Source organism: Scyliorhinus torazame, chromosome 19 (assembly GCF_047496885.1).
Source record: "Scyliorhinus torazame isolate Kashiwa2021f chromosome 19, sScyTor2.1, whole genome shotgun sequence".
Lineage (NCBI taxonomy): Eukaryota > Metazoa > Chordata > Chondrichthyes > Carcharhiniformes > Scyliorhinidae > Scyliorhinus > Scyliorhinus torazame.
This window is the reverse complement of record NC_092725.1, coordinates 26,625,458-26,697,546: the sequence shown is the minus strand read 5'-3', so window position 1 is coordinate 26,697,546 and position 72,089 is coordinate 26,625,458.

Below are 72,089 nucleotides of genomic sequence, written 5' to 3'. Positions count from 1 at the left end.
GGACGGTGTATCGAACACATTGTGACACCCAGTCCAAGAGGGGGAAAGGACAGTGTATCTAACACACTGTGACACCTGGTCCCAGAGGGCGAAAGGACAGTGTATCTAACATACTGGGACATCTGGTCCCAGAGGGGGAAAGGACAGTGTATCTAACACACTGTGACACCCAATCCCAGAGGGGGAAAGGACGGATAATCTAACACACTGTGACACCCGGTCCCAGAGGGGGAAAGGACAGTGTATCTAACACACTGTGACACCCAGTCCCAGAGGGGGAAAGGACAGTGTGCCTAACACACTGTGATACCCTGTCCCAGAGGGTGAAAGGACAGTGTATCTAACACACTGTGACACCTGGTCCCAGAGGGCGAAAGGACAGTGTATCTAACACACTGTGACACCCGGTCCCAGTGGAGGAAAGGGCAGTGTATCTAACACACTGTGACACCCGGTCCCAGAGGTGGAAAGGACAGTGTATCTAACACACTGTGACACACGGTCCCAGAGGGGGAAAGGACAGTGTATCTAACACACTGTGAAACCCTGTCCCAGAGGGGGAAAGGACAGTGTATCTAACACACTGTGACACCCGGTCCCAGAGGGCGAAAGGACAGTGTATCTATCACACTGTGAAACCCGGTCCCAGAGGGGGAAAGGATAGTGTATCTAACACACTGTGACACCCAGTCCCAGAGGGTGAAAGGACAGTGTATCTAACACACTGTGACACCTGGTCCCAGAGGGCGAAAGGACAGTGTATCTAACACAGTGTGACACCCGGTCCCAGTGGAGGAAAGGGCAGTGTATCTAATACACTGTGACACCCAGTCCCAGAGGGGGAAAGGACAGTGTATCTAACATACGGGGACGCCCGGTCCCAGAGGGGGAATGGACAGTGTATCTAACACACTGTGACACCCGGTCCCAGTGGAGGAAAGGGCAGTGTATCTAATACACTGTGACACCCAGTCCCAGAGGGGGAAAGGACAGTGTATCTAACATACGGGGACGCCCGGTCCCAGAGGGGGAATGGACAGTGTATCTAACACACTGTGACACCCGGTCCCAAAGGGGGAAAGGACAGTGTATCAAACACACTGTGACACCCAGTCCCAGAGGGGGAAGGGACAGTGTATCTAACACACTGTGACATCCGGTCCCAGAGGGGGAAAGGACAGTGTATCTAACACACTGTGACACCAAATTCCAGAGGGGGAAAGGACAGATAATCTAACACACTGTGACATCCGGTCCCAGTGGGGGAAAGGACAGTGTATCTAACACACTGTGACACCTGGTCCCAGAGTGGGAAAGGACAGTGTATCTAAGACACTGTGACACCTGGTCCCAGCGGGGGAAAGGACAGAGTATCTAACATACTGTGACACCCAGTCCCAGAGGGGGAAAGCACAGTGTATCTAAAACACAGTGACACCCGGTCCCAGAGGGGATAAGGACAGTGTATCTAACACACTGTGACACCCAGTCCCAGAGGGGGAAAGGACAGTGTATCTAAGACACTGTGACACCTGGTCCCAGAGGGGGAAAGGACGGTGTATCGAACACATTGTGACACCCAGTCCAAGAGGGGGAAAGGACAGTGTAACTAACACACTGTGACACCCAATCCCAGAGGGGGAAAGGACAGTGTATCTAACATACTGGGACATCTGGTCCCAGAGGGGGAAAGGACAGTGTATCTAACACACTGTGACACCCAATCCCAGAGGGGGAAAGGACGGATAATCTAACACACTGTGACACCCGGTCCCAGAGGGGGAAAGGACAGTGTATCTAACACACTGTGACACCCAGTCCCAGAGGGGGAAAGGACAGTGTGCCTAACACACTGTGATACCTGGTCCCAGAGGGCGAAAGGACAGTGCATCTAACACACTGTGACACCCGGTCCCAGAGGGGGAAAGGACAGTGTATCTAACACACTGTGACACCCAGTCCCAGAGGGTGAAAGGACAGTGTATCTAACACACTGTGACACCTGGTCCCAGAGGGCGAAAGGACAGTGTATCTAACACACTGTGACACCCGGTCCCAGTGGAGGAAAGGGCAGTGTATCGAACACACTGTGACACCCGGTCCCAGAGGTGGAAAGGACAGTGTATCTAACACACTGTGACACACGGTCCCAGAGGGGGAAAGGACAGTGTATCTAACACACTGTGAAACCCTGTCCCAGAGGGGGAAAGGACAGTGTATCTAACACACTGTGACACCCGGTCCCAGAGGGCGAAAGGACAGTGTATCTATCACACTGTGAAACCCGGTCCCAGAGGGGGAAAGGATAGTGTATCTAACACACTGTGACACCCAGTCCCAGAGGGTGAAAGGACAGTGTATCTAACACACTGTGACACCTGGTCCCAGAGGGCGAAAGGTCAGTGTATCTAACACAGTGTGACACCCGGTCCCAGTGGAGGAAAGGGCAGTGTATCTAATACACTGTGACACCCAGTCCCAGAGGGGGAAAGGACAGTGTATCTAACATACGGGGACGCCCGGTCCCAGAGGGGGAATGGACAGTGTATCTAACACACTGTGACACCCGGTCCCAGTGGAGGAAAGGGCAGTGTATCTAATTCACTGTGACACCCAGTCCCAGAGGGGGAAAGGACAGTGTATCTAACATACGGGGACGCCCGGTCCCAGAGGGGGAATGGACAGTGTATCTAACACACTGTGACACCCGTTCCCAAAGGGGGAAAGGACAGTGTATCAAACACACTGTGACACCCAGTCCCAGAGGGGGAAGGGACAGATATCTAACACACTGTGACATCCGGTCCCAGAGGGGGAAAGGACAGTGTATCTAACACACTGTGACACCAAATTCCAGAGGGGGAAAGGACAGTGTATCTAACACACTGTGACACCCGGTCTCAGAGGGGGAAAGGACAGCGTGTCTAACACACTGTGACACCCAGTCCCAGAAGGGGGAAAGGACAGTGTATCTAACACACTGTGACACTGTCCCAGAGGGGGAAAGGACAGTTTATCTAACACACTGTGACACCCAGTCCGAGAAGGGGGAAAGGACAGTGTATCTAACACACTGTGACACCCGGTCCCAGAGGGGGAAAGGACAGTGTATCTAACACACTGTGACACCCGGTCTCAGAGGGGGAAAGGACAGCCTGTCTAACACACTGTGAAACCCGGTCCCAGAGGGGAAAAGGACAGTGTATCTAACACAGTGTGACACCCGGTCCCAGAGGGGGAAAGTACAGTGTATCTAACACACTGGGACACCCGGTCCCAGAGGGGGAAAGGACAGTGTATCTAACACACTGTGACAGCCAGCCCCAGAGGGGGAAAGGACAGTGTATCTTACGCACTGGGGCACCCGGTCCCAGAGGGGGAAAGGACAGTGTATCTAACACACTGTGACACCCGGTCCCAGAGGGGGAAAGGACAGTGTATCTAACACACTGTGACACTGTCCCAGAGGGGGAAAGGACAGTGTATCTAACACACTGTGACACTGTCCCAGAGGGGGAAAGGACAGTGTATCTTACACACTGTGACACCCAGTCCCAGAAGGGGGAAAGGACAGTGTAACTAACACACTGTGACACCCAGTCCCAGAGGGCGAAAGGACAGTGTATCTAACATACGGGGACGCCCGGTCCCAGAGGGGGAATGGACAGTGTATCTACCACACCATGACACCCAGTCCCAGAGGGGGAAAGGACAGTGTATCTAACACACGGGGACTCCCGGTCCCAGAGGGTGAATGGACAGTGTATCTAACACACTGTGACACCCGCTCCCAAAGGGGGAAAGGACAGTGTATCTAACACACTGTGACACCCAGTCCCAGAGGGGGAAGGGACAGTGTGTCTAACACACTGTGACACCCAGTCCCAGAGGGGGAAAGGACAGTGTCTCGAACAGACTGTGACAACCGGTCCCAGAGGGGGAAAGGACAGTGTATCTAACACACTGTGATACCCAGTCCCAGAGGAGGAAAGGACAGTGCATCTAACACACTGTGACACCCTGTCCCAGAGGGGGAAAGGACAGTGTATCTAACACACTGTGACACCCGGTCCCAGAGGGGGAAAGGACAGTGTATCTAACACACTGTGACACCCGGTCCCAGAGGGAGAAGGGACAGTGTATCTAACACACTGACACCCTGTCCCAGAGGGGGAAAGGACAGTGTATCTAAAACACTGTGATACCAAGTCCCAGAGGAGGAAAGGACAGTGTATCTAACACACTGTGACACCCGGTCCCAGAGGAGGTAAGGACTGTGTATCTAACACTGTGACTCCCGGTCCCAGAGGGGGAAAGGACAGTGTATCTAACACTGTGACGCCCGGTCCCAGAGGGGGAAAGGACAGTGTATCTAATACTGTGACACCCGGTCCCAGAGGGGAAATGGACAGTGTATCTAACACACTGTCACGCCCGGTCCCAGAGGGGGAAAGGACAGTGTATCTAATACTGTGACACCCGGTCCCAGAGGGGGAAAGGACAGTGTATCTAACACACTGTGACACTCTGTCCCAGAGAGGAAAGGACAGTGTATCTAACACACTGTGACACCCAGTCCCAGAGGGGGAAAGGACAGTGTATCTAACACACTGTGACACCCAGTCCCAGAGGGGGAAAGGACAGTGTATCCAACACACTGTGACACCCGGTCCCAGACGGCAAAAGGACAGTGTATCTAACACACTGTGAAACCCGGTCCCAGAGGGGGAAAGGACAGTGTATCTAACACACTGTGACATTGTCCCAGAGGGGGAAAGGACAGTGTATCTAACACACTGTGACACCCAGTCCCAGAAGGGGGAAAGGACAGTGTATCTAACACACTGTGACACCCGGTCCCAGAGGGGGAAAGGAAAGTGTATCTAACACACTGTGACACCCGGTCCCAGAGGGGGAAAGGACAGTGTATATAACACACAGTGATACTCAGTCCCAGAGGGGGAAAGGACAGTGTATCTAACACACTGTGACACTGTCCCAGAGGGGGAAAGGACAGTGTATCTAACACACTGTGACACCCAGTCCCAGAAGTGGGAAAGGACAGTGTATCTAACACACTGTGACACTGTCCCAGAGGGGGAAAGGACAGTGTACCTAACACACTGTGACTCCAGATCCCAGAGGGAGAAAGGACAGTGTATCTAACACACTGTGACACCCGGTCCCAGAGGGGGAAAGGACAGTGTATCTAACACACTGGGACACTGTCCCAGAGGGGGAAAGGACAGTGTATCTAACACACTGTGACACTGTCCCAGAGGGGGAAAGGACAGTATATCTAACACACTGTGACACCCAGTCCCAGAAGGGGGAAAGGACTGTGTATCTAACACACTGTGACATCTGGTCCCAGAGGGCGAAAGGACAGTGTATCTAACAGACTGTGACACCCTGTCCCAGTGGAGGAAAGGGCAGTGTATCTAACACACTGTGACACCCAGTCCCAGAGGGGGAAAGGACAGTGTATCTAACATACGGGGACGCCCGGTCCCAGAGGGGAAATGGACAGTGTATCTACCACACCATGACACCCAGTCCCAGAGGGGGAAAGGACAGTGTATCTAACACATGGGGACTCCCGGTCCCAGAGGGGGAATGGACAGTGTATCTAACACACTGTGACACCCGCTCCCAAAGGGGGAAAGGACAGTGTATCTAACACACTGTGACACCCAGTCCCAGAGGGGGAAGGGACAGTGTGTCTAACACACTGTGACACCCAGTCCCAGAGGGGGAAAGGACAGTGTCTCGAACAGACTGTGACAACCGGTCCCAGAGGGGGAAAGGACAGTGTATCTAACACACTGTGACACCCAGTCCCAGAGGGGGAAGGGACAGTGTGTCTAACACACTGTGACACCCTGTCCCAGAGGGGGAAAGGACAGTGTATCTAACACACTGTGACACCCGGTCCCAGAGGGGGAAAGGACAGTGTATCTAACACACTGTGTCACCCGGTCCCAGAGGGGGAAGGGACAGTGTATCTAACACACTGTGACACCCTGTCCCAGATGGGGAAAGGACAGTGTATCTAAAACACTGTGATACCCAGTCCCAGAGGGGGAAAGGACAGTGTATCTAACACACTGACACCCTGTCCCAGAGGGGAAAAGGGCAGTGTATCTAAAACACTGTGATACCAAGTCCCAGAGGAGGAAAGGACAGTGTATCTAACACACTGTGACACCCGGTCCCAGAGGGGAATAGGACAGTGTATCTAACACTGTGACGCCCGGTCCCAGAGGGGGAAAGGACAGTGTATCTAATACTGTGACACCCGTTCCCAGAGGGGGAAAGGACAGTGTATCTAACACACTGTCACGCCCGGTTCCAGAGGGGGAAAGGACAGTGTATCTAATACTGTGACACCCGGTCCCAGAGGGGGAAAGGACAGTGTATCTAACACACTGTGACACCCTGTCCCAGAGGGGAAAAGGACAGTGTATCTAACACACTGTGACACCCAGTCCCAGACGGCGAAAGGACAGTGTATCTAACACACTGTCAAACCCGGTCCCAGAGGGGGAAAGGATAGTGTATCTAACACACTGTGACACCCAGTCACAGAGGGGGAAAGGACAGTGTATCCAACACACTGTGACACCTTGTCCCAGAGGGCGAAAGGACAGTGTATCTAACACACTGTGACACCCAGTCCCAGAGGGGGAAAGGACAGTGTATCTAACATGCGGGGACGCCCGGTCCCAGAGGGGGAATGGACAGTGTATCTAACAAACCGTGACACCCAGTCCCAGAGGGGGAAAGGACAGTGTATCTAACACACGAGGACTCCCGGTCCCAGAGGGGGAATGGAGAGTGTATCTAACACACTGTGACACCCGGTCCCAAAGGGGGAAAGGACTGTGTATCTAACACACTGTGACACCCAGTCCCAGAGGGGGAAGGGACAGTGTATCTAACACACTGTGACACTGTCCCAGAGGGGGAAAGGACAGTGTATCTAACACACTGTGACACCCGGTCCCAGAGGGGGAAAGGACAGTGTGTCTAACACACTGTGACATCCGGTCCCAGAGGGGGAAAGGACAGTGTATCTAACACACTGTGACACCCTGTCCCAGAGGGGGAAAGCACAGTGTATCTAACATACTGTGACACCCCGTCCCAGAGGGGGAAAGGACAGTGTATCTAACACACTGTGACACCAAATCCCAGAGCGGGAAAGGACAGATGATCTAACACACTGTGACACCCAGTCCCAGAGGGGGAAAGCACAGTGTATCTAAAACACAGTGACACCCGGTCCCAGAGGGGAAAAGGACAGTGTATCTAACACACTGTGACACCCAATCCCAGAGGGGGAAAGGACAGTGTATCTAACATACTGTGACATCTGGTCCCAGAGGGGGAAAGGACAGTGTATCTAACACACTGCGACCCCCGGTCCCAGAGGGGGAAAGGACAGTGTATCTAACATACTGTGACACCCAATCCCAGAGAGGGAAAGGACGGATAATCTAACACACTGTTACATCCGGTCCCAGAGGGGGAAAGGACAGTGTATCGAACACACGGGGACTCCCGGTCCCAGAGGGGGAATGGACTGTGTATCTAACACACTGTGACACCCGGTCCCAAAGGGGGAAAGGACAGTGTATCTAACACACTGTGACACCCGGTCCCAGAGGGGGAAAGGACAGTGTATCTAACACACTGTGACATCCGGTCCCAGAGGGGGAAAGGACAGTGTATCTAACACACTGTGACACCAAATCCCAGAGGGGGAAAGGACAGATGATCTAACACACTGTGACACCCAGTCCCAGAGGGGGAAAGGACAGTGTATCTAACACACTGTGACACCCAATCCCAGAGGGGGAAAGCACAGTGTATCTAAAACACACTGTGACACCTGGTCCCAGAGGGGAAAAGGACAGTGTATCTAACACACTGTGACACCTGGTCCCAGAGGGGGAAAGGACAGAGTATCTAACATACTGTGACACCCAGTCCCAGAGGGGGAAAGCACAGTGTATCTAAAACACAGCGACACCCGGCCCCAGAGGGGAAAAGGACAGTGTATCTAAAACACTGTGACACCCGGTCCCAGAGGGGGAAAGGACAGTGTATCTAACATACTGTGACACCCGGTCCCAGAGGGGGAAAGGACAGTGTATCTAACACATTGTGACACCCAGTCCAAGAGGGGGAAAGGACAGTGTAACTAACACACTGTAACTAACACACTGTGACACCCAATCCCAGAGGGGGAAAGGACAGTGTATCTAACATACTGTGACATCTGGTCCCAGAGGGGGAAAGGACAGTGTATCTAACACACTGCGACACCCGGTCCCAGAGGGGGAAAGGACAGTGTATCTAACATACTGTGACACCCAATCCCAGAGGGGGAAAGGACGAATAATCTAACACACTGTTACATCCGGTCCCAGAGGGGGAAAGGACAGTGTATCTAACACACTGTGACACCCAGTCCCAGAGGGGGAAAGGACAGTGAATCCAACACACTGTGACACCCGGTCCCAGAGATGGAAAGGACAGTGCATCTAACGCACTGTAACACCTGGTCCCAGAGGGGGAAAGGACTGTGTATCTAACACACTGTGACACCAGGTGCCAGAGAAGGAAAGGGCAGTGTATCTAACACACTGTGACACCCGGTCCCAGAGGGGGAAAGGACAGTGTGCCTAACACACTGTGACACCCTGCCCCAGAGGGGGAAAGGACAGTGTATCTAACACATTGTGACACCCGGTCCCAGAGGGGGAAAGGACAGTGAATCTAACACACTATGTCACCTGTTCCCAGAGGGGGAAAGGACAGTGTATCTAACACACTGTGACACCTGGTCCCAGAGGGGGAAAGGACAGAGTAGCTAACATACTGTGACACCCAGTCCCAGAGGGGGAAAGCACAGTGTATCTAAAACACAGTGACACCCGGTCCCAGAGGGGAAAAGGACAGTGTATCTAAAACACTGTGACACCCGGTCCCAGAGGGGGAAAGGACAGTGTATCTAACACACTGTGACACCCGGTCCCAGAGGGGGAAAGGACAGTGTATCTAACACATTGTGACACCCAGTCCAAGAGGGGGAAAGGACAGTGTAACTAACACACTGTAACTAACACACTGTGACACCCAATCCCAGAGGGGGAAAGGACAGTGTATCTAACATACTGTGACACCCGGTCCCAGAGGGGGAAAGGACAGTGTATCTAACACATTGTGACACCCAGTCCAAGAGGGGGAAAGGACAGTGTAACTAACACACTGTAACTAACACACTGTGACACCCAATCCCAGAGGGGGAAAGGACAGTGTATCTAACACACTGCGACACCCAGTCCCAAAGGGGGAAAGGACAGTGTATCTAACATACTGTGACACCCAATCCCAGAGGGGGAAAGGACGGATAATCTAACACACTGTTACATCCGGTCCCAGAGGGGGAAAGGACAGTGTATCTAACACACTGTGACACCCAGTCCCAGAGGGGGAAAGGACAGTGAATCCAACACACTGTGACACCCGGTCCCAGAGATGGAAAGGACAGTGCATCTAACGCACTGTAACACCTGGTCCCAGAGGGGGAAAGGACTGTGTATCTAACACACTGTGACACCAGGTGCCAGAGGAGGAAAGGGCAGTGTATCTAACACACTGTGACAACCGATCCCAGAGGGGGAAAGGACAGTGTGCCTAACACACTGTGACACCCTGCCCCAGAGGGGGAAAGGACAGTGTATCTAACACATTGTGACACCCGGTCCCAGAGGGGGAAAGGACAGTGAATCTAACACACTATGTCACCTGTTCCCAGAGGGGAAAAGGACAGTGTATCTAACACACTGTGACACCTGGTCCCAGAGGGGGAAAGGACAGAGTATCTAACATACTGTGACACCCAGTCCCAGAGGGGGAAAGCACAGTGTATCTAAAACACAGTGACACCCGGTCCCAGAGGGGAAAAGGACAGTGTATCTAAAACACTGTGACACCCGGTCCCAGAGGGGGAAAGGACAGTGTATCTAACACACCCGGTCCCAGAGGGGGAAAGGACAGTGTATCTAATACACTGTGACACCCGGTCCCAGAGGGGGAAAGGACGGTGTATCTAACACACTGTGACACCCGGTCCCAGAGGGGGAAAGGACAGTGTATCTAACACATTGTGACACCCAGTCCAAGAGGGGGAAAGGACAGTGTAACTAACACACTGTAACTAACACACTGTGACACCCAATCCCAGAGGGGGAAAGGACAGTGTATCTAACATACTGTGACACCCGGTCCCAGAGGGGGAAAGGACAGTGTATCTAACACATTGTGACACCCAGTCCAAGAGGGGGAAAGGACAGTGTAACTAACACACTGTAACTAACACACTGTGACACCCAATCCCAGAGGGGGAAAGGACAGTGTATCTAACATACTGTGACATCTGGTCCCAGAGGGGGAAAGGACAGTGTATCTAACACACTGCGACACCCAGTCCCAAAGGGGGAAAGGACAGTGTATCTAACATACTGTGACACCCAATCCCAGAGGGGGAAAGGACGGATAATCTAACACACTGTTACATCCGGTCCCAGAGGGGGAAAGGACAGTGTATCTAACACACTGTGACACCCAGTCCCAGAGGGGGAAAGGACAGTGAATCCAACACACTGTGACACCCGGTCCCAGAGATGGAAAGGACAGTGCATCTAACGCACTGTAACACCTGGTCCCAGAGGGGGAAAGGACTGTGTATCTAACACACTGTGACACCAGGTGCCAGAGGAGGAAAGGGCAGTGTATCTAACACACTGTGACAACCGATCCCAGAGGGGGAAAGGACAGTGTGCCTAACACACTGTGACACCCTGCCCCAGAGGGGGAAAGGACAGTGTATCTAACACATTGTGACACCCGGTCCCAGAGGGGGAAAGGACAGTGAATCTAACACACTATGTCACCTGTTCCCAGAGGGGAAAAGGACAGAGTATCTAACATACTGTGACACCCAGTCCCAGAGGGGGAAAGCACAGTGTATCTAAAACACAGTGACACCCGGTCCCAGAGGGGAAAAGGACAGTGTATCTAAAACACTGTGACACCCGGTCCCAGAGGGGGAAAGGACAGTGTATCTAACACACCCGGTCCCAGAGGGGGAAAGGACAGTGTATCTAATACACTGTGACACCCGGTCCCAGAGGGGGAAAGGACGGTGTATCTAACACACTGTGACACCCGGTCCTAGAGGGGGGAAGGACAGTGTATCTAACACATTGTGACACCCAGTCCAAGAGGGGGGAAAGGACAGTGTAACTAACACACTGTAACTAACACACTGTGACACCCAATCCCAGAGGGGGAAAGGACAGTGTATCTAACATACTGTGACATCTGGTCCCAGAGGGGGAAAGGATAGTGTATCTAACACACTGCGACACCCGGTCCCAGAGGGGGAAAGGACAGTGTATCTAACATACTGTGACACCCAATCCCAGAGGGGGAAAGGACGGATAATCGAACACGCTGTTACATCCGGTCCCAGAGGGGGAAAGGACAGTGTATCTAACACACTGTGACTCCCAGTCCCAGAGGGGGAAAGGACAGTGAATCCAACACACTGTGACACCCGGTCCCAGAGATGGAAAGGACAGTGCATCTAACGCACTGTAACACCTGGTCCCAGAGGGGGAAAGGACTGTGTATCTAACACACTGTGACACCAGGTGCCAGAGGAGGAAAGGGCAGTGTATCTAACACACTGTGACACCCGGTCCCAGAGGGGGAAAGGACAGTGTGCCTAACACACTGTGACACCCTGTCCCAGAGGGGGAAAGGACAGTGTATCTAACACACTGTGACACCCGGTCCCAGAGGGGGAATGGACAGTGTATCTAACACACTGTGACACACGGTCCCAGAGGGGGAAAGGACAGTGTATCTAACACACTGTGACACCCTGTCCCAGAGGGGGAAAGGACAATGTATCTAACACACTGTGACACCCAGTCCCAGAGGGGGAAAGGACAGTGTATCTAACACACTGTGACACCCGGTCCCAGAGGGCGAAAGGACAGTGTATCTAACACACTGTGAAACCCGGTCCCAGAGGGGGAAAGGATAGTGTATCTAACACACTGTGACACCCAGTCCCAGAGGGGGAAGGGACAGTGTATCTAACACACTGTGACATCCGGTCCCAGAGAGGGAAAGGACAGTGTATCGAACACACTGTGACACCAAATCCCAGAGGGGGAAAGGACAGATAATCTAACACACTGTGACATCCCGTCCCAGTGGGGGAAAGGACAGTGTATCTAACACACTGTGACACCCGGTCCCAGAGGCGGTAAGGACAGTGTATCTAACACACTGTGACACTGTCCCAGAGGGGGAAAGGACAGTGTATCTAACACACTGTGACACTGTCCCAGAGGGGGAAAGGACAGTGTATCTAACACACTGTGACACTGTCCCAGAGGGGGAAAGGACAGTGTATCTAACACACTGTGGCACCCAGTCCCAGAAGGGGGAAAGGACAGTGTATCTAACACACTGTGACACTGTCCGAGAGGGGGAAAGGACAGTGTATCTAACACACTGTGACACCCGGTCCCAGAAGGGGGAAAGGACAGTGTATCTGACACACTGTGACACCCGGTCCCAGAGGGGGAAAGGACAGTGTATCTAACACACTGTGACACCCGGTCTCAGAGGGGGAAAGGACAGCGTGTCTAACACACTGTGACACCCAGTCCCAGAAGGAGGAAAGGACAGTTTATCTAACACACTGTGACACCCAGTCCCAGAAGGGGGAAAGGACAGTGTATCTAACACACTGTGACTCCCGGTCCCAGAGGGGGAAAGGACAGTGTATCTAACACACTGTGACACCTGGTCCCAGAGGGGGAAAGGACAGTGTATCTAACACACTGTGACACCCAGTCCCAGAGGGGGAAAGGACAGTGTATCTAACACACTGTGACACCCAGTCCCAGAAGGGGGAAAGGACAGTGTATCTAACACACTGTGACACCCGGTCCCAGAGGGGGAAAGGACAGTGTATCTAACACTCTGTGACACCCGGTCCGAGAGAGGGAAAGGACAGTGTATCTAACACACTGTGACACCCGGTCCCAGAGGGGGAAAGGACAGTGTATCTAACACACTGTGACACCCGGTCCCAGAGGGGGAAAGGACAGCGTGTCTAACACACTGTGACACCCGGTCCCAGAGGGGGAAAGGACAGTGTAACTAACACTCTGTGACACCCGGGCCCAGAGGGGGAAAGGACAGTGTATCTAACACACTGGGACACTGTCCCAGAGGGGGAAAGGACAGTGTATCTAACACACTGTGACACTGTCCCAGAGGGGGAAAGGACAGTGTATCTAACATACTGTGACATCTGGTCCCAGAGGGGGAAAGGACAGTGTATCTAACACACTGCGACCCCCGGTCCCAGAGGGGGAAAGGACAGTGTATCTAACATACTGTGACACCCAATCCCAGAGAGGGAAAGGACGGATAATCTAACACACTGTTACATCCGGTCCCAGAGGGGGAAAGGACAGTGTATCGAACACACGGGGACTCCCGGTCCCAGAGGGGGAATGGACTGTGTATCTAACACACTGTGACACCCGGTCCCAAAGGGGGAAAGGACAGTGTATCTAACACACTGTGACACCCGGTCCCAGAGGGGGAAAGGACAGTGTATCTAACACACTGTGACATCCGGTCCCAGAGGGGGAAAGGACAGTGTATCTAACACACTGTGACACCAAATCCCAGAGGGGGAAAGGACAGATGATCTAACACACTGTGACACCCAGTCCCAGAGGGGGAAAGGACAGTGTATCTAACACACTGTGACACCCAATCCCAGAGGGGGAAAGCACAGTGTATCTAAAACACACTGTGACACCTGGTCCCAGAGGGGAAAAGGACAGTGTATCTAACACACTGTGACACCTGGTCCCAGAGGGGGAAAGGACAGAGTATCTAACATACTGTGACACCCAGTCCCAGAGGGGGAAAGCACAGTGTATCTAAAACACAGCGACACCCGGCCCCAGAGGGGAAAAGGACAGTGTATCTAAAACACTGTGACACCCGGTCCCAGAGGGGGAAAGGACAGTGTATCTAACACACTGTGACACCCGGTCCCAGAGGGGGAAAGGGCAGTGTATCTAACACATTGTGACACCCAGTCCAAGAGGGGGAAAGGACAGTGTAACTAACACACTGTAACTAACACACTGTGACACCCAATCCCAGAGGGGGAAAGGACAGTGTATCTAACATACTGTGACACCCGGTCCCAGAGGGGGAAAGGACAGTGTATCTAACACATTGTGACACCCAGTCCAAGAGGGGGAAAGGACAGTGTAACTAACACACTGTAACTAACACACTGTGACACCCAATCCCAGAGGGGGAAAGGACAGTGTATCTAACATACTGTGACATCTGGTCCCAGAGGGGGAAAGGACAGTGTATCTAACACACTGCGACACCCGGTCCCAGAGGGGGAAAGGACAGTGTATCTAACATACTGTGACACCCAATCCCAGAGGGGGAAAGGACGAATAATCTAACACACTGTTACATCCGGTCCCAGAGGGGGAAAGGACAGTGTATCTAACACACTGTGACACCCAGTCCCAGAGGGGGAAAGGACAGTGAATCCAACACACTGTGACACCCGGTCCCAGAGATGGAAAGGACAGTGCATCTAACGCACTGTAACACCTGGTCCCAGAGGGGGAAAGGACTGTGTATCTAACACACTGTGACACCAGGTGCCAGAGGAGGAAAGGGCAGTGTATCTAACACACTGTGACACCCGGTCCCAGAGGGGGAAAGGACAGTGTGCCTAACACACTACCCTGCCCCAGAGGGGGAAAGGACAGTGTATCTAACACATTGTGACACCCGGTCCCAGAGGGGGAAAGGACAGTGAATCTAACACACTATGTCACCTGTTCCCAGAGGGGGAAAGGACAGTGTATCTAACACACTGTGACACCTGGTCCCAGAGGGGGAAAGGACAGAGTATCTAACATACTGTGACACCCAGTCCCAGAGGGGGAAAGCACAGTGTATCTAAAACACAGTGACACCCGGTCCCAGAGGGGAAAAGGACAGTGTATCTAAAACACTGTGACACCCGGTCCCAGAGGGGGAAAGGACAGTGTATCTAACACACTGTGACACCCGGTCCCAGAGGGGGAAAGGACAGTGTATCTAACACATTGTGACACCCAGTCCAAGAGGGGGAAAGGACAGTGTAACTAACACACTGTAACTAACACACTGTGACACCCAATCCCAGAGGGGGAAAGGACAGTGTATCTAACATACTGTGACACCCGGTCCCAGAGGGGGAAAGGACAGTGTATCTAACACATTGTGACACCCAGTCCAAGAGGGGGAAAGGACAGTGTAACTAACACACTGTAACTAACACACTGTGACACCCAATCCCAGAGGGGGAAAGGACAGTGTATCTAACATACTGTGACATCTGGTCCCAGAGGGGGAAAGGACAGTGTATCTAACACACTGCGACACCCAGTCCCAAAGGGGGAAAGGACAGTGTATCTAACATACTGTGACACCCAATCCCAGAGGGGGAAAGGACGGATAATCTAACACACTGTTACATCCGGTCCCAGAGGGGGAAAGGACAGTGTATCTAACACACTGTGACACCCAGTCCCAGAGGGGGAAAGGACAGTGAATCCAACACACTGTGACACCCGGTCCCAGAGATGGAAAGGACAGTGCATCTAACGCACTGTAACACCTGGTCCCAGAGGGGGAAAGGACTGTGTATCTAACACACTGTGACACCAGGTGCCAGAGGAGGAAAGGGCAGTGTATCTAACACACTGTGACACCCGATCCCAGAGGGGGAAAGGACAGTGTGCCTAACACACTGTGACACCCTGCCCCAGAGGGGGAAAGGACAGTGTATCTAACACATTGTGACACCCGGTCCCAGAGGGGGAAAGGACAGTGAATCTAACACACTATGTCACCTGTTCCCAGAGGGGAAAAGGACAGTGTATCTAACACACTGTGACACCTGGTCCCAGAGGGGGAAAGGACAGAGTATCTAACATACTGTGACACCCAGTCCCAGAGGGGGAAAGCACAGTGTATCTAAAACACAGTGACACCCGGTCCCAGAGGGGAAAAGGACAGTGTATCTAAAACACTGTGACACCCGGTCCCAGAGGGGGAAAGGACAGTGTATCTAACACACCCGGTCCCAGAGGGGGAAAGGACAGTGTATCTAAAACACTGTGACACCCGGTCCCAGAGGGGGAAAGGACGGTGTATCTAACACACTGTGACACCCGGTCCCAGAGGGGGAAAGGACAGTGTATCTAACACATTGTGACACCCAGTCCAAGAGGGGGGAAAGGACAGTGTAACTAACACACTGTAACTAACACACTGTGACACCCAATCCCAGAGGGGGAAAGGACAGTGTATCTAACATACTGTGACATCTGGTCCCAGAGGGGGAAAGGATAGTGTATCTAACACACTGCGACACCCGGTCCCAGAGGGGGAAAGGACAGTGTATCTAACATACTGTGACACCCAATCCCAGAGGGGGAAAGGACGGATAATCGAACACGCTGTTACATCCGGTCCCAGAGGGGGAAAGGACAGTGTATCTAACACACTGTGACTCCCAGTCCCAGAGGGGGAAAGGACAGTGAATCCAACACACTGTGACACCCGGTCCCAGAGATGGAAAGGACAGTGCATCTAACGCACTGTAACACCTGGTCCCAGAGGGGGAAAGGACTGTGTATCTAACACACTGTGACACCAGGTGCCAGAGGAGGAAAGGGCAGTGTATCTAACACACTGTGACACCCGGTCCCAGAGGGGGAAAGGACAGTGTGCCTAACACACTGTGACACCCTGTCCCAGAGGGGGAAAGGACAGTGTATCTAACACACTGTGACACACGGTCCCAGAGGGGGAAAGGACAGTGTATCTAACACACTGTGACACCCTGTCCCAGAGGGGGAAAGGACAATGTATCTAACACACTGTGACACCCAGTCCCAGAGGGGGAAAGGACAGTGTATCTAACACACTGTGACACCCGGTCCCAGAGGGCGAAAGGACAGTGTATCTAACACACTGTGAAACCCGGTCCCAGAGTGGGAAAGGATAGTGTATCTAACACACTGTGACACCCAGTCCCAGAGGGGGAAGGGACAGTGTATCTAACACACTGTGACATCCGGTCCCAGAGGGGGAAAGGACAGTGTATCTAACACACTGTGACACCAAATCCCAGAGGGGGAAAGGACAGATAATCTAACACACTGTGACATCCCGTCCCAGTGGGGGAAAGGACAGTGTATCTAACACACTGTGACACCCGGTCCCAGAGGCGGTAAGGACAGTGTATCTAACACACTGTGACACTGTCCCAGAGGGGGAAAGGACAGTGTATCTAACACACTGTGACACTGTCCCAGAGGGGGAAAGGACAGTGTATCTAACACACTGTGACACTGTCCCAGAGGGGGAAAGGACAGTGTATCTAACACACTGTGGCACCCAGTCCCAGAAGGGGGAAAGGACAGTGTATCTAACACACTGTGACACTGTCCGAGAGGGGGAAAGGACAGTGTATCTAACACACTGTGACACCCGGTCCCAGAAGGGGGAAAGGACAGTGTATCTGACACACTGTGACACCCGGTCCCAGAGGGGGAAAGGACAGTGTATCTAACACACTGTGACACCCGGTCTCAGAGGGGGAAAGGACAGCGTGTCTAACACACTGTGACACCCAGTCCCAGAAGGAGGAAAGGACAGTGTATCTAACACACTGTGACACTGTCCCAGAGGGGGAAAGGACAGTTTATCTAACACACTGTGACACCCAGTCCCAGAAGGGGGAAAGGACAGTGTATCTAACACACTGTGACTCCCGGTCCCAGAGGGGGAAAGGACAGTGTATCTAACACACTGTGACACCTGGTCCCAGAGGGGGAAAGGACAGTGTATCTAACACACTGTGACACCCAGTCCCAGAGGGGGAAAGGACAGTGTATCTAACACACTGTGACACCCAGTCCCAGAAGGGGGAAAGGACAGTGTATCTAACACACTGTGACACCCGGTCCCAGAGGGGGAAAGGACAGTGTATCTAACACTCTGTGACACCCGGTCCGAGAGAGGGAAAGGACAGTGTATCTAACACACTGTGACACCCGGTCCCAGAGGGGGAAAGGACAGTGTATCTAACACACTGTGACACCCGGTCCCAGAGGGGGAAAGGACAGCGTGTCTAACACACTGTGACACCCGGTCCCAGAGGGGGAAAGGACAGTGTAACTAACACTCTGTGACACCCGGGCCCAGAGGGGGAAAGGACAGTGTATCTAACACACTGGGACACTGTCCCAGAGGGGGAAAGGACAGTGTATCTAACACACTGTGACACTGTCCCAGAGGGGGAAAGGACAGTGTATCTAACACACTGTGACACCCAGTCCCAGAAGGGGGAAAGGACAGTGTATCTAACACACTGTGACATCTGGTCCCAGAGGGCGAAAGGACAGTGTATCTAACAGACTGTGACACCCTGTCCCAGTGGAGGAAAGGGCAGTGTATCTAACACACTGTGACACCCAGTCCCAGAGGGGGAAAGGACAGTGTATCTAACACACGGGGAATCCCGGTCCCAGAGGGGGAATGGACAGTGTATCTAACACACTGTGACACCCGCTCCCAAAGGGGGAAAGGACAGTGTATCTAACACACTGTGACACCCAGTCCCAGAGGGGGAAGGGACAGTGTGTCTAACACACTGTGACACCCAGTCCCAGAGGGGGAAAGGACAGTGTCTCGAACAGACTGTGACAACCGGTCCCAGAGGGGAAAGGACAGTGTATCTAACACACTGTGATCCCCAGTCCCAGAGGAGGAAAGGACAGTGCATCTAACACACTGTGACACCCTGTCCCAGAGGGGGAAAGGACAGTGTATCTAACACACTGTGACACCCGGTCCCAGAGGGGGAAAGGACAGTGTATCTAACACACTGTGACACCCGGTCCCAGAGGGGGAAGGGACAGTGTATCTAACACACTGTGACACCCTGTCCCAGATGGGGAAAGGACAGTGTATCTAAAACACTATGATACCCAGTCCCAGAGGGGGAAAGGACAGTGTATCTAACACACTGACACCCTGTCCCAGAGGGGGAAAGGACAGTGTATCTAAAACACTGTGATACCAAGTCCCAGAGGAGGAAAGGACAGTGTATCTAACACACTGTGACACCCGGTCCCAGAGGAGGTAAGGACAGTGTATCTAACACTGTGACGCCCGGTCCCAGAGGGGAAAAGGACAGTGTATCTAACACTGTGACGCCCGGTCCCAGAGGGGGAAAAGACAGTGTATCTAATACTGTGACACCCGTTCCCAGAGGGGGAAAGGACAGTGTATCTAACACACTGTCACGCCCGGTCCCAGAGGGGGAAAGGACAGTGTATCTAATACTGTGACACCCGGTCCCAGAGGGGGAAAGGACAGTGTATCTAACACACTGTGACACCCTGTCCCAAAGGGGAAAAGGACAGAGTATCTAACACACTGTGACACCCAGTCCCAGAGGGGGAAAGGACAGTGTATCTAAAACACTGTGACACCCAGTCCCAGAGGGGGAAAGGACAGTGTATCTAACACACTGTGACACCCGGTCCCAGACGGCGAAAGGACAGTGTATCTAACACACTGTGAAACCCGGTCCCAGAGGGGGAAAAGATAGTGTATCTAACACACTGTGACACCCAGTCACAGAGGGGGAAAGGACAGTGTATCCAACACACTGTGACACCTTGTCCCAGAGGGCGAAAGGACAGTGTATCTAACATGCGGGGACGCCCGGTCCCAGAGGGGGAATGGACAGTGTATCTAACACACCGTGACACCCAGTCCCAGAGGGGGAAAGGACAGTGTATCTAACACACGAGGACTCCCGGTCCCAGAGGGGGAAAGGACAGTGTATCTAACACTCTGTGACACCCGGTCCGAGAGAGGGAAAGGACAGTGTATCTAACACACTGTGACACCCGGTCCCAGAGGGGGAAAGGACAGTGTATCTAACACACTGTGACACCCGGTCCCAGAGGGGGAAAGGACAGCGTGTCTAACACACTGTGACACCCGGTCCCAGAGGGGGAAAGGACAGTGTAACTAACACTCTGTGACACCCGGGCCCAGACGGGGAAAGGACAGTGTATCTAACACACTGGGACACTGTCCCAGAGGGGGAAAGGACAGTGTATCTAACACACTGTGACACTGTCCCAGAGGGGGAAAGGACAGTGTATCTAACACACTGTGACACCCAGTCCCAGAAGGGGGAAAGGACAGTGTATCTAACACACTGTGACATCTGGTCCCAGAGGGCGAAAGGACAGTGTATCTAACAGACTGTGACACCCTGTCCCAGTGGAGGAAAGGGCAGTGTATCTAACACACTGTGACACCCAGTCCCAGAGGGGGAAAGGACAGTGTATCTAACACACGGGGACTCCCGGTCCCAGAGGGGGAATGGACAGTGTATCTAACACACTGTGACACCCGCTCCCAAAGGGGGAAAGGACAGTGTATCTAACACACTGTGACACCCAGTCCCAGAGGGGGAAGGGACAGTGTGTCTAACACACTGTGACACCCAGTCCCAGAGGGGGAAAGGACAGTGTCTCGAACAGACTGTGACAACCGGTCCCAGAGGGGAAAGGACAGTGTATCTAACACACTGTGATCCCCAGTCCCAGAGGAGGAAAGGACAGTGCATCTAACACACTGTGACACCCTGTCCCAGAGGGGGAAAGGACAGTGTATCTAACACACTGTGACACCCGGTCCCAGAGGGGGAAAGGACAGTGTATCTAACACACTGTGACACCCTGTCCCAGATGGGGAAAGGACAGTGTATCTAAAACACTATGATACCCAGTCCCAGAGGGGGAAAGGACAGTGTATCTAACACACTGACACCCTGTCCCAGAGGGGGAAAGGACAGTGTATCTAAAACACTGTGATACCAAGTCCCAGAGGAGGAAAGGACAGTGTATCTAACACACTGTGACACCCGATCCCAGAGGAGGTTAGGACAGTGTATCTAACACTGTGACGCCCGGTCCCAGAGGGGAAAAGGACAGTGTATCTAACACTGTGACGCCCGGTCCCAGAGGGGGAAAGGACAGTGTATCTAATACTGTGACACCCGTTCCCAGAGGGGGAAAGGACAGTGTATCTAACACACTGTCACGCCCGGTCCCAGAGGGGGAAAGGACAGTGTATCTAATACTGTGACACCCGGTCCCAGAGGGGGAAAGGACAGTGTATCTAACACACTGTAACACCCTGTCCCAGAGGGGAAAAGGACAGAGTATCTAACACACTGTGACACCCAGTCCCAGAGGGGGAAAGGACAGTGTATCTAACACACTGTGACACCCAGTCCCAGAGGGGGAAAGGACAGTGTATCTAACACACTGTGACACCCGGTCCCAGACGGCGAAAGGACAGTGTATCTAACACACTGTGAAACCCGGTCCCAGAGGGGGAAAGGATAGTGTATATAACACACTGTGACACCCAGTCACAGAGGGGGAAAGGACAGTGTATCTAACACACTGTGACACCCAGTCCCAGAGGGCGAAAGGACAGTGTATCTAACACACTGTGACACCCAGTCCCAGAGGGGGAAAGGACAGTGTATCCAACACACTGAGACAGCTTGTCCCAGAGGGCGAAAGGACAGTGTATCTAACACACTGTGACACCCGGTCCCAAAGGGGGAAAGGACAGTGTATCTAACACACTGTGACACAGCCCCAGAGGGGGAAAGGACAGTGTATCTAACACACCCGGTCCCAGAGGGGGAAAGGACAGTGTATCTAAAACACTGTGACACCCGGTCCCAGAGGGGGAAAGGACGGTGTATCTAACACACTGTGACACCCGGTCCCAGAGGGGGAAAGGACAGTGTATCTAACACATTGTGACACCCAGTCCAAGAGGGGGGAAAGGACAGTGTAACTAACACACTGTAACTAACACACTGTGACACCCAATCCCAGAGGGGGAAAGGACAGTGTATCTAACATACTGTGACATCTGGTCCCAGAGGGTGAAGGATAGTGTATCTAACACACTGCGACACCCGGTCCGAGAGGGGGAAAGGACAGTGTATCTAACATACTGTGACACCCAATCCCAGAGGGGGAAAGGACGGATAATCTAACACACTGTTACATCCGGTCCCAGAGGGGGAAAGGACAGTGTATCTAACACACTGTGACTCCCAGTCCCAGAGGGGGAAAGGACAGTGAATCCAACACACTGTGACACCCGGTCCCAGAGATGGAAAGGACAGTGCATCGAACGCACTGTAACACCTGGTCCCAGAGGGGGAAAGGACTGTGTATCTAACACACTGTGACACCAGGTGCCAGAGGAGGAAAGGGCAGTGTATCTAACACACTGTGACACCCGGTCCCAGAGGGGGAAAGGACAGTGTGCCTAACACACTGTGACACCCTGTCCCAGAGGGGGAAAGGACAGTGTATCTAACACACTGTGACACACGGTCCCAGAGGGGGAAAGGACAGTGTATCTAACACACTGTGACACCCTGTCCCAGAGGGGGAAAGGACAATGTATCTAACACACTGTGACACCCGGTCCCAGAGGGGGAAAGGACAGTGTATCTAACACACTGTGACACCCGGTCCCAGAAGGCGAAAGGACAGTGTATCTAACACACTGTGAAACCCGGTCCCAGAGGGGGAAAGGATAGTGTATCTAACACACTGTGACACCCAGTCCCAGAGGGGGAAGGGACAGTGTATCTAACACACTGTGACATCCGGTCCCAGAGGGGGAAAGGACAGTGTATCTAACACACTGTGACACCAAATCCCAGAGGGGGAAAGGACAGATAATCTAACACACTGTGACATCCCGTCCCAGTGGGGGAAAGGACAGTGTATCTAACACACTGTGACACCCGGTCCCAGAGGCGGTAAGGACAGTGTATCTAACACACTGTGACACTGTCCCAGAGGGGGAAAGGACAGTGTATCTAACACACTGTGACACTGTCCCAGAGGGGGAAAGGACAGTGTATCTAACACACTGTGACACTGTCCCAGAGGGGGAAAGGACAGTGTATCTAACACACTGTGGCACCCAGTCCCAGAAGGGGGAAAGGACAGTGTATCTAACACACTGTGACACTGTCCGAGAGGGGGAAAGGACAGTGTATCTAACACACTGTGACACCCGGTCCCAGAAGGGGGAAAGGACAGTGTATCTGACACACTGTGACACCCGGTCCCAGAGGGGGAAAGGACAGTGTATCTAACACACTGTGACACCCCGTCTCAGAGGGGGAAAGGACAGCGTGTCTAACACACTGTGACACCCAGTCCCAGAAGGAGGAAAGGACAGTGTATCTAACACACTGTGACACTGTCCCAGAGGGGGAAAGGACAGTTTATCTAACACACTGTGACACCCAGTCCCAGAAGGGGGAAAGGACAGTGTATCTAACACACTGTGACTCCCGGTCCCAGAGGGGGAAAGGACAGTGTATCTAACACACTGTGACACCTGGTCCCAGAGGGGGAAAGGACAGTGTATCTAACACACTGTGACACCCAGTCCCAGAGGGGGAAAGGACAGTGTATCTAACACACTGTGACACCCAGTCCCAGAAGGGGGAAAGGACAGTGTATCTAACACACTGTGACACCCGGTCCCAGAGGGGGAAAGGACAGTGTATCTAACACTCTGTGACACCCGGTCCGAGAGAGGGAAAGGACAGTGTATCTAACACACTGTGACACCCGGTCCCAGAGGGGGAAAGGACAGTGTATCTAACACACTGTGACACCCGGTCCCAGAGGGGGAAAGGACAGCGTGTCTAACACACTGTGACACCCGGTCCCAGAGGGGGAAAGGACAGTGTAACTAACACTCTGTGACACCCGGGCCCAGAGGGGGAAAGGACAGTGTATCTAACACACTGGGACACTGTCCCAGAGGGGGAAAGGACAGTGTATCTAACACACTGTGACACTGTCCCAGAGGGGGAAAGGACAGTGTATCTAACACACTGTGACACCCAGTCCCAGAAGGGGGAAAGGACAGTGTATCTAACACACTGTGACATCTGGCCCCAGAGGGCGAAAGGACAGTGTATCTAACAGACTGTGACACCCTGTCCCAGTGGAGGAAAGGGCAGTGTATCTAACACACTGTGACACCCAGTCCCAGAGGGGGAAAGGACAGTGTATCTAACACACGGGGAATCCCGGTCCCAGAGGGGGAATGGACAGTGTATCTAACACACTGTGACACCCGCTCCCAAAGGGGGAAAGGACAGTGTATCTAACACACTGTGACACCCAGTCCCAGAGGGGGAAGGGACAGTGTGTCTAACACACTGTGACACCCAGTCCCAGAGGGGGAAAGGACAGTGTCTCGAACAGACTGTGACAACCGGTCCCAGAGGGGAAAGGACAGTGTATCTAACACACTGTGATCCCCAGTCCCAGAGGAGGAAAGGACAGTGCATCTAACACACTGTGACACCCTGTCCCAGAGGGGGAAAGGACAGTGTATCTAACACACTGTGACACCCGGTCCCAGAGGGGGAAAGGACAGTGTATCTAACACACTGTGACACCCGGTCCCAGAGGGGGAAGGGACAGTGTATCTAACACACTGTGACACCCTGTCCCAGATGGGGAAAGGACAGTGTATCTAAAACACTATGATACCCAGTCCCAGAGGGGGAAAGGACAGTGTATCTAACACACTGACACCCTGTCCCAGAGGGGGAAAGGACAGTGTATCTAAAACACTGTGATACCAAGTCCCAGAGGAGGAAAGGACAGTGTATCTAACACACTGTGACACCCGGTCCCAGAGGAGGTAAGGACAGTGTATCTAACACTGTGACGCCCGGTCCCAGAGGGGAAAAGGACAGTGTATCTAACACTGTGACGCCCGGTCCCAGAGGGGGAAAGGACAGTGTATCTAATACTGTGACACCCGTTCCCAGAGGGGGAAAGGACAGTGTATCTAACACACTGTCACGCCCGGTCCCAGAGGGGGAAAGGACAGTGTATCTAATACTATGACACCCGGTCCCAGAGGGGGAAAGGACAGTGTATCTAACACACTGTGACACCCTGTCCCAAAGGGGAAAAGGACAGAGTATCTAACACACTGTGACACCCAGTCCCAGAGGGGGAAAGGACAATGTATCTAACACACTGTGACACCCAGTCCCAGAGGGGGAAAGGACAGTGTATCTAACACACTGTGACACCCGGTCCCAGACGGCGAAAGGACAGTGTATCTAACACACTGTGAAACCCGGTCCCAGAGGGGGAAAAGATAGTGTATCTAACACACTGTGACACCCAGTCACAGAGGGGGAAAGGACAGTGTATCCAACACACTGTGACACCTTGTCCCAGAGGGCGAAAGGACAGTGTATCTAACATGCGGGGACGCCCGGTCCCAGAGGGGGAATGGACAGTGTATCTAACACACCGTGACACCCAGTCCGAGAGGGGGAAAGGACAGTGTATCTAACACACGAGGACTCCCGGTCCCAGAGGGGGAAAGGACAGTGTATCTAACACTCTGTGACACCCGGTCCGAGAGAGGGAAAGGACAGTGTATCTAACACACTGTGACACCCGGTCCCAGAGGGGGAAAGGACAGTGTATCTAACACACTGTGACACCCGGTCCCAGAGGGGGAAAGGACAGCGTGTCTAACACACTGTGACACCCGGTCCCAGAGGGGGAAAGGACAGTGTAACTAACACTCTGTGACACCCGGGCCCAGACGGGGAAAGGACAGTGTATCTAACACACAGGGACACTGTCCCAGAGGGGGAAAGGACAGTGTATCTAACACACTGTGACACTGTCCCAGAGGGGGAAAGGACAGTGTATCTAACACACTGTGACACCCAGTCCCAGAAGGGGGAAAGGACAGTGTATCTAACACACTGTGACATCTGGTCCCAGAGGGCGAAAGGACAGTGTATCTAACAGACTGTGACACCTGGTCCCAGTGGAGGAAAGGGCAGTGTATCTAACACACTGTGACACCCAGTCCCAGAGGGGGAAAGGACAGTGTATCTAACACACGGGGACTCCCGGTCCCAGAGGGGGAATGGACAGTGTATCTAACACACTGTGACACCCGCTCCCAAAGGGGGAAAGGACAGTGTATCTAACACACTGTGACACCCAGTCCCAGAGGGGGAAGGGACAGTGTGTCTAACACACTGTGACACCCAGTCCCAGAGGATGAAAGGACAGTGTCTCGAACAGACTGTGACAACCGTTCCCAGAGGGGAAAGGACAGTGTATCTAACACACTGTGATCCCCAGTCCCAGAGGAGGAAAGGACAGTGCATCTAACACACTGTGACACCCTGTCCCAGAGGGGGAAAGGACAGTGTATCTAACACACTGTGACACCCGGTCCCAGAGGGGGAAAGGACAGTGTATCTAACACACTGTGACACCCGGTCCCAGAGGGGGAAGGGACAGTGTATCTAACACACTGTGACACCCTGTCCCAGATGGGGAAAGGACAGTGTATCTAAAACGCTATGATACCCAGTCCCAGAGGGGGAAAGGACAGTGTATCTAACACACTGACACCCTGTCCCAGAGGGGGAAAGGACAGTGTATCTAAAACACTGTGATACCAAGTCCCAGAGGAGGAAAGGACAGTGTATCTAACACACTGTGACACCCGATCCCAGAGGAGGTTAGGACAGTGTATCTAACACTGTGACGCCCGGTCCCAGAGGGGAAAAGGACAGTGTATCTAACACTGTGACGCCCGGTCCCAGAGGGGGAAAGGACAGTGTATCTAATACTGTGACACCCGTTCCCAGAGGGGGAAAGGACAGTGTATCTAACACACTGTCACGCCCGGTCCCAGAGGGGGAAAGGACAGTGTATCTAATACTGTGACACCCGGTCCCAGAGGGGGAAAGGACAGTGTATCTAACACACTGTAACACCCTGTCCCAGAGGGGAAAAGGACAGAGTATCTAACACACTGTGACACCCAGTCCCAGAGGGGGAAAGGACAGTGTATCTAACACACTGTGACACCCAGTCCCAGAGGGGGAAAGGACAGTGTATCTAACACACTGTGACACCCGGTCCCAGACGGCGAAAGGACAGTGTATCTAACACACTGTGAAACCCGGTCCCAGAGGGGGAAAGGATAGTGTATCTAACACACTGTGACACCCAGTCACAGAGGGGGAAAGGACAGTGTATCTAACACACTGTGACACCCAGTCCCAGAGGGCGAAAGGACAGTGTATCTAACACACTGTGACACCCAGTCCCAGAGGGGGAAAGGACAGTGTATCCAACACACTGTGACACCTTGTCCCAGAGGGCGAAAGGACAGTGTATCTAACACACTGTGACACCCGGTCCCAAAGGGGGAAAGGACAGTGTATCTAACACACTGTGACACAGCCCCAGAGGGGGAAAGGACAGTGTATCTAACACACTGTGACACAGCCCCAGAGGGGGAAAGGACAGTGTATCTAACACACTGTGACACAGCCCCAGAGAGGGAAAGGACAGTGTATCTAACACACTGTGACACCCGGTCACAGAGGGGGAAAGGACAGTGTATCTAACACACTGTGACACCCGGTCCCAGAGGGGGAAAGGACAGTGTATCTAACATGCGGGGACGCCCGGTCCCAGAGGGGGAATGGACAGTGTATCTAACACACCGTGACACCCGGTCCCAGAGGGGGAAAGGGCAGTGTATCTAACACACGAGGATTCCCGGTCCCAGAGGGGGAATGAACAGTGTATCTAACACACTGTGACACCCGGTCCCAAAGGGGGAAAGGACAGTGTATCTAACACACTGTGACACCCAGTCCCAGAGGGGGAAGGGACAGTGTATCTAACACACTGTGACATCCGGTCCCAGAGGGGGAAAGGACAGTGTATCTAACACACTGTGACACCAAATCCCAGAGCGGGAAAGGACAGATGATCTAACACACTGTGACACCCAGTCCCAGAGGCGGAAAGCACAGTGTATCTAAAACACAGTGACACCCGGTCCCAGAGGGGAAAAGGACAGTGTATCTAAAACACTGTGACACCCGGTCCCAGAGGGGGAAAGGACAGTGTATCTAACACACTGTGACACCCGGTCCCAGAGGGGGAAAGGACAGTGTATCTAACACACTGTGACACCCAATCCCAGAGAGGGAAAGGACGGATAATCTAACACACTGTTACATCCGGTCCCAGAGGGGGAAAGGACAGTGTATCTAACACACGGGGACTCCCGGTCCCAGAGGGGGAATGGACAGTGTATCTAACACACTGTGACACCCGGTCCCAAAGGGGGAAAGGACAGTGTATCTAACACACTGAGACACCCGGTCCCAGAGGGGGAAAGGACAGTGTATCTAACACATTGTGACACCCAGTCCAAGAGGGGGAAAGGACAGTGTATCTAACACACTGTGACACCCAATCCCAGAGAGGGAAAGGACGGATAATCTAACACACTGTTACATCCGGTCCCAGAGGGGGAAAGGACAGTGTATCTAACACACGGGGACTCCCGGTCCCAGAGGGGGAATGGACAGTGTATCTAACACACTGTGACACCCGGTCCCAAAGGGGGAAAGGACAGTGTATCTAACACACTGTGACACCCGGTCCCAGAGGGGGAAAGGACAGTTTATCTAACACACTGTGACATCCGGTCCCAGAGGGGGAAAGGACAGTGCATCTAACACACTGTGACACCAAATCCCAGAGGGGGAAAGGACAGATGATCTAACACACTGTGACACCCAGTCCCAGAGGGGGAAAGCACAGTGTATCTAAAACACACTGTGACACCTGGTCCCAGAGGGGAAAAGGACAGTGTATCTGACACACTGTGACACCCGGTCCCAGAGGGGGAAAGGACAGTGTATCTAACACACTGTGACACCCGGTCTCAGAGGGGGAAAGGACAGCGTGTCTAACACACTGTGACACCCAGTCCCAGAAGGAGGAAAGGACAGTGTATCTAACACACTGTGACACTGTCCCAGAGGGGGAAAGGACAGTTTATCTAACACACTGTGACACCCAGTCCCAGAAGGGGGAAAGGACAGTGTATCTAACACACTGTGACTCCCGGTCCCAGAGGGGGAAAGGACAGTGTATCTAACACACTGTGACACCTGGTCCCAGAGGGGGAAAGGACAGTGTATCTAACACACTGTGACACCCAGTCCCAGAGGGGGAAAGGACAGTGTATCTAACACACTGTGACACCCAGTCCCAGAAGGGGGAAAGGACAGTGTATCTAACACACTGTGACACCCGGTCCCAGAGGGGGAAAGGACAGTGTATCTAACACTCTGTGACACCCGGTCCGAGAGAGGGAAAGGACAGTGTATCTAACACACTGTGACACCCGGTCCCAGAGGGGGAAAGGACAGTGTATCTAACACACTGTGACACCCGGTCCCAGAGGGGGAAAGGACAGCGTGTCTAACACACTGTGACACCCGGTCCCAGAGGGGGAAAGGACAGTGTAACTAACACTCTGTGACACCCGGGCCCAGAGGGGGAAAGGACAGTGTATCTAACACACTGGGACACTGTCCCAGAGGGGGAAAGGACAGTGTATCTAACACACTGTGACACTGTCCCAGAGGGGGAAAGGACAGTGTATCTAACACACTGTGACACCCAGTCCCAGAAGGGGGAAAGGACAGTGTATCTAACACACTGTGACATCTGGTCCCAGAGGGCGAAAGGACAGTGTATCTAACAGACTGTGACACCCTGTCCCAGTGGAGGAAAGGGCAGTGTATCTAACACACTGTGACACCCAGTCCCAGAGGGGGCAAGGACACTGTATCTAACACACGGGGACTCCCGGTCCCAGAGGGGGAAGGGACAGTGTGTCTAACACACTGTGACACCCAGTCCCAGAGGGGGAAAGGACAGTGTCTCGAACAGACTGTGACAACCGGTCCCAGAGGGGAAAGGACAGTGTATCTAACACACTGTGATCCCCAGTCCCAGAGGAGGAAAGCACAGTGCATCTAACACACTGTGACACCCTGTCCCAGAGGGGGAAAGGACAGTGTATCTAACACACTGTGACACCCGGTCCCAGAGGGGGAAAGGACAGTGTATCTAACACACTGTGACACCCGGTCCCAGAGGGGGAAGGGACAGTGTATCTAACACACTATGACACCCTGTCCCAGAGGGGAAAAGGACAGTGTATCTAACACTGTGACGCCCGGTCCCAGAGGGGGAAAGGACAGTGTATCTAATACTGTGACACCCGTTCCCAGAGGGGGAAAGGACAGTGTATCTAACACACTGTCACGCCCGGTCCCAGAGGGGGAAAGGACAGTGTTTCTAATACTGTGACACCCGGTCCCAGAGGGGGAAAGGACAGTGTATCTAACACACTGTGACACCCTGTCCCAGAGGGGAAAAGGACAGAGGATCTAACACACTGTGACACCCAGTCCCAGAGGGGGAAAGGACAGTGTATCTAACACACTGTGACACCCAGTCCCAGAGGGGGAAAGGACAGTGTATCTAACACACTGTGACACCCGGTCCCAGACGGCGAAAGGACAGTGTATCTAACACACTGTGAAACCCGGTCCCAGAGGGGGAAAGGATAGTGTATATAACACACTGTGACACCCAGTCACAGAGGGGGAAAGGACAGTGTATCCAACACACTGTGACACCCGGTCCCAGACGGCGAAAGGACAGTGTATCTAACACACTGTGAAACCCGGTCCCAGAGGGGGAAAGGATAGTGTATCTAACACACTGTGACACCTTGTCCCAGAGGGCGAAAGGACAGTGTATCTAACACACTGTGACACCCAGTCCCAGAGGGGGAAAGGACAGTGTATCTAACATGCGGGGACGCCCGGTCCCAGAGGGGGAATGGACAGTGTATCTAACACACCGTGACACCCAGTCCCAGAGGGGGAAAGGACAGTGTATCTAACACACGAGGACTCCCGGTCCCAGAGGGGGAATGAACAGTGTATCTAACACACTGTGACACCCGGTCCCAAAGGGGGAAAGGACAGTGTATCTAACACACTGTGACACCCAGTCCCAGAGGGGGAAGGGACAGTGTATCTAACACACTGTGACATCCGGTCCCAGAGGGGGAAAGGACAGTGTATCTAACACACTGTGACACCAAATCCCAGAGCGGGAAAGGACAGATGATCTAACACACTGTGACACCCAGTCCCAGAGGCGGAAAGCACAGTGTATCTAAAACACAGTGACACCCGGTCCCAGAGGGGAAACGGACAGTGTATCTAAAACACTGTGACACCCGGTCCCAGAGGGGGAAAGGACAGTGTATCTAACACACTGTGACACCCGGTCCCAGAGGGGGAAAGGACAGTGTATCTGACACATTGTGACACCCAGTCCAAGAGGGGGAAAGGACATTATATCTAACACACTGTGACACCCAATCCCAGAGAGGGAAAGGACGGATAATCTAACACACTGTTACATCCGGTCCCAGAGGGGGAAAGGACAGTGTATCTAACACACGGGGACTCCCGGTCCCAGAGGGGGAATGGACAGTGTATCTAACACACTGTGACACCCGGTCCCAAAGGGGGAAAGGACAGTGTATCTAACACACTGTGACACCCGGTCCCAGAGGGGGAAAGGACAGTGTATCTAACACACTGTGACATCCGGTCCCAGAGGGGGAAAGGACAGTGCATCTAACACACTGTGACACCAAATCCCAGAGGGGGAAAGGACAGATGATCTAACACACTGTGACACCCAGTCCCAGAGGGGGAAAGCACAGTGTATCTAAAACACACTGTGACACCTGGTCCCAGAGGGGAAAAGGACAGTGTATCTAACACACTGTGACACCTGGTCCCAGAGGGGGAAAGGACAGAGTATCTAACATACTGTGACACCCATTCCCAGAGGGGGAAAGCACAGTGTATCTAAAACACAGTGACACCCGGCCCCAGAGGGGAAAAGGACAGTGTATCTAAAACACTGTGACACCCGGTCCCAGAGGGGGAAAGGACAGTGTATCTAACACACTGTGACACCCGGTCCCAGAGGGGGAAAGGGCAGTGTATCTAACACATTGTGACACCCAGTCCAAGAGGGGAAAGGACAGTGTAACTAACACACTGTGACACCCAATCCCAGAGGGGGAAAGGACAGTGTATCTAACATACTGTGACACCCGGTCCCAGAGGGGGAAAGGACAGTGTATCTAACACATTGTGACACCCAGTCCAAGAGGGGGAAAGGACAGTGTAACTAACACACTGTAACTAACACACTGTGACACCCAATCCCAGAGGGGGAAAGGACAGTGTAGCTAACATACTGTGTCATCTAGTCCCAGAGGGGGAAAGGACAGTGTATCTAACACACTGAGACACCCGGTCCCAGAGGGGGAAAGGACAGTGTATCTAACATACTGTGACACCCAATCCCAGAGGGGGAAAGGACGGATAATCTAACACACTGTTACATCCGGTCCCAGAGGGGGAAAGGACAGTGTATCTAACACACTGTGACACCCAGTCCCAGAGGGGAAAAGGACAGTGAATCCAACACACTGTCACACCCGGTCCCAGAGATGGAAAGGACAGTGCATCTAACGCACTATAACACCTGGTCCCAGAGGGGGAAAGGACTGTGTATCTAACACACTGTGACACCAGGTGCCAGAGGAGGAAAGGGCAGTGTATCTAACACACTGTGACACCCGGTCCCAGAGGGGGAAAGGACAGTGTGCCTAACACACTGTGACACCCTGCCCCAGAGGGGGAAAGGACAGTGTATCTAACACATTGTGACAGTGAATCCAACACACTGTGACACCCGGTCCCAGAGGGGGAAAGGACAGTGAATCTAACACACTATGTCACCTGTTCCCAGAGGGGGAAAGGACAGTGTATCTAACACACTGTGACACGTGGTCCCAGAGGGGGAAAGGACAGAGTATCTAACATACTGTGACACCCAGTCCCAGAGGGGGAAAGCACAGTGTATCTAAAACACAGTGACACCCGGTCCCAGAGGGGGAAAGGACAGTGTATCTAACACACTGTGACACCCGGTCCCAGAGGGGGAAAGGACAGTGTATCTAACACATTGTGACACCCAGTCCAAGAGGGGGAAAGGACAGTGTAACTAACACACTGTAACTAACACACTGTGACACCCAATCCCAGAGGGGGAAAGGACAGTGTATCTAACATACTGTGACATCTGGTCCCAGAGGGTGAAAGGATAGTGTATCTAACACACTGCGACACCCGGTCCCAGAGGGGGAAAGGACAGTGTATCTAACATACTGTGACCCCCAATCCCAGAGGGGGAAAGGACGGATAATCTAACACACTGTTACATCCGGTCCCAGAGGGGGAAAGGACAGTGAATCCAACACACTGTGACACCCGGTCCCAGAGATGGAAAGGACAGTGCATCTAACGCACTGTGACACCCGCTCCCAAAGGGGGAAAGGACAGTGTATCTAACACACTGTGACACCCAGTCCCAGAGGGGGAAGGGACAGTGTGTCTAACACACTGTGACACCCAGTCCCAGAGGGGGAAAGGACAGTGTCTCGAACAGACTGTGACAACCGGTCCCAGAGGGGAAAGGACAGTGTATCTAACACACTGTGATCCCCAGTCCCAGAGGAGGAAAGGACAGTGCATCTAACACACTGTGACACCCTGTCCCAGAGTGGGAAAGGACAGTGTATCTAACACACTGTGACACCCGGTCCCAGAGGGGGAAAGGACAGTGTAACTAACACACTGTGACACCCGGTCCCAGAGGGGGAAGGGACAGTGTATCTAACACACTGTGACACCCTGTCCCAGAGGGGAAAAGGACAGTGTATCTAACACTGTGACGCCCGGTCCCAGAGGGGGAAAGGACAGTGTATCTAATACTGTGACACCCGTTCCCAGAGGGGGAAAGGACAGTGTATCTAACACACTGTCACGCCCGGTCCCAGAGGGGGAAAGGACAGTGTATCTAATACTGTGACACCCGGTCCCAGAGGGGGAAAGGACATTGTATCTAACACACTGTGACACCCTGTCCCAGAGGGGAAAAGGACAGAGTATCTAACACACTGTGACACCCAGTCCCAGAGGGGGAAAGGACAGTGTATCTAACACACTGTGACACCCAGTCCCAGAGGGGGAAACGACAGAGTATCTAACACACTGTGACACCCGGTCCCAGACGGCGAAAGGACAGTGTATCTAACACACTGTGAAACCCGGTCCCAGAGGGGGAAAGGATAGTGTATCTAACACACTGTGACACCCAGTCACAGAGGGGGAAAGGACAGTGTATCCAACACACTGTGACACCTTGTCCCAGAGGGCGAAAGGACAGTGTATCTAACACACTGTGACACCCAGTCCCAGAGGGGGAAAGGACAGTGTATCTAACATGCGGGGACGCCCGGTCCCAGAGGGGGAATGGACAGTGTATCTAACACACCGTGACACCCAGTCCCAGAGGGGGAAAGGACAGTGTATCTAACACACGAGGACTCCCGGTCCCAGAGGGGGAATGAACAGTGTATCTAACACACTGTGACACCCGGTCCCAAAGGGGGAAAGGACAGTGTATCTAACACACTGTGACACCCAGTCCCAGAGGGGGAAGGGACAGTGTATCTAACACACTGTGACATCCGGTCCCAGAGGGGGAAAGGACAGTGTATCTAACACACTGTGACACCAAATCCCAGAGCGGGAAAGGACAGATGATCTAACACACTGTGACACCCAGTCCCAGAGGCGGAAAGCACAGTGTATCTAAAACACAGTGACACCCGGTCCCAGAGGGGAAAAGGACAGCGTATCTAAAACACTGTGACACCCGGTCCCAGAGGGGGAAAGGACAGTGTATCTAACACACTGTGACACCCGGTCCCAGAGGGGGAAAGGACAGTGTATCTGACACATTGTGACACCCAGTCCAAGAGGGGGAAAGGACAGTGTATCTAACACACTGTGACACCCAATCCCAGAGAGGGAAAGGACGGATAATCTAACACACTGTTACATCCGGTCCCAGAGGGGGAAAGGACAGTGTATCTAACACACGGGGACTCTCGGTCCCAGAGGGGGAATGGACAGTGTATCTAACACACTGTGACACCCGGTCCCAAAGGGGGAAAGGACAGTGTATCTAACACACTGTGACACCCGGTCCCAGAGGGGGAAAGGACAGTGTATCTAACACACTGTGACATCCGGTCCCAGAGGGAGAAAGGACAGTGCATCTAACACACTGTGACACCAAATCCCAGAGGGGGAAAGGACAGATGATCTAACACACTGTGACACCCAGTCCCAGAGGGGGAAAGCACAGTGTATCTAAAACACACTGTGACACCTGGTCCCAGAGGGGAAAAGGACAGTGTATCTAACACACTGTGACACCTGGTCCCAGAGGGGGAAAGGACAGAGTATCTAACATACTGTGACACCCAGTCCCAGAGGGGGAAAGCACAGTGTATCTAAAACACAGTGACACCCGGCCCCAGAGGGGAAAAGGACAGTGTATCTAAAACACTGTGACACCCGGTCCCAGAGGGGGAAAGGACAGTGTATCTAACACACTGTGACACCCGGTCCCAGAGGGGGAAAGGGCAGTGTATCTAACACATTGTGACACCCAGTCCAAGAGGGGGAAAGGACAGTGTAACTAACACACTGTGACACCCAATACCAGAGGGGGAAAGGACAGTGTATCTAACATACTGTGACACCCGGTCCCAGAGGGGGAAAGGACAGTGTATCTAACACATTGTGACACCCAGTCCAAGAGGGGGAAAGGACAGTGTAACTAACACACTGTAACTAACACACTGTGACACCCAATCCCAGAGGGGGAAAGGACAGTGTATCTAACATACTGTGACATCTGGTCCCAGAGGGGGAAAGGACAGTCTATCTAACACACTGCGACACCCGGTCCCAGAGGGGGAAAGGACAGTGTATCTAACATACTGTGACACCCAATCCCAGAGGGGGAAAGGACGGATAATCTAACACACTGTTACATCCGGTCCCAGAGGGGGAAAGGACAGTGTATCTAACACACTGTGACACCCAGTCCCAGAGGGGAAAAGGACAGTGAATCCAACACACTGTGACACCCGGTCCCAGAGATGGAAAGGACAGTGCATCTAACGCACTATAACACCTGGTCCCAGAGGGGGAAAGGACTGTGTATCTAACACACTGTGACACCAGGTGCCAGAGGAGGAAAGGGCAGTGTATCTAACACACTGTGACACCCGGTCCCAGAGGGGGAAAGGACAGTGTGCCTAACACACAGTGACACCCTGCCCCAGAGGGGGAAAGGACAGTGTATCTAACACATTGTGACACCCGGTCCCAGAGGGGGAAAGGACAGTGAATCTAACACACTATGTCACCTGTTCCCAGAGGGGGAAAGGACAGTGTATCTAACACACTGTGACACGTGGTCCCAGAGGGGGAAAGGACAGAGTATCTAACATACTGTGACACCCAGTCCCAGAGGGGGAAAGCACAGTGTATCTAAAACACAGTGACACCCGGGCCCAGAGGGGAAAAGGACAGTGTATCTAAAACACTGTGACACCCGGTCCCAGAGGGGGAAAGGACAGTGTATCTAACACACTGTGACACCCGGTCCCAGAGGGGGAAAGGACAGTGTATCTAACACATTGTGACACCCAGTCCAAGAGGGGGAAAGGACAGTGTAACTAACACACTGTAACTAACACACTGTGACACCCAATCCCAGAGGGGGAAAGGACAGTGTATCTAACATACTGTGACATCTGGTCCCAGAGGGGGAAAGGATAGTGTATCGAACACACTGCGACACCCGGTCCCAGAGGGGGAAAGGACAGTGTATCTAACATACTGTGACACCCAATCCCAGAGGGGGAAAGGACGGATAATCTAACACACTGTTACATCCGGTCCCAGAGGGGGAAAGGACAGTGTATCTAACACACTGTGACACCCAGTCCCAGAGTGGGAAAGGACAGTGAATCCAACACACTGTGACACCCGGTCCCAGAGATGGAAAGGACAGTGCATCTAACGCACTGTAACACCTGGTCCCAGAGGGGGAAAGGACTGTGTATCTAACACACTGTGACACCAGGTGCCAGAGGAGGAAAGGACAGTGTATCTAACACACTGTGACACCCGGTCCCAGAGGGGGAAAGGACAGTGTGCCTAACACACTGTGACACCCTGTCCCAGAGGGGGAAAGGACAGTGTAACTAACACTCTGTGACACCCAGTCCCAGAGGGGGAAAGGACAGTGTATCTAACACACTGTGACACACGGTCCCAGAGGGGGAAAGGACAGTGTATCTAACACACTGTGACACCCTGTCCCAGAGGGGGAAAGGACAATGTATCTAACACACTGTGACACCCAGTCCCAGAGGGGGAAAGGACAGTGTATCTAACACACTGTGACACCCGGTCCCAGAGGGCGAAAGGACAGTGTATCTAACACACTGTGAAACCCGGTCCCAGAGGGGGAAAGGATAGTGTGCCTAACACACTGTGACACCCTGTCCCAGAGGGGGAAAGGACAATGTATCTAACACACTGTGACACCCAGTCCCAGAGGGGGAAAGGACAGTGTATCTAACACACTGTGACACCCGGTCCCAGAGGGCGAAAGGACAGTGTATCTAACACACTGTGAAACCCGGTCCCAGAGGGGGAAAGGATAGTGTATCTAACACACTGTGACACCCAGTCACAGAGGGGGAAAGGACAGTGTATCCAACACACTGTGACACCTTGTCCCAGAGGGCGAAAGGACAGTGTATCTAACACACTGTGACACCCGGTCCCAGAGGGGGAAAGGACAGTGTGCCTAACACACAGTGACACCCTGCCCCAGAGGGGGAAAGGACAGTGTATCTAACACATTGTGACACCCGGTCCCAGAGGGGGAAAGGACAGTGAATCTAACACACTATGTCACCTGTTCCCAGAGGGGGAAAGGACAGTGTATCTAACACACTGTGACACGTGGTCCCAGAGGGGGAAAGGACAGAGTATCTAACATACTGTGACACCCAGTCCCAGAGGGGGAAAGCACAGTGTATCTAAAACACAGTGACACCCGGTCCCAGAGGGGAAAAGGACAGTGTATCTAAAACACTGTGACACCCGGTCCCAGAGGGGGAAAGGACAGTGTATCTAACACACTGTGACACCCGGTCCCAGAGGGGGAAAGGACAGTGTATCTAACACATTGTGACACCCAGTCCAAGAGGGGGAAAGGACAGTGTAACTAACACACTGTAACTAACACACTGTGACACCCAATCCCAGAGGGGGAAAGGACAGTGTATCTAACATACTGTGACATCTGGTCCCAGAGGGGGAAAGGATAGTGTATCGAACACACTGCGACACCCGGTCCCAGAGGGAGAAAGGACAGTGTATCTAACATACTGTGACACCCAATCCCAGAGGGGGAAAGGACGGATAATCTAACACACTGTTACATCCGGTCCCAGAGGGGGAAAGGACAGTGTATCTAACACACTGTGACACCCAGTCCCAGAGGGGGAAAGGACAGTGAATCCAACACACTGTGACACCCGGTCCCAGAGATGGAAAGGACAGTGCATCTAACGCACTGTAACACCTGGTCCCAGAGGGGGAAAGGACTGTGTATCTAACACACTGTGACACCAGGTGCCAGAGGAGGAAAGGACAGTGTATCTAACACACTGTGACACCCGGTCCCAGAGGGGGAAAGGACAGTGTGCCTAACACACTGTGACACCCTGTCCCAGAGGGGGAAAGGACAGTGTAACTAACACTCTGTGACACCCAGTCCCAGAGGGGGAAAGGACAGTGTATCTAACACACTGTGACACACGGTCCCAGAGGGGGAAAGGACAGTGTATCTAACACACTGTGACACCCTGTCCCAGAGGGGGAAAGGACAATGTATCTAACACACTGTGACACCCAGTCCCAGAGGGGGAAAGGACAGTGTATCTAACACACTGTGACACCCGGTCCCAGAGGGCGAAAGGACAGTGTATCTAACACACTGTGAAACCCGGTCCCAGAGGGGGAAAGGATAGTGTATCTAACACACTGTGACACCCAGTCACAGAGGGGGAAAGGACAGTGTATCCAACACACTGTGACACCTTGTCCCAGAGGGCGAAAGGACAGTGTATCTAACACACTGTGACACCCGGTCCCAGAGGGGGAAAGGACAGTGTATCCAACACACTGTGACACCTTGTCCCAGAGGGCGAAAGGACAGTGTATCTAACACACTGTGACACCTTGTCCCAGAGGGGGAAAGGACAGTGTATCTAACACACTGTGACACCCAGTCCCAGAGGGGGAAAGGACAGTGTATCTAACATGCGGGGACGCCCGGTCCCAGAGGGGGAATGGACAGTGTATCTAACACACCGTGACACCCAGTCCCAGAGGGGGAAAGGACAGTGTATCTAACACACGAGGACTCCCGGTCCCAGAGGGGGAATGGACAGTGTATCTAACACACTGTGACACCCGGTCCCAAAGGGGGAAAGGACAGTGTATCTAACACACTGTGACACCCAGTCCCAGAGGGGGAAGGGACAGTGTATCTAACACACTGTGACATCCGGTCCCAGAGGGGGAAAGGACAGTGTATCTAACACACTGTGACACCAAATCCCAGAGCGGGAAAGGACAGATGATCTAACACACTGTGACACCCAGTCCCAGAGGCGGAAAGCACAGTGTATCTAAAACACAGTGACACCCGGTCCCAGAGGGGAAAAGGACAGTGTATCTAAAACACTGTGACACCCGGTCCCAGAGGGGGAAAGGACAGTGTATCTAACACACTGTGACACCCGGTCCCAGAGGGGGAAAGGACAGTGTATCTGACACATTGTGACACCCAGTCCAAGAGGGGGAAAGGACAGTGTATCTAACACACTGTGACACCCAATCCCAGAGGGGGAAAGGACAGTGTATCTAACATACTGTGACATCTGGTCCCAGAGGGGGAAAGGACAGTGTATCTAACACACTGCGACCCCCGGTCCCAGAGGGGGAAAGGACAGTGTATCTAACATACTGTGACACCCAATCCCAGAGAGGGAAAGGACGGATAATCTAACACACTGTTACATCCGGTCCCAGAGGGGGAAAGGACAGTGTATCTAACACACGGGGACTCCCGGTCCCAGAGGGGGAATGGACAGTGTATCTAACACACTGTGACACCCTGTTCCAAAGGGGGAAAGGACAGTGTATCTAACACACTGTGACACCCGGTCCCAGAGGGGGAAAGGACAGTGTATCTAACACACTGTGACATCCGGTCCCAGAGGGGGAAAGGACAGTGTATCTAACACACTGTGACACCAAATCCCAGAGGGGGAAAGGACAGATGATCTAACACACTGTGACACCCAGTCCCAGAGGGGGAAAGCACAGTGTATCTAAAACACACTGTGACACCTGGTCCCAGAGGGGAAAAGGACAGTGTATCTAACACACTGTGACACCTGGTCCCAAGGGGGGGAAAGGACAGAGTATCTAACATACTGTGACACCCAGTCCCAGAGGGGGAAAGCACAGTGTATCTAAAACACAGTGACACCCGGCCCCAGAGGGGAACAGGACAGTGTATCTAAAACACTGTGACACCCGGTCCCAGAGGGGGAAAGGACAGTGTATCTAACACACTGTGACACCCGGTCCCAGAGGGGGAAAGGGCAGTGTATCTAACACATTGTGACACCCAGTCCAAGAGGGGGAAAGGACAGTGTAACTAACACACTGTGACACCCAATCCCAGAGGGGGAAAGGACAGTGTATCTAACATACTGTGACACCCGGTCCCAGAGGGGAAAAGGACAGTGTATCTAACACATTGTGACACCCAGTCCAAGAGGGGGAAAGGACAGTGTAACTAACACACTGTAACTAACACACTGTGACACCCAATCCCAGAGGGGGAAAGGACAGTGTATCTAACATACTGTGACATCTGGTCCCAGAGGGGGAAAGGACAGTGTATCTAACACACTGCGACACCCGGTCCCAGAGGGGGAAAGGACAGTGTATCTAACATACTGTGACACCCAATCCCAGAGGGGGAAAGGACGGATAATCTAACACACTGTTACATCCGGTCCCAGAGGGGGAAAGGACAGTGTATCTAACACACTGTGACACCCAGTCCCAGAGGGGTAAAGGACAGTGTATCTAACACACTGTGACACCCGGTCCCAGAGATGGAAAGGACAGTGCATCTAACGCACTGTAACACCTGGTCCCAGAGGGGGAAAGGACTGTGTATCTAACACACTGTGACACCAGGTGCCAGAGGAGGAAAGGCCAGTGTATCTAACACACTGTGACACCCGGTCCCAGAGGGGGAAAGGACAGTGTATCTAACACATTGTGACACCCGGTCCCAGAGGGGGAAAGGACAGTGAATCTAACACACTATGTCACCTGTTCCCAGAGGGGGAAAGGACAGTGTATCTAACACACTGTGACACGTGGTCCCAGAGGGGGAAAGGACAGAGTATCTAACATACTGTGACACCCAGTCCCAGAGCGGGAAAGCACAGTGTATCTAAAACAAAGTGACACCCGGTCCCAGAGGGGGAAAGGACAGTGTATCTAACACATTGTGACACCCAGTCCAAGAGGGGGAAAGGACAGTGTAACTAACACACTGTAACTAACACACTGTGACACCCAATCCCAGAGGGGGAAAGGACAGTGTATCTAACATACTGTGACATCTGGTCCCAGAGGGGGAAAGGACAGTGTCTCGAACAGACTGTGACAACCGGTCCCAGAGGGGAAAGGACAGTGTATCTAACACACTGTGATCCCCAGTCCCAGAGGAGGAAAGGACAGTGCATCTAACACACTGTGACACCCTGTCCCAGAGGGGGAAAGGACAGTGTATCTAACACACTGTGACACCCGGTCCCAGAGGGGAAAAGGACAGTGTATCTAACACACTGTGACACCCGGTCCCAGAGGGGGAAGGGACAGTGTATCTAACACACTGTGACACCCTGTCCCAGATGGGGAAAGGACAGTGTATCTAAAACACTCTGATACCCAGTCCCAGAGGGGGAAAGGACAGTGTATCTAACACACTGACACCCTGTCCCAGAGGGGGAAAGGACAGTGTATCTAAAACACTGTGATACCAAGTCCCAGAGGAGGAAAGGACAGTGTATCTAACACACTGTGACACCCGGTCCCAGAGGAGGTAAGGACAGTGTATCTAACACTGTGACGCCCGGTCCCAGAGGGGAAAAGGACAGTGTATCTAACACTGTGACGCCCGGTCCCAGAGGGGGAAAGGACAGTGTATCTAATACTGTGACACCCGTTCCCAGAGGGGGAAGGGACAGTGTATCTAACACACTGTCACGCCCGGTCCCAGAGGGGGAAAGGACAGTGTATCTAATACTGTGACACCCGGTCCCAGAGGGGGAAAGGACAGTGTATCTAACACACTGTGACACCCTGTCCCAGAGGGGAAAAGGACAGAGTATCTAACACACTGTGACACCCAGTCCCAGATGGGGAAAGGACAGTGTATCTAACACACTGTGACACCCAGTCCCAGAGGGGGAATGGACAGTGTATCTAACACACTGTGACACCCGGTCCCAGACGGCGAAAGGACAGTGTATCTAACACACTGTGAAACCCGGTCCCAGAGGGGGAAAGGATAGTGTATCTAACACACTGTGACACCCAGTCACAGAGGGGGAAAGGACAGTGTATCCAACACACTGTGACACCTTGTCCCAGAGGGCGAAAGGACAGTGTATCTAACACACTGTGACACCCAGTCCCAGAGGGGGAAAGGACAGTGTATCTAACACATTGTGACACCCGGTCCCAGAGGGGGAAAGGACAGTGAATCTAACACACTATGTCACCTGTTCCCAGAGGGGGAAAGGACATTGTATCTAACACACTGTGACACGTGGTCCCAGAGGGGGAAAGGACAGAGTATCTAACATACTGTGACACCCAGTCCCAGAGGGGGAAAGCACAGTGTATCTAAAACACAGTGACACCCGGGCCCAGAGGGGAAAAGGACAGTGTATCTAAAACACTGTGACACCCGGTCCCAGAGGGGGAAAGGACAGTGTATCTAACACACTGTGACACCCGGTCCCAGAGGGGGAAAGGACAGTGTATCTAACACATTGTGACACCCAGTCCAAGAGGGGGAAAGGACAGTGTAACTAACACACTGTAACTAACACACTGTGACACCCAATCCCAGAGGGGGAAAGGACAGTGTATCTAACATACTGTGACATCTGGTCCCAGAGGGGGAAAGGATAGTGTATCGAACACACTGCGACACCCGGTCCCAGAGGGGGAAAGGACAGTGTATCTAACATACTGTGACACCCAATCCCAGAGGGGGAAAGGACGGATAATCTAACACACTGTTACATCCGGTCCCAGAGGGGGAAAGGACAGTGTATCTAACACACTGTGACACCCAGTCCCAGAGGGGGAAAGGACAGTGAATCCAACACACTGTGACACCCGGTCCCAGAGATGGAAAGGACAGTGCATCTAACGCACTGTAACACCTGGTCCCAGAGGGGGAAAGGACTGTGTATCTAACACACTGTGACACCAGGTGCCAGAGGAGGAAAGGACAGTGTATCTAACACACTGTGACACCCGGTCCCAGAGGGGGAAAGGACAGTGTGCCTAACACACTGTGACACCCTGTCCCAGAGGGGGAAAGGACAGTGTAACTAACACTCTGTGACACCCAGTCCCAGAGGGGGAAAGGACAGTGTATCTAACACACTGTGAAACACGGTCCCAGAGGGGGAAAGGACAGTGTATCTAACACACTGTGACACCCTGTCCCAGAGGGGGAAAGGACAATGTATCTAACACACTGTGACACCCAGTCCCAGAGGGGGAAAGGACAGTGTATCTAACACACTGTGACACCCGGTCCCAGAGGGCGAAAGGACAGTGTATCTAACACACTGTGAAACCCGGTCCCAGAGGGGGAAAGGATAGTGTATCTAACACACTGTGACACCCAGTCACAGAGGGGGAAAGGACAGTGTATCCAACACACTGTGACACCTTGTCCCAGAGGGCGAAAGGACAGTGTATCTAACACACTGTGACACCCGGTCCCAGAGGGGGAAAGGACAGTGTGCCTAACACACAGTGACACCCTGCCCCAGAGGGGGAAAGGACAGTGTATCTAACACATTGTGACACCCGGTCCCAGAGGGGGAAAGGACAGTGAATCTAACACACTATGTCACCTGTTCCCAGAGGGGGAAAGGACAGTGTATCTAACACACTGTGACACGTGGTCCCAGAGGGGGAAAGGACAGAGTATCTAACATACTGTGACACCCAGTCCCAGAGGGGGAAAGCACAGTGTATCTAAAACACAGTGACACCCGGTCCCAGAGGGGAAAAGGACAGTGTATCTAAAACACTGTGACACCCGGTCCCAGAGGGGGAAAGGACAGTGTATCTAACACACTGTGACACCCGGTCCCAGAGGGGGAAAGGACAGTGTATCTAACACATTGTGACACCCAGTCCAAGAGGTGGAAAGGACAGTGTAACTAACACACTGTAACTAACACACTGTGACACCCAATCCCAGAGGGGGAAAGGACAGTGTATCTAACATACTGTGACATCTGGTCCCAGAGGGGGAAAGGATAGTGTATCGAACACACTGCGACACCCGGTCCCAGAGGGGGAAAGGACAGTGTATCTAACATACTGTGACACCCAATCCCAGAGGGGGAAAGGACGGATAATCTAACACACTGTTACATCCGGTCCCAGAGGGGGAAAGGACAGTGTATCTAACACACTGTGACACCCAGTCCCAGAGGGGGAAAGGACAGTGAATCCAACACACTGTGACACCCGGTCCCAGAGATGGAAAGGACAGTGCATCTAACGCACTGTAACACCTGGTCCCAGAGGGGGAAAGGACTGTGTATCTAACACACTGTGACACCAGGTGCCAGAGGAGGAAAGGACAGTGTATCTAACACACTGTGACACCCGGTCCCAGAGGGGGAAAGGACAGTGTGCCTAACACACTGTGACACCCTGTCCCAGAGGGGGAAAGGACAGTGTAACTAACACTCTGTGACACCCAGTCCCAGAGGGGGAAAGGACAGTGTATCTAACACACTGTGACACACGGTCCCAGAGGGGGAAAGGACAGTGTATCTAACACACTGTGACACCCTGTCCCAGAGGGGGAAAGGACAATGTATCTAACACACTGTGACACCCAGTCCCAGAGGGGGAAAGGACAGTGTATCTAACACACTGTGTCACCCGGTCCCAGAGGGCGAAAGGACAGTGTATCTAACACACTGTGAAACCCGGTCCCAGAGGGGGAAAGGATAGTGTATCTAACACACTGTGACACCCAGTCACAGAGGGGGAAAGGACAGTGTATCCAACACACTGTGACACCTTGTCCCAGAGGGCGAAAGGACAGTGTATCTAACACACTGTGACACCCGGTCCCAGAGGGGGAAAGGACAGTGTATCCTACACACTGTGACACCTTGTCCCAGAGGGCGAAAGGACAGTGTATCTAACACACTGTGACACCTTGTCCCAGAGGGGGAAAGGACAGTGTCTCGAACAGACTGTGACAACCGGTCCCAGAGGGGAAAGGACAGTGTATCTAACACACTGTGATCCCCAGTCCCAGAGGAGGAAAGGACAGTGCATCTAACACACTGTGACACCCTGTCCCAGAGGGGGAAAGGACAGTGTATCTAACACACTGTGACACCCGGTCCCAGAGGGGAAAAGGACAGTGTATCTAACACACTGTGACACCCGGTCCCAGAGGGGGAAGGGACAGTGTATCTAACACACTGTGACACCCTGTCCCAGATGGGGAAAGGACAGTGTATCTAAAACACTATGATACCCAGTCCCAGAGGGGGAAAGGACAGTGTATCTAACACACTGACACCCTGTCCCAGAGGGGGAAAGGACAGTGTATCTAAAACACTGTGATACCAAGTCCCAGAGGAGGAAAGGACAGTGTATCTAACACACTGTGACACCCGGTCCCAGAGGAGGTAAGGACAGTGTATCTAACACTGTGACGCCCGGTCCCAGAGGGGAAAAGGACAGTGTATCTAACACTGTGACGCCCGGTCCCAGAGGGGGAAAGGACAGTGTATCTAATACTGTGACACCCGTTCCCAGAGGGGGAAGGGACAGTGTATCTAACACACTGTCACGCCCGGTCCCAGAGGGGGAAAGGACAGTGTATCTAATACTGTGACACCCGGTCCCAGAGGGGGAAAGGACAGTGTATCTAACACACTGTGACACCCTGTCCCAGAGGGGAAAAGGACAGAGTATCTAACACACTGTGACACCCAGTCCCAGAGGGGGAAAGGACAGTGTATCTAACACACTGTGACACCCAGTCCCAGAGGGGGAATGGACAGTGTATCTAACACACTGTGACACCCGGTCCCAGACGGCGAAAGGACAGTGTATCTAACACACTGTGAAACCCGGTCCCAGAGGGGGAAAGGATAGTGTATCTAACACACTGTGACACCCAGTCACAGAGGGGGAAAGGACAGTGTATCCAACACACTGTGACACCTTGTCCCAGAGGGCGAAAGGACAGTGTAACTAACACACTGTAACTAACACACTGTGACACCCAATCCCAGAGGGGGAAAGGACAGTGTATCTAACATACTGTGACATCTGGTCCCAGAGGGGGAAAGGATAGTGTATCGAACACACTGCGACACCCGGTCCCAGAGGGGGAAAGGACAGTGTATCTAACATACTGTGACACCCAATCCCAGAGGGGGAAAGGACGGATAATCTAACACACTGTTACATCCGGTCCCAGAGGGGGAAAGGACAGTGTATCTAACACACTGTGACACCCAGTCCCAGAGGGGGAAAGGACAGTGAATCCAACACACTGTGACACCCGGTCCCAGAGATGGAAAGGACAGTGCATCTAACGCACTGTAACACCTGGTCCCAGAGGGGGAAAGGACTGTGTATCTAACACACTGTGACACCAGGTGCCAGAGGAGGAAAGGACAGTGTATCTAACACACTGTGACACCCGGTCCCAGAGGGGGAAAGGACAGTGTGCCTAACACACTGTGACACCCTGTCCCAGAGGGGGAAAGGACAGTGTAACTAACACTCTGTGACACCCAGTCCCAGAGGGGGAAAGGACAGTGTATCTAACACACTGTGAAACACGGTCCCAGAGGGGGAAAGCACAGTGTATCTAACACACTGTGACACCCTGTCCCAGAGGGGGAAAGGACAATGTATCTAACACACTGTGACACCCAGTCCCAGAGGGGGAAAGGACAGTGTATCTAACACACTGTGACACCCGGTCCCAGAGGGCGAAAGGACAGTGTATCTAACACACTGTGAAACCCGGTCCCAGAGGGGGAAAGGATAGTGTATCTAACACACTGTGACACCCAGTCACAGAGGGGGAAAGGACAGTGTATCCAACACACTGTGACACCTTGTCCCAGAGGGCGAAAGGACAGTGTATCTAACACACTGTGACACCCGGTCCCAGAGGGGGAAAGGACAGTGTGCCTAACACACAGTGACACCCTGCCCCAGAGGGGGAAAGGACAGTGTATCTAACACATTGTGACACCCGGTCCCAGAGGGGGAAAGGACAGTGAATCTAACACACTATGTCACCTGTTCCCAGAGGGGGAAAGGACAGTGTATCTAACACACTGTGACACGTGGTCCCAGAGGGGGAAAGGACAGAGTATCTAACATACTGTGACACCCAGTCCCAGAGGGGGAAAGCACAGTGTATCTAAAACACAGTGACACCCGGTCCCAGAGGGGAAAAGGACAGTGTATCTAAAACACTGTGACACCCGGTCCCAGAGGGGGAAAGGACAGTGTATCTAACACACTGTGACACCCGGTCCCAGAGGGGGAAAGGACAGTGTATCTAACACATTGTGACACCCAGTCCAAGAGGTGGAAAGGACAGTGTAACTAACACACTGTAACTAACACACTGTGACACCCAATCCCAGAGGGGGAAAGGACAGTGTATCTAACATACTGTGACATCTGGTCCCAGAGGGGGAAAGGATAGTGTATCGAACACACTGCGACACCCGGTCCCAGAGGGGGAAAGGACAGTGTATCTAACATACTGTGACACCCAATCCCAGAGGGGGAAAGGACGGATAATCTAACACACTGTTACATCCGGTCCCAGAGGGGGAAAGGACAGTGTATCTAACACACTGTGACACCCAGTCCCAGAGGGGGAAAGGACAGTGAATCCAACACACTGTGACACCCGGTCCCAGAGATGGAAAGGACAGTGCATCTAACGCACTGTAACACCTGGTCCCAGAGGGGGAAAGGACTGTGTATCTAACACACTGTGACACCAGGTGCCAGAGGAGGAAAGGACAGTGTATCTAACACACTGTGACACCCGGTCCCAGAGGGGGAAAGGACAGTGTGCCTAACACACTGTGACACCCTGTCCCAGAGGGGGAAAGGACAGTGTAACTAACACTCTGTGACACCCAGTCCCAGAGGGGGAAAGGACAGTGTATCTAACACACTGTGACACACGGTCCCAGAGGGGGAAAGGACAGTGTATCTAACACACTGTGACACCCTGTCCCAGAGGGGGAAAGGACAATGTATCTAACACACTGTGACACCCAGTCCCAGAGGGGGAAAGGACAGTGTATCTAACACACTGTGTCACCCGGTCCCAGAGGGCGAAAGGACAGTGTATCTAACACACTGTGAAACCCGGTCCCAGAGGGGGAAAGGATAGTGTATCTAACACACTGTGACACCCAGTCACAGAGGGGGAAAGGACAGTGTATCCAACACACTGTGACACCTTGTCCCAGAGGGCGAAAGGACAGTGTATCTAACACACTGTGACACCCGGTCCCAGAGGGGGAAAGGACAGTGTATCCTACACACTGTGACACCTTGTCCCAGAGGGCGAAAGGACAGTGTATCTAACACACTGTGACACCTTGTCCCAGAGGGGGAAAGGACAGTGTCTCGAACAGACTGTGACAACCGGTCCCAGAGGGGAAAGGACAGTGTATCTAACACACTGTGATCCCCAGTCCCAGAGGAGGAAAGGACAGTGCATCTAACACACTGTGACACCCTGTCCCAGAGGGGGAAAGGACAGTGTATCTAACACACTGTGACACCCGGTCCCAGAGGGGAAAAGGACAGTGTATCTAACACACTGTGACACCCGGTCCCAGAGGGGGAAGGGACAGTGTATCTAACACACTGTGACACCCTGTCCCAGATGGGGAAAGGACAGTGTATCTAAAACACTATGATACCCAGTCCCAGAGGGGGAAAGGACAGTGTATCTAACACACTGACACCCTGTCCCAGAGGGGGAAAGGACAGTGTATCTAAAACACTGTGATACCAAGTCCCAGAGGAGGAAAGGACAGTGTATCTAACACACTGTGACACCCGGTCCCAGAGGAGGTAAGGACAGTGTATCTAACACTGTGACGCCCGGTCCCAGAGGGGAAAAGGACAGTGTATCTAACACTGTGACGCCCGGTCCCAGAGGGGGAAAGGACAGTGTATCTAATACTGTGACACCCGTTCCCAGAGGGGGAAGGGACAGTGTATCTAACACACTGTCACGCCCGGTCCCAGAGGGGGAAAGGACAGTGTATCTAATACTGTGACACCCGGTCCCAGAGGGGGAAAGGACAGTGTATCTAACACACTGTGACACCCTGTCCCAGAGGGGAAAAGGACAGAGTATCTAACACACTGTGACACCCAGTCCCAGAGGGGGAAAGGACAGTGTATCTAACACACTGTGACACCCAGTCCCAGAGGGGGAATGGACAGTGTATCTAACACACTGTGACACCCGGTCCCAGACGGCGAAAGGACAGTGTATCTAACACACTGTGAAACCCGGTCCCAGAGGGGGAAAGGATAGTGTATCTAACACACTGTGACACCCAGTCACAGAGGGGGAAAGGACAGTGTATCCAACACACTGTGACACCTTGTCCCAGAGGGCGAAAGGACAGTGTATCTAACACACTGTGACACCCAGTCCCAGAGGGGGAAAGGACAGTGTATCTAACACATTGTGACACCCGGTCCCAGAGGGGGAAAGGACAGTGAATCTAACACACTATGTCACCTGTTCCCAGAGGGGGAAAGGACAGTGTATCTAACACACTGTGACACGTGGTCCCAGAGGGGGAAAGGACAGAGTATCTAACATACTGTGACACCCAGTCCCAGAGGGGGAAAGCACAGTGTATCTAAAACACAGTGACACCCGGGCCCAGAGGGGAAAAGGACAGTGTATATAAAACACTGTGACACCCGGTCCCAGAGGGGGAAAGGACAGTGTATCTAACACACTGTGACACCCGGTCCCAGAGGGGGAAAGGACAGTGTATCTAACACATTGTGACACCCAGTCCAAGAGGGGGAAAGGACAGTGTAACTAACACACTGTAACTAACACACTGTGACACCCAATCCCAGAGGGGGAAAGGACAGTGTATCTAACATACTGTGACATCTGGTCCCAGAGGGGGAAAGGATAGTGTATCGAACACACTGCGACACCCGGTCCCAGAGGGGGAAAGGACAGTGTATCTAACATACTGTGACACCCAATCCCAGAGGGGGAAAGGACGGATAATCTAACACACTGTTACATCCGGTCCCAGAGGGGGAAAGGACAGTGTATCTAACACACTGTGACACCCAGTCCCAGAGGGGGAAAGGACAGTGAATCCAACACACTGTGACACCCGGTCCCAGAGATGGAAAGGACAGTGCATCTAACGCACTGTAACACCTGGTCCCAGAGGGGGAAAGGACTGTGTATCTAACACACTGTGACACCAGGTGCCAGAGGAGGAAAGGACAGTGTATCTAACACACTGTGACACCCGGTCCCAGAGGGGGAAAGGACAGTGTGCCTAACACACTGTGACACCCTGTCCCAGAGGGGGAAAGGACAGTGTAACTAACACTCTGTGACACCCAGTCCCAGAGGGGGAAAGGACAGTGTATCTAACACACTGTGAAACACGGTCCCAGAGGGGGAAAGGACAGTGTATCTAACACACTGTGACACCCTGTCCCAGAGGGGGAAAGGACAATGTATCTAACACACTGTGACACCCAGTCCCAGAGGGGGAAAGGACAGTGTATCTAACACACTGTGACACCCGGTCCCAGAGGGCGAAAGGACAGTGTATCTAACACACTGTGAAACCCGGTCCCAGAGGGGGAAAGGATAGTGTATCTAACACACTGTGACACCCAGTCACAGAGGGGGAAAGGACAGTGTATCCAACACACTGTGACACCTTGTCCCAGAGGGCGAAAGGACAGTGTATCTAACACACTGTGACACCCGGTCCCAGAGGGGGAAAGGACAGTGTGCCTAACACACAGTGACACCCTGCCCCAGAGGGGGAAAGGACAGTGTATCTAACACATTGTGACACCCGGTCCCAGAGGGGGAAAGGACAGTGAATCTAACACACTATGTCACCTGTTCCCAGAGGGGGAAAGGACAGTGTATCTAACACACTGTGACACGTGGTCCCAGAGGGGGAAAGGACAGAGTATCTAACATACTGTGACACCCAGTCCCAGAGGGGGAAAGCACAGTGTATCTAAAACACAGTGACACCCGGTCCCAGAGGGGAAAAGGACAGTGTATCTAAAACACTGTGACACCCGGTCCCAGAGGGGGAAAGGACAGTGTATCTAACACACTGTGACACCCGGTCCCAGAGGGGGAAAGGACAGTGTATCTAACACATTGTGACACCCAGTCCAAGAGGTGGAAAGGACAGTGTAACTAACACACTGTAACTAACACACTGTGACACCCAATCCCAGAGGGGGAAAGGACAGTGTATCTAACATACTGTGACATCTGGTCCCAGAGGGGGAAAGGATAGTGTATCGAACACACTGCGACACCCGGTCCCAGAGGGGGAAAGGACAGTGTATCTAACATACTGTGACACCCAATCCCAGAGGGGGAAAGGACGGATAATCTAACACACTGTTACATCCGGTCCCAGAGGGGGAAAGGACAGTGTATCTAACACACTGTGACACCCAGTCCCAGAGGGGGAAAGGACAGTGAATCCAACACACTGTGACTCGCGGTCCCAGAGATGGAAAGGACAGTGCATCTAACGCACTGTAACACCTGGTCCCAGAGGGGGAAAGGACTGTGTATCTAACACACTGTGACACCAGGTGCCAGAGGAGGAAAGGACAGTGTATCTAACACACTGTGACACCCGGTCCCAGAGGGGGAAAGGACAGTGTGCCTAACACACTGTGACACCCTGTCCCAGAGGGGGAAAGGACAGTGTAACTAACACTCTGTGACACCCAGTCCCAGAGGGGGAAAGGACAGTGTATCTAACACACTGTGACACACGGTCCCAGAGGGGGAAAGGACAGTGTATCTAACACACTGTGACACCCTGTCCCAGAGGGGGAAAGGACAATGTATCTAACACACTGTGACACCCAGTCCCAGAGGGGGAAAGGACAGTGTATCTAACACACTGTGTCACCCGGTCCCAGAGGGCGAAAGGACAGTGTATCTAACACACTGTGAAACCCGGTCCCAGAGGGGGAAAGGATAGTGTATCTAACACACTGTGACACCCAGTCACAGAGGGGGAAAGGACAGTGTATCCAACACACTGTGACACCTTGTCCCAGAGGGCGAAAGGACAGTGTATCTAACACACTGTGACACCCGGTCCCAGAGGGGGAAAGGACAGTGTATCCTACACACTGTGACACCTTGTCCCAGAGGGCGAAAGGACAGTGTATCTAACACACTGTGACACCTTGTCCCAGAGGGGGAAAGGACAGTGTATCTAACACACTGTGACACCCAGTCCCAGAGGGGGAAAGGACAGTGTATCTAACGTGCGGGGACGCCCGGTCCCAGAGGGGGAATGGACAGTGTATCTAACACACCGTGACACCCAGTCCCAGAGGGGGAAAGGACAGTGTATCTAACACACGAGGACTCCCGGTCCCAGAGGGGGAATGGACAGTGTATCTAACACACTGTGACACCCGGTCCCAAAGGGGGAAAGGACAGTGTATCTAACACACTGTGACACCCAGTCCCAGAGGGGGAAGGGACAGTGTATCTAACACACTGTGACATCCGGTCCCAGAGGGGGAAAGGACAGTGTATCTAACACACTGTGACACCAAATCCCAGAGCGGGAAAGGACAGATGATCTAACACACTGTGACACCCAGTCCCAGAGGCGGAAAGCACAGTGTATCTAAAACACAGTGACACCCGGTCCCAGAGGGGAAAAGGACAGTGTATCTAAAACACTGTGACACCCGGTCCCAGAGGGGGAAAGGACAGTGTATCTAACACACTGTGACACCCGGTCCCAGAGGGGGAAAGGACAGTGTATCTGACACATTGTGACACCCAGTCCAAGAGGGGGAAAGGACAGTGTATCTAACACACTGTGACACCCAATCCCGGAGGGGGAAAGGACAGTGTATCTAACATACTGTGACATCTCGTCCCAGAGGGGGAAAGGACAGTGTATCTAACACACTGCGACCCCCGGTCCCAGAGGGGTAAAGGACAGTGTATCTAACGTACTGTGACACCCAATCCCAGAGAGGGAAAGGACGGATAATCTAACACACTGTTACATCCGGTCCCAGAGGGGGAAAGGACAGTGTATCTAACACACGGGGACTCCCGGTCCCAGAGGGGGAATGGACAGTGTATCTAACACACTGTGACACCCTGTCCCAGAGGGGGAAAGGACAATGTATCTAACACACTGTGACACCCAGTCCCAGAGGGGGAAAGGACAGTGTATCTAACACACTGTGTCACCCGGTCCCAGAGGGCGAAAGGACAGTGTATCTAACACACTGTGAAACCCGGTCCCAGAGGGGGAAAGGATAGTGTATCTAACACACTGTGACACCCAGTCACAGAGGGGGAAAGGACAGTGTATCCAACACACTGTGACACCTTGTCCCAGAGGGCGAAAGGACAGTGTATCTAACACACTGTGACACCCGGTCCCAGAGGGGGAAAGGACAGTGTATCCTACACACTGTGACACCTTGTCCCAGAGGGCGAAAGGACAGTGTATCTAACACACTGTGACACCTTGTCCCAGAGGGGGAAAGGACAGTGTCTCGAACAGACTGTGACAACCGGTCCCAGAGGGGAAAGGACAGTGTATCTAACACACTGTGATCCCCAGTCCCAGAGGAGGAAAGGACAGTGCATCTAACACACTGTGACACCCTGTCCCAGAGGGGGAAAGGACAGTGTATCTAACACACTGTGACACCCGGTCCCAGAGGGGAAAAGGACAGTGTATCTAACACACTGTGACACCCGGTCCCAGAGGGGGAAGGGACAGTGTATCTAACACACTGTGACACCCTGTCCCAGATGGGGAAAGGACAGTGTATCTAAAACACTATGATACCCAGTCCCAGAGGGGGAAAGGACAGTGTATCTAACACACTGACACCCTGTCCCAGAGGGGAAAAGGACAGTGTATCTAAAACACTGTGATACCAAGTCCCAGAGGAGGAAAGGACAGTGTATCTAACACACTGTGACACCCGGTCCCAGAGGAGGTAAGGACAGTGTATCTAACACTGTGACGCCCGGTCCCAGAGGGGAAAAGGACAGTGTATCTAACACTGTGACGCCCGGTCCCAGAGGGGGAAAGGACAGTGTATCTAATACTGTGACACCCGTTCCCAGAGGGGGAAGGGACAGTGTATCTAACACACTGTCACGCCCGGTCCCAGAGGGGGAAAGGACAGTGTATCTAATACTGTGACACCCGGTCCCAGAGGGGGAAAGGACAGTGTATCTAACACACTGTGACACCCTGTCCCAGAGGGGAAAAGGACAGAGTATCTAACACACTGTGACACCCAGTCCCAGAGGGGGAAAGGACAGTGTATCTAACACACTGTGACACCCAGTCCCAGAGGGGGAATGGACAGTGTATCTAACACACTGTGACACCCGGTCCCAGACGGCGAAAGGACAGTGTATCTAACACACTGTGAAACCCGGTCCCAGAGGGGGAAAGGATAGTGTATCTAACACACTGTGACACCCAGTCACAGAGGGGGAAAGGACAGTGTATCCAACACACTGTGACACCTTGTCCCAGAGGGCGAAAGGACAGTGTATCTAACACACTGTGACACCCAGTCCCAGAGGGGGAAAGGACAGTGTATCTAACACATTGTGACACCCGGTCCCAGAGGGGGAAAGGACAGTGAATCTAACACACTATGTCACCTGTTCCCAGAGGGGGAAAGGACAGTGTATCTAACACACTGTGACACGTGGTCCCAGAGGGGGAAAGGACAGAGTATCTAACATACTGTGACACCCAGTCCCAGAGGGGGAAAGCACAGTGTATCTAAAACACAGTGACACCCGGGCCCAGAGGGGAAAAGGACAGTGTATCTAAAACACTGTGACACCCGGTCCCAGAGGGGGAAAGGACAGTGTATCTAACACACTGTGACACCCGGTCCCAGAGGGGGAAAGGACAGTGTATCTAACACATTGTGACACCCAGTCCAAGAGGGGGAAAGGACAGTGTAACTAACACACTGTAACTAACACACTGTGACACCCAATCCCAGAGGGGGAAAGGACAGTGTATCTAACATACTGTGACATCTGGTCCCAGAGGGGGAAAGGATAGTGTATCGAACACACTGCGACACCCGGTCCCAGAGGGGGAAAGGACAGTGTATCTAACATACTGTGACACCCAATCCCAGAGGGGGAAAGGACGGATAATCTAACACACTGTTACATCCGGTCCCAGAGGGGGAAAGGACAGTGTATCTAACACACTGTGACACCCAGTCCCAGAGGGGGAAAGGACAGTGAATCCAACACACTGTGACACCCGGTCCCAGAGATGGAAAGGACAGTGCATCTAACGCACTGTAACACCTGGTCCCAGAGGGGGAAAGGACTGTGTATCTAACACACTGTGACACCAGGTGCCAGAGGAGGAAAGGACAGTGTATCTAACACACTGTGACACCCGGTCCCAGAGGGGGAAAGGACAGTGTGCCTAACACACTGTGACACCCTGTCCCAGAGGGGGAAAGGACAGTGTAACTAACACTCTGTGACACCCAGTCCCAGAGGGGGAAAGGACAGTGTATCTAACACACTGTGAAACACGGTCCCAGAGGGGGAAAGGACAGTGTATCTAACACACTGTGACACCCTGTCCCAGAGGGGGAAAGGACAATGTATCTAACACACTGTGACACCCAGTCCCAGAGGGGGAAAGGACAGTGTATCTAACACACTGTGACACCCGGTCCCAGAGGGCGAAAGGACAGTGTATCTAACACACTGTGAAACCCGGTCCCAGAGGGGGAAAGGATAGTGTATCTAACACACTGTGACACCCAGTCACAGAGGGGGAAAGGACAGTGTATCCAACACACTGTGACACCTTGTCCCAGAGGGCGAAAGGACAGTGTATCTAACACACTGTGACACCCGGTCCCAGAGGGGGAAAGGACAGTGTGCCTAACACACAGTGACACCCTGCCCCAGAGGGGGAAAGGACAGTGTATCTAACACATTGTGACACCCGGTCCCAGAGGGGGAAAGGACAGTGAATCTAACACACTATGTCACCTGTTCCCAGAGGGGGAAAGGACAGTGTATCTAACACACTGTGACACGTGGTCCCAGAGGGGGAAAGGACAGAGTATCTAACATACTGTGACACCCAGTCCCAGAGGGGGAAAGCACAGTGTATCTAAAACACAGTGACACCCGGTCCCAGAGGGGAAAAGGACAGTGTATCTAAAACACTGTGACACCCGGTCCCAGAGGGGGAAAGGACAGTGTATCTAACACACTGTGACACCCGGTCCCAGAGGGGGAAAGGACAGTGTATCTAACACATTGTGACACCCAGTCCAAGAGGTGGAAAGGACAGTGTAACTAACACACTGTAACTAACACACTGTGACACCCAATCCCAGAGGGGGAAAGGACAGTGTATCTAACATACTGTGACATCTGGTCCCAGAGGGGGAAAGGATAGTGTATCGAACACACTGCGACACCCGGTCCCAGAGGGGGAAAGGACAGTGTATCTAACATACTGTGACACCCAATCCCAGAGGGGGAAAGGACGGATAATCTAACACACTGTTACATCCGGTCCCAGAGGGGGAAAGGACAGTGTATCTAACACACTGTGACACCCAGTCCCAGAGGGGGAAAGGACAGTGAATCCAACACACTGTGACTCGCGGTCCCAGAGATGGAAAGGACAGTGCATCTAACGCACTGTAACACCTGGTCCCAGAGGGGGAAAGGACTGTGTATCTAACACACTGTGACACCAGGTGCCAGAGGAGGAAAGGACAGTGTATCTAACACACTGTGACACCCGGTCCCAGAGGGGGAAAGGACAGTGTGCCTAACACACTGTGACACCCTGTCCCAGAGGGGGAAAGGACAGTGTAACTAACACTCTGTGACACCCAGTCCCAGAGGGGGAAAGGACAGTGTATCTAACACACTGTGAAACACGGTCCCAGAGGGGGAAAGGACAGTGTATCTAACACACTGTGACACCCTGTCCCAGAGGGGGAAAGGACAATGTATCTAACACACTGTGACACCCAGTCCCAGAGGGGGAAAGGACAGTGTATCTAACACACTGTGACACCCGGTCCCAGAGGGCGAAAGGACAGTGTATCTAACACACTGTGAAACCCGGTCCCAGAGGGGGAAAGGATAGTGTATCTAACACACTGTGACACCCAGTCACAGAGGGGGAAAGGACAGTGTATCCAACACACTGTGACACCTTGTCCCAGAGGGCGAAAGGACAGTGTATCTAACACACTGTGACACCCGGTCCCAGAGGGGGAAAGGACAGTGTGCCTAACACACAGTGACACCCTGCCCCAGAGGGGGAAAGGACAGTGTATCTAACACATTGTGACACCCGGTCCCAGAGGGGGAAAGGACAGTGAATCTAACACACTATGTCACCTGTTCCCAGAGGGGGAAAGGACAGTGTATCTAACACACTGTGACACGTGGTCCCAGAGGGGGAAAGGACAGAGTATCTAACATACTGTGACACCCAGTCCCAGAGGGGGAAAGCACAGTGTATCTAAAACACAGTGACACCCGGTCCCAGAGGGGAAAAGGACAGTGTATCTAAAACACTGTGACACCCGGTCCCAGAGGGGGAAAGGACAGTGTATCTAACACACTGTGACACCCGGTCCCAGAGGGGGAAAGGACAGTGTATCTAACACATTGTGACACCCAGTCCAAGAGGTGGAAAGGACAGTGTAACTAACACACTGTAACTAACACACTGTGACACCCAATCCCAGAGGGGGAAAGGACAGTGTATCTAACATACTGTGACATCTGGTCCCAGAGGGGGAAAGGATAGTGTATCGAACACACTGCGACACCCGGTCCCAGAGGGGGAAAGGACAGTGTATCTAACATACTGTGACACCCAATCCCAGAGGGGGAAAGGACGGATAATCTAACACACTGTTACATCCGGTCCCAGAGGGGGAAAGGACAGTGTATCTAACACACTGTGACACCCAGTCCCAGAGGGGGAAAGGACAGTGAATCCAACACACTGTGACTCGCGGTCCCAGAGATGGAAAGGACAGTGCATCTAACGCACTGTAACACCTGGTCCCAGAGGGGGAAAGGACTGTGTATCTAACACACTGTGACACCAGGTGCCAGAGGAGGAAAGGACAGTGTATCTAACACACTGTGACACCCGGTCCCAGAGGGGGAAAGGACAGTGTGCCTAACACACTGTGACACCCTGTCCCAGAGGGGGAAAGGACAGTGTAACTAACACTCTGTGACACCCAGTCCCAGAGGGGGAAAGGACAGTGTATCTAACACACTGTGACACACGGTCCCAGAGGGGGAAAGGACAGTGTATCTAACACACTGTGACACCCTGTCCCAGAGGGGGAAAGGACAATGTATCTAACACACTGTGACACCCAGTCCCAGAGGGGGAAAGGACAGTGTATCTAACACACTGTGTCACCCGGTCCCAGAGGGCGAAAGGACAGTGTATCTAACACACTGTGAAACCCGGTCCCAGAGGGGGAAAGGATAGTGTATCTAACACACTGTGACACCCAGTCACAGAGGGGGAAAGGACAGTGTATCCAACACACTGTGACACCTTGTCCCAGAGGGCGAAAGGACAGTGTATCTAACACACTGTGACACCCGGTCCCAGAGGGGGAAAGGACAGTGTATCCTACACACTGTGACACCTTGTCCCAGAGGGCGAAAGGACAGTGTATCTAACACACTGTGACACCTTGTCCCAGAGGGGGAAAGGACAGTGTATCTAACACACTGTGACACCCAGTCCCAGAGGGGGAAAGGACAGTGTATCTAACGTGCGGGGACGCCCGGTCCCAGAGGGGGAATGGACAGTGTATCTAACACACCGTGACACCCAGTCCCAGAGGGGGAAAGGACAGTGTATCTAACACACGAGGACTCCCGGTCCCAGAGGGGGAATGGACAGTGTATCTAACACACTGTGACACCCGGTCCCAAAGGGGGAAAGGACAGTGTATCTAACACACTGTGACACCCAGTCCCAGAGGGGGAAGGGACAGTGTATCTAACACACTGTGACAACCGGTCCCAGAGGGGGAAAGGACAGTGTATCTAACACACTGTGACACCAAATCCCAGAGCGGGAAAGGACAGATGATCTAACACACTGTGACACCCAGTCCCAGAGGCGGAAAGCACAGTGTATCTAAAACACAGTGACACCCGGTCCCAGAGGGGAAAAGGACAGTGTATCTAAAACACTGTGACACCCGGTCCCAGAGGGGGAAAGGACAGTGTATCTAACACACTGTGACACCCGGTCCCAGAGGGGGAAAGGACAGTGTATCTGACACATTGTGACACCCAGTCCAAGAGGGGGAAAGGACAGTGTATCTAACACACTGTGACACCCAATCCCGGAGGGGGAAAGGACAGTGTATCTAACATACTGTGACATCTCGTCCCAGAGGGGGAAAGGACAGTGTATCTAACACACTGCGACCCCCGGTCCCAGAGGGGTAAAGGACAGTGTATCTAACGTACTGTGACACCCAATCCCAGAGAGGGAAAGGACGGATAATCTAACACACTGTTACATCCGGTCCCAGAGGGGGAAAGGACAGTGTATCTAACACACGGGGACTCCCGGTCCCAGAGGGGGAATGGACAGTGTATCTAACACACTGTGACACCCTGTCCCAAAGGGGGAAAGGACAGTGTATCTAACACACTGTGACACCCGGTCCCAGAGGGGGAAAGGACAGTGTATCTAACACACTGTGATATCCGGTCCCAGAGGGGGAAAGGACAGTGTATCTAACACAATGTGACACCAAATCCCAGAGGGGGAAAGGACAGATGATCTAACACACTGTGACACCCAGTCCCAGAGGGGGAAAGCACAGTGTATCTAAAACACACTGTGACACCTGGTCCCAGAGGGGAAAAGGACAGTGTATCTAACACACTGTGACACCTGGTCCCAAGGGGGGGAAAGGACAGAGTATCTAACATACTGTGACACCCAGTCCCAGAGGGGGAAAGCACAGTGTATCTAAAACACAGTGACACCCGGCCCCAGAGGGGAACAGGACAGTGTATCTAAAACACTGTGACACCCGGTCCCAGAGGGGGAAAGGACAGTGTATCTAACACACTGTGACACCCGGTCCCAGAGGGGGAAAGGGCAGTGTATCTAACACATTGTGACACCCAGTCCAAGAGGGGGAAAGGACAGTGTAACTAACACACTGTGACACCCAATCCCAGAGGGGGAAAGGACAGTGTATCTAACATACTGTGACACCCGGTCCCAGAGGGGGAAAGGACAGTGTATCTAACACATTGTGACACCCAGTCCAAGAGGGGGAAAGGACAGTGTAACTAACACACTGTAACTAACACACTGTGACACCCAATCCCAGAGGGGGAAAGGACAGTGTATCTAACATACTGTGACATCTGGTCCCAGAGGGGGAAAGGACAGTGTATCTAACACACTGCGACACCCGGTCCCAGAGGGGGAAAGGACAGTGTATCTAACATACTGTGACACCCAATCCCAGAGGGGGAAAGGACGGATAATCTAACACACTGTTACATCCGGTCCCAGAGGGGGAAAGGACAGTGTATCTAACACACTGTGACACCCAGTCCCAGAGGGGTAAAGGACAGTGTATCTAACACACTGTGACACCCGGTCCCAGAGATGGAAAGGACAGTGCATCTAACGCACTGTAACACCTGGTCCCAGAGGGGGAAAGGACTGTGTATCTAACACACTGTGACACCAGGTGCCAGAGGAGGAAAGGGCAGTGTATCTAACACACTGTGACACCCGGTCCCAGAGGGGGAAAGGACAGTGTATCTAACACATTGTGACACCCGGTCCCAGAGGGGGAAAGGACAGTGAATCTAACACACTATGTCACCTGTTCCCAGAGGGGGAAAGGACAGTGTATCTAACACACTGTGACACGTGGTCCCAGAGGGGGAAAGGACAGAGTATCTAACATACTGTGACACCCAGTCCCAGAGCGGGAAAGCACAGTGTATCTAAAACACAGTGACACCCGGTCCCAGAGGGGGAAAGGACAGTGTATCTAACACATTGTGACACCCAGTCCAAGAGGGGGAAAGGACAGTGAAACTAACACACTGTAACTAACACACTGTGACACCCAATCCCAGAGGGGGAAAGGACAGTGTATCTAACATACTGTGACATCTGGTCCCAGAGGGGGAAAGGACAGTGTCTCGAACAGACTGTGACAACCGGTCCCAGAGGGGAAAGGACAGTGTATCTAACACACTGTGATCCCCAGTCCCAGAGGAGGAAAGGACAGTGCATCTAACACACTGTGACACCCTGTCCCAGAGGGGGAAAGGACAGTGTATCTAACACACTGTGACACCCGGTCCCAGAGGGGGAAAGGACAGTGTATCTAACACACTGTGACACCCGGTCCCAGAGGGGGAAGGGACAGTGTATCTAACACACTGTGACACCCTGTCCCAGATGGGGAAAGGACAGTGTATCTAAAACACTATGATACCCAGTCCCAGAGGGGGAAAGGACAGTGTATCTAACACACTGACACCCTGTCCCAGAGGGGGAAAGGACAGTGTATCTAAAACACTGTGATACCAAGTCCCAGAGGAGGAAAGGACAGTGTATCTAACACACTGTGACACCCGGTCCCAGAGGAGGTAAGGACAGTGTATCTAACACTGTGACGCCCGGTCCCAGAGGGGAAAAGGACAGTGTATCTAACACTGTGACGCCCGGTCCCAGAGGGGGAAAGGACAGTGTATCTAATACTGTGACACCCGTTCCCAGAGGGGGAAGGGACAGTGTATCTAACACACTGTCACGCCCGGTCCCAGAGGGGGAAAGGACAGTGTATCTAATACTGTGACACCCGGTCCCAGAGGGGGAAAGGACAGTGTATCTAACACACTGTGACACCCTGTCCCAGAGGGGAAAAGGACAGAGTATCTAACACACTGTGACACCCAGTCCCAGAGGGGGAAAGGACAGTGTATCTAACACACTGTGACACCCAGTCCCAGAGGGGGAATGGACAGTGTATCTAACACACTGTGACACCCGGTCCCAGACGGCGAAAGGACAGTGTATCTAACACACTGTGAAACCCGGTCCCAGAGGGGGAAAGGATAGTGTATCTAACACACTGTGACACCCAGTCACAGAGGGGGAAAGGACAGTGTATCCAACACACTGTGACACCTTGTCCCAGAGGGCGAAAGGACAGTGTATCTAACACACTGTGACACCCAGTCCCAGAGGGGGAAAGGACAGTGTATCTAACATGCGGGGACGCCCGGTCCCAGAGGGGGAATGGACAGTGTATCTAACACACCGTGACACCCAGTCCCAGAGGGGGAAAGGACAGTGTATCTAACACACGAGGACTCCCGGTCCCAGAGGGGGAATGAACAGTGTATCTAACACACTGTGACACCCGGTCCCAAAGGGGGAAAGGACAGTGTATCTAACACACTGTGACACCCAGTCCCAGAGGGGGAAGGGACAGTGTATCTAACACACTGTGACATCCGGTCCCAGAGGGGGAAAGGACAGTGTATCTAACACACTGTGACACCAAATCCCAGAGCGGGAAAGGACAGATGATCTAACACACTGTGACACCCAGTCCCAGAGGCGGAAAGCACAGTGTATCTAAAACACAGTGACACCCGGTCCCAGAGGGGAAAAGGACAGTGTATCTAAAACACTGTGACACCCGGTCCCAGAGGGGGAAAGGACAGTGTATCTAACACACTGTGACACCCGGTCCCAGAGGGGGAAAGGACAGTGTATCTAACACACTGTGACACCCGGTCCCAGAGGGGGAAAGGACAGTGTATCTGACACATTGTGACACCCAGTCCAAGAGGGGGAAAGGACAGTGTATCTAACACACTGTGACACCCAATCCCAGAGAGGGAAAGGACGGATAATCTAACACACTGTTACATCCGGTCCCAGAGGGGGAAAGGACAGTGTATCTAACACACGGGGACTCCCGGTCCCAGAGGGGGAATGGACAGTGTATCTAACACACTGTGACACCCGGTCCCAAAGGGGGAAAGGACAGTGTATCTAACACACTGTGACACCTGGTCCCAGAGGGGGAAAGGACAGTGTATCTAACACACTGTGACATCCGGTCCCAGAGGGGGAAAGGACAGTGCATCTAACACACTGTGACACCAAATCCCAGAGGGGGAAAGGACAGATGATCTAACACACTGTGACACCCAGTCCCAGAGGGGGAAAGCACAGTGTATCTAAAACACACTGTGACACCTGGTCCCAGAGGGGAAAAGGACAGTGTATCTAACACACTGTGACACCTGGTCCCAGAGGGGGAAAGGACAGAGTATCTAACATACTGTGACACCCAGTCCCAGAGGGGGAAAGCACAGTGTATCTAAAACACAGTGACACCCGGCCCCAGAGGGGAAAAGGACAGTGTATCTAAAACACTGTGACACCCGGTCCCAGAGGGGGAAAGGACAGTGTATCTAACACACTGTGACACCCGGTCCCAGAGGGGGAAAGGGCAGTGTATCTAACACATTGTGACACCCAGTCCAAGAGGGGGAAAGGACAGTGTAACTAACACACTGTGACACCCAATCCCAGAGGGGGAAAGGACAGTGTATCTAACATACTGTGACACCCGGTCCCAGAGGGGGAAAGGACAGTGTATCTAACACATTGTGACAACCAGTCCAAGAGGGGGAAAGGACAGTGTAACTAACACACTGTAACTAACACACTGTGACACCCAATCCCAGAGGGGGAAAGGACAGTGTATCTAACATACTGTGACATCTGGTCCCAGAGGGGGAAAGGACAGTGTATCTAACACACTGCGACACCCGGTCCCAGAGGGGGAAAGGACAGTGTATCTAACACACTGTGACACCCAGTCCCAGAGGGGAAAAGGACAGTGAATCCAACACACTGTGACACCCGGTCCCAGAGATGGAAAGGACAGTGCATCTAACGCACTATAACACCTGGTCCCAGAGGGGGAAAGGACTGTGTATCTAACACACTGTGACACCAGGTGCCAGAGGAGGAAAGGGCAGTGTATCTAACACACTGTGACACCCGGTCCCAGAGGGGGAAAGGACAGTGTGCCTAACACACTGTGACACCCTGCCCCAGAGGGGGAAAGGACAGTGAATCTAACACACTATGTCACCTGTTCCCAGAGGGGGAAAGGACAGTGTATCTAACACACTGTGACACGTGGTCCCAGAGGGGGAAAGGACAGAGTATCTAACATACTGTGACACCCAGTCCCAGAGGGGGAAAGCACAGTGTATCTAAAACACAGTGACACCCGGTCCCAGAGGGGAAAAGGACAGTGTATCTAAAACACTGTGACACCCGGTCCCAGAGGGGGAAAGGACAGTGTATCTAACACACTGTGACACCCGGTCCCAGAGGGGGAAAGGACAGTGTATCTAACACATTGTGACACCCAGTCCAAGAGGGGGAAAGGACAGTGTAACTAACACACTGTAACTAACACACTGTGACACCCAATCCCAGAGGGGGAAAGGACAGTGTATCTAACATACTGTGACGTCTGGTCCCAGAGGGGGAAAGGATAGTGTATCTAACACACTGTGACACCCGGTCCCAGAGGGGGAAAGGACAGTGTGCCTAACACACTGTGACACCCTGTCCCAGAGGGGGAAAGGACAGTGTATCTAACACACTGTGACACACGGTCCCAGAGGGGGAAAGGACAGTGTATCTAACACACTGTGACACCCTGTCCCAGAGGGGGAAAGGACAATGTATCTAACACACTGTGACACCCAGTCCCAGAGGGGGAAAGGACAGTGTATCTAACACACTGTGACACCCGGTCCCAGAGGGCGAAAGGACAGTGTATCTAACACACTGTGAAACCCGGTCCCAGAGGGGGAAAGGATAGTGTATCTAACACACTGTGACACCCAGTCACAGAGGGGGAAAGGACAGTGTATCCAACACACTGTGACACCTTGTCCCAGAGGGCGAAAGGACAGTGTATCTAACACACTGTGACACCCGGTCCCAGAGGGGGAAAGGACAGTGTATCCAACACACTGTGACACCTTGTCCCAGAGGGCGAAAGGACAGTGTATCTAACACACTGTGACACCTTGTCCCAGAGGGGGAAAGGACAGTGTATCTAACACACTGTGACACCCAGTCCCAGAGGGGGAAAGGACAGTGTATCTAACATGCGGGGACGCCCGGTCCCAGAGGGGGAATGGACAGTGTATCTAACACACCGTGACACCCAGTCCCAGAGGGGGAAAGGACAGTGTATCTAACACACGAGGACTCCCGGTCCCAGAGGGGGAATGGACAGTGTATCTAACACACTGTGACACCCGGTCCCAAAGGGGGAAAGGACAGTGTATCTAACACACTGTGACACCCAGTCCCAGAGGGGGAAGGGACAGTGTATCTAACACACTGTGACATCCGGTCCCAGAGGGGGAAAGGACAGTGTATCTAACACACTGTGACACCAAATCCCAGAGCGGGAAAGGACAGATGATCTAACACACTGTGACACCCAGTCCCAGAGGCGGAAAGCACAGTGTATCTAAAACACAGTGACACCCGGTCCCAGAGGGGAAAAGGACAGTGTATCTAAAACACTGTGACACCCGGCCCCAGAGGGGGAAAGGACAGTGTATCTAACACACTGTGACACCCGGTCCCAGAGGGGGAAAGGACAGTGTATCTGACACATTGTGACACCCAGTCCAAGAGGGGGAAAGGACAGTGTATCTAACACACTGTGACACCCAATCCCAGAGGGGGAAAGGACAGTGTATCTAACATACTGTGACATCTGGTCCCAGAGGGGGAAAGGACAGTGTATCTAACATACTGTGACACCCAATCCCAGAGAGGGAAAGGACGGATAATCTAACACACTGTTACATCCGGTCCCAGAGGGGGAAAGGACAGTGTATCTAACACACGGGGACTCCCGGTCCCAGAGGGGGAATGGACAGTGTATCTAACACACTGTGACACCCTGTCCCAAAGGGGGAAAGGACAGTGTATCTAACACACTGTGACACCCGGTCCCAGAGGGGGAAAGGACAGTGTATCTAACACACTGTGACATCCGGTCCCAGAGGGGGAAAGGACAGTGTATCTAACACACTGTGACACCAAATCCCAGAGGGGGAAAGGACAGATGATCTAACACACTGTGACACCCAGTCCCAGAGGGGGAAAGCACAGTGTATCTAAAACACACTGTGACACCTGGTCCCAGAGGGGAAAAGGACAGTGTATCTAACACACTGTGACACCTGGTCCCAAGGGGGGGAAAGGACAGAGTATCTAACATACTGTGACACCCAGTCCCAGAGGGGGAAAGCACAGTGTATCTAAAACACAGTGACACCCGGCCCCAGAGGGGAACAGGACAGTGTATCTAAAACACTGTGACACCCGGTCCCAGAGGGGGAAAGGACAGTGTATCTAACACACTGTGACACCCGGTCCCCGAGGGGGAAAGGGCAGTGTATCTAACACATTGTGACACCCAGTCCAAGAGGGGGAAAGGACAGTGTAACTAACACACTGTGACACCCAATCCCAGAGGGGGAAAGGACAGTGTATCTAACATACTGTGACACCCGGTCCCAGAGGGGGAAAGGACAGTGTATCTAACACATTGTGACACCCAGTCCAAGAGGGGGAAAGGACAGTGTAACTAACACACTGTAACTAACACACTGTGACACCCAATCCCAGAGGGGGAAAGGACAGTGTATCTAACATACTGTGACATCTGGTCCCAGAGGGGGAAAGGACAGTGTATCTAACACACTGCGACACCCGGTCCCAGAGGGGGAAAGGACAGTGTATCTAACATACTGTGACACCCAATCCCAGAGGGGGAAAGGACGGATAATCTAACACACTGTTACATCCGGTCCCAGAGGGGGAAAGGACAGTGTATCTAACACACTGTGACACCCAGTCCCAGAGGGGTAAAGGACAGTGTATCTAACACACTGTGACACCCGGTCCCAGAGATGGAAAGGACAGTGCATCTAACGCACTGTAACACCTGGTCCCAGAGGGGGAAAGGACTGTGTATCTAACACACTGTGACACCAGGTGCCAGAGGAGGAAAGGGCAGTGTATCTAACACACTGTGACACCCGGTCCCAGAGGGGGAAAGGACAGTGTATCTAACACATTGTGACACCCGGTCCCAGAGGGGGAAAGGACAGTGAATCTAACACACTATGTCACCTGTTCCCAGAGGGGGAAAGGACAGTGTATCTAACACACTGTGACACGTGGTCCCAGAGGGGGAAAGGACAGAGTATCTAACATACTGTGACACCCAGTCCCAGAGCGGGAAAGCACAGTGTATCTAAAACACAGTGACACCCGGTCCCAGAGGGGGAAAGGACAGTGTATCTAACACATTGTGACACCCAGTCCAAGAGGGGGAAAGGACAGTGTAACTAACACACTGTAACTAACACACTGTGACACCCAATCCCAGAGGGGGAAAGGACAGTGTATCTAACATACTGTGACATCTGGTCCCAGAGGGGGAAAGGACAGTGTCTCGAACAGACTGTGACAACCGGTCCCAGAGGGGAAAGGACAGTGTATCTAACACACTGTGATCCCCAGTCCCAGAGGAGGAAAGGACAGTGCATCTAACACACTGTGACACCCTGTCCCAGAGGGGGAAAGGACAGTGTATCTAACACACTGTGACACCCGGTCCCAGAGGGGGAAAGGACAGTGTATCTAACACACTGTGACACCCGGTCCCAGAGGGGGAAGGGACAGTGTATCTAACACACTGTGACACCCTGTCCCAGATGGGGAAAGGACAGTGTATCTAAAACACTATGATACCCAGTCCCAGAGGGGGAAAGGACAGTGTATCTAACACACTGACACCCTGTCCCAGAGGGGGAAAGGACAGTGTATCTAAAACACTGTGATACCAAGTCCCAGAGGAGGAAAGGACAGTGTATCTAACACACTGTGACACCCGGTCCCAGAGGAGGTAAGGACAGTGTATCTAACACTGTGACGCCCGGTCCCAGAGGGGAAAAGGACAGTGTATCTAACACTGTGACGCCCGGTCCCAGAGGGGGAAAGGACAGTGTATCTAATACTGTGACACCCGTTCCCAGAGGGGGAAGGGACAGTGTATCTAACACACTGTCACGCCCGGTCCCAGAGGGGGAAAGGACAGTGTATCTAATACTGTGACACCCGGTCCCAGAGGGGGAAAGGACAGTGTATCTAACACACTGTGACACCCTGTCCCAGAGGGGAAAAGGACAGAGTATCTAACACACTGTGACACCCAGTCCCAGAGGGGGAAAGGACAGTGTATCTAACACACTGTGACACCCAGTCCCAGAGGGGGAATGGACAGTGTATCTAACACACTGTGACACCCGGTCCCAGACGGCGAAAGGACAGTGTATCTAACACACTGTGAAACCCGGTCCCAGAGGGGGAAAGGATAGTGTATCTAACACACTGTGACACCCAGTCACAGAGGGGGAAAGGACAGTGTATCCAACACACTGTGACACCTTGTCCCAGAGGGCGAAAGGACAGTGTATCTAACACACTGTGACACCCAGTCCCAGAGGGGGAAAGGACAGTGTATCTAACATGCGGGGACGCCCGGTCCCAGAGGGGGAATGGACAGTGTATCTAACACACCGTGACACCCAGTCCCAGAGGGGGAAAGGACAGTGTATCTAACACACGAGGACTCCCGGTCCCAGAGGGGGAATGAACAGTGTATCTAACACACTGTGACACCCGGTCCCAAAGGGGGAAAGGACAGTGTATCTAACACACTGTGACACCCAGTCCCAGAGGGGGAAGGGACAGTGTATCTAACACACTGTGACATCCGGTCCCAGAGGGGGAAAGGACAGTGTATCTAACACACTGTGACACCAAATCCCAGAGCGGGAAAGGACAGATGATCGAACACACTGTGACACCCAGTCCCAGAGGCGGAAAGCACAGTGTATCTAAAACACAGTGACACCCGGTCCCAGAGGGGAAAAGGACAGTGTATCTAAAACACTGTGACACCCGGTCCCAGAGGGGGAAAGGACAGTGTATCTAACACACTGTGACACCCGGTCCCAGAGGGGGAAAGGACAGTGTATCTGACACATTGTGACACCCAGTCCAAGAGGGGGAAAGGACAGTGTATCTAACACACTGTGACACCCAATCCCAGAGAGGGAAAGGACGGATAATCTAACACACTGTTACATCCGGTCCCAGAGGGGGAAAGGACAGTGTATCTAACACACGGGGACTCCCGGTCCCAGAGGGGGAATGGACAGTGTATCTAACACACTGTGACACCCGGTCCCAAAGGGGGAAAGGACAGTGTATCTAACACACTGTGACACCTGGTCCCAGAGGGGGAAAGGACAGTGTATCTAACACACTGTGACATCCGGTCCCAGAGGGGGAAAGGACAGTGCATCTAACACACTGTGACACCAAATCCCAGAGGGGGAAAGGACAGATGATCTAACACACTGTGACACCCAGTCCCAGAGGGGGAAAGCACAGTGTATCTAAAACACACTGTGACACCTGGTCCCAGAGGGGAAAAGGACAGTGTATCTAACACACTGTGACACCTGGTCCCAGAGGGGGAAAGGACAGAGTATCTAACATACTGTGACACCCAGTCCCAGAGGGGGAAAGCACAGTGTATCTAAAACACAGTGACACCCGGCCCCAGAGGGGAAAAGGACAGTGTATCTAAAACACTGTGACACCCGGTCCCAGAGGGGGAAAGGACAGTGTATCTAACACACTGTGACACCCGGTCCCAGAGGGGGAAAGGGCAGTGTATCTAACACATTGTGACACCCAGTCCAAGAGGGGGAAAGGACAGTGTAACTAACACACTGTGACACCCAATCCCAGAGGGGGAAAGGACAGTGTATCTAACATACTGTGACACCCGGTCCCAGAGGGGGAAAGGACAGTGTATCTAACACATTGTGACAACCAGTCCAAGAGGGGGAAAGGACAGTGTAACTAACACACTGTAACTAACACACTGTGACACCCAATCCCAGAGGGGGAAAGGACAGTGTATCTAACATACTGTGACATCTGGTCCCAGAGGGGGAAAGGACAGTGTATCTAACACACTGCGACACCCGGTCCCAGAGGGGGAAAGGACAGTGTATCTAACATACTGTGACACCCAATCGCAGAGGGGGAAAGGACGGATAATCTAACACACTGTTACATCCGGTCCCAGAGGGGGAAAGGACAGTGTATCTAACACACTGTGACACCCAGTCCCAGAGGGGAAAAGGACAGTGAATCCAACACACTGTGACACCCGGTCCCAGAGATGGAAAGGACAGTGCATCTAACGCACTATAACACCTGGTCCCAGAGGGGGAAAGGACTGTGTATCTAACACACTGTGACACCAGGTGCCAGAGGAGGAAAGGGCAGTGTATCTAACACACTGTGACACCCGGTCCCAGAGGGGGAAAGGACAGTGTGCCTAACACACTGTGACACCCTGCCCCAGAGGGGGAAAGGACAGTGAATCTAACACACTATGTCACCTGTTCCCAGAGGGGGAAAGGACAGTGTATCTAACACACTGTGACACGTGGTCCCAGAGGGGGAAAGGACAGAGTATCTAACATACTGTGACACCCAGTCCCAGAGGGGGAAAGCACAGTGTATCTAAAACACAGTGACACCCGGTCCCAGAGGGGAAAAGGACAGTGTATCTAAAACACTGTGACACCCGGTCCCAGAGGGGGAAAGGACAGTGTATCTAACACACTGTGACACCCGGTCCCAGAGGGGGAAAGGACAGTGTATCTAACACATTGTGACACCCAGTCCAAGAGGGGGAAAGGACAGTGTAACTAACACACTGTAACTAACACACTGTGACACCCAATCCCAGAGGGGGAAAGGACAGTGTATCTAACATACTGTGACATCTGGTCCCAGAGGGGGAAAGG